The sequence below is a fragment of the Diabrotica undecimpunctata genome, chromosome 5 (assembly GCF_040954645.1).
Source record: "Diabrotica undecimpunctata isolate CICGRU chromosome 5, icDiaUnde3, whole genome shotgun sequence".
Classification (NCBI taxonomy): domain Eukaryota; kingdom Metazoa; phylum Arthropoda; class Insecta; order Coleoptera; family Chrysomelidae; genus Diabrotica; species Diabrotica undecimpunctata.
This window is the reverse complement of record NC_092807.1, coordinates 74,620,257-74,681,602: the sequence shown is the minus strand read 5'-3', so window position 1 is coordinate 74,681,602 and position 61,346 is coordinate 74,620,257. Positions and strand designations below refer to the sequence as shown.

The window sequence follows — 61,346 nt, the reverse complement described above, 5'->3', positions numbered from 1 at the left end:
TTCTCCCCCAGACTATTTAAAATTTTAAGTAATGTTGTAATCTGCCATTTTAGCAGATGAATAAAACTTTACTTCAGGGAAATACCTCAAGTTATAGGCATTGGATCCAATACGAACAACAGATGGGTAAATTAAGTTACAACACTACAGCATAGCTGCTTTAAGTTTAAAAGTATGCCCAAATATTGTACATAGGCATTTACAAAATGTTTAATCAACTTTAAAGTGAAAAATTATTACTTAGTTAATAGATTTAAATGAAAATTTGCATCAAGAATTTTATTAATCAATAATTCAAAGCCGCAAAAGTTAAATGTAAGTTAAAAAGTCAGTTAAATAAAACTAAAAACTTATCAAGTCTCCTCCGCTTCCTTCTACCATCCTAACACTGGATGTGTAACTCCAAGGGAAAATATACATGAAAAAGTGCTTCCATAAACTTCACCAAAATCATTTTTGAATAAAGCAAAATCAAACTGCTACAGACTTGTACATACGAACCCAAGCTGTACAGTCTCAAATCCATACAAAACCAGGAATTGGCGGTTTGGATTGTAAAATAAAACCCCAAATACTAAAGATCCAGACGCAGAAATCTCCAGATACTGAAAACTGCCCTAAAAATACCATCAAGTATTAGTACATGAAGTGAACCTTCAGATCCCTTCCCAATACTTTCCAAAAACTAGTTAGAACTGATATTCTTAGGTACAAAAAAAAATGATTAACTAAAAAGACACAAAGTTTCTGAACTGTGAAAATGAACAAAATATTATGTTACAGTGAAGCTGAATTACTGAAAATTACAGATCTAAACCTCCCTTACCCCTTTTCTGTAATAGAAAGTTAATATACAAAAATAAATAGATCTAGAAATGCTTTACAACAGAAATGTAAAATAATCTCATTTACCTCAATTTGAGAGCGTTTCCAAAATTAATCGACGTTTCAATAATATTCCAACAAGCTAAGCAGCCTGTATACTTCCTCCAAAATGCTGTGACCACAGGGTTAAAACTCCCTTAACAGGTTAAAAAGCATGATACATCACAAATACCAAATTTCCATCAAAATCTTGCGAAACTCCAAAAATACAACTATCAGAGGCTTCTTAAATAATAATAGACGAACTTCTTAATCTCCACAATCCGTGATGGTTTCAAATTACCATATATTAAATTAGAATTCGTCACTCACACCTGTTAATCATGCAGACATTTTAACGTCAAAATCAGAAGTGAGGAGTCCAAACGACGGACCCCGGAAACTGTCAAATCCTTGGGACACAATAGAACTACCAAAACACATCGACCATTGAAGTGATAGCCCCGAACGGCCGGATGACGTCATAAATCAAATCACCAAATAGACTTTGAGTACAGTGTCTTTCACATGCTCTAACAATTCCTCATGCTAATCGGAGCGACAAAAGTAAGTTGTCATTCGTACTCGTACGACGAGTAAAGAGCAAAACACACCACTCGCCATTCAACTGTTCCAACTATTCTGTACACTTGACAGAGCGACAAAACTAAGTTGTCATCCGTACTTATAAAACGAATAGAAAGCAAAACATAACATCCTTGATGTCACCAACCACGACATTAGAAACACTAGTTATGGTAGAAACATCTACCTAACCATGAAACACGTAAGTTCCAACCTATCCCATAGTGACATCACACAACACACCGCTCGTGAAACGACACAGCGGACGTCTCCTGAACTACAGTCTAATAGCCCAATACCTGAGATATACGAAAAATCAAAACAGAAGAAAGGAGAACTGATAACCAAACATATTTTATTATTTATTATGAATGATGAAAGGACTTTAATCAATTACAAAAGTGATAGAAAATAGTGTTTAATCGTAATTGTACTGATGAGAATGGGTAAACTCGACATTCTCAGTCCTGTGTAATACCTTACAAGAAAGGTTCTATTGCAAACCACCAGATGTTAACAACCAAAATAAAAGATTACTACTTAGCAAAACAAGATAAATGAATGTTAAATACATTTCTACAAGTGGACGCTAACACAACAACTTTGTCATGATGGTCGATAGAAATATAGTTACAGCCAGTACCCTTAACCGAATGAGGTAGCAAAGTGGTCAAAACCTTTGGGCTGACAGTTAAAGTAAAAATGAAAAAAAAACTCTCAGAAAGACATTTCACTACCTATAAGGAACTATACAATATCTACACTTAGAAATTTCATATACTTTATTATGTAACAATGTTAAATAAATCGCATAACAGGTACAAATTTACTTAATATATATCCAAATTACACTAACAATCCTAGGGTTAAAATAAATCTGTTACATTTCCCCCTTACTTCAAGAAAATTTACTCCAGTAAATTTTCATCAGCGCTAGCTGACTTCAAATCCTTGACATTCCATACGCCCTTGCTAATTCCGTTACTATCCATTATTTCGTAAGTCCATGGAGATACCCGTTTCTTGACGTAAAATGGTCCAATATACCTAGGTGCCAACTTAGCCGTGTAATAGCGAGCTTTATCCGAAAGAGGATAATTCTTCCTCCAAACCATCTGATGAAGTAAAAACTGTTCCTCCCTTCTCCGTAAATCGTACCTCTGCTTATTCCTGGCCGCAGCCTTTGCTATCCTATCCCTAACGTCCTTAAATAATTCCTTAAAAGCAGCAGGCCGTGTTTCATAATTGACATTTTCATCAGCACCTGAAATATCTTCCTTGTAATCTTTACCAGATAGTTTCATGCGACGACCTAAATTCATGAAATATGGCGTATACTGAGTGGTTTCGTGCACCGCGGTACGTATGGCACAAGCTATCTTAGGCAAATTCACGTCCCATGTTCGATGATTCTCTGATGCATATATCGCAAGCATAGATTTGATAGTACGGTTAACTCGTTCGGTGGGATTGGCTTGGGGATGATAATTCGCATTATACCTTATCTTCACCTGATATCTTTCTACCAACTTCTGAAACTCTTTAGAGGTGTATTGAGATCCATTATCACAAATCAAAATCCTCGGCACGCCATACACCAAAAAGACTTCATCTTCTATTAGTTTCACCAATTTTGCAGTTTTAGCATCCCTCAACGGAAATAGTAACGAGTACTTAGTAAAATAATCTGTAACTACCAGAATATATTGGTTTCCTTTAAAAGACCTCGGTAACGGTCCCATCAGGTCAGTCGAAATCATTTCAAAAGGTTGACATACAGTTGGCTGTGATACCATAAGACCAGCAGGTTTTTGTAAAGTGGGTTTATAGGTAATACATTCTTTACAATTTCTCACAAATCTTGCTACGTCACTTTTCATCTTCGGCCAAAAGTAACGTTCGGCTAACCGCTTATACGTCTTATAAACCCCTAAATGTCCTAAAGTTGGATTTAAATGAACTTCTTCCAGCAATTTCTTGCGACGATTCCTAGGTATGACTAACTTCCAACTATCTCCAGGATTACCAAGTCCTTGAAATTCAGGTTGAGTGTACTTATAAAGTTGTCCTTCATGGAGACGAAAATTTGAAAACTTCAACGGGTTTTCCGCAACTTTCCCAAACAATCTAGAATACCATCTATCTGAATTTCCAACATCCGTCTCTGAAACTTCACATGCATCGACAACAGGTACGGCTCTAGACAATGCGTCCGGCACAACATGATCTTTACCTTTTCTATGTTTAATAGAAAAATCGTATTGTTGCAATTTTAATGCCCATCGAGCCAATCGTCCGGTAACATCCTTAAGATTGTGCAACCACACTAAACTCCAATGATCGGTATACACTTCGAACCTTACCCCTTCCAGATATGGACGCAGCTTCTCAATTGCCCAAAGAACTGCTAAACATTCGCGTTCCGTCGTTGTATAATTCCTCTCCAGCTTATTGAGAGACCTACTCAGGTAGCAAATAACTCGATCTTCGCCATCCTTCTTCTGTAACAACACGGCTCCCAATCCATAAGCTGAAGCATCCGTATGTACTTCGAATGGTAAATCATAGTCTGGGCAGTTCAAAACTGGTGCAGACACTAAATATTCCTTAATCTTCTGAAAGGCTTCTTCACATTCAGCTGACCATACAAATTTACGACCCTTCCTAACTAAAGCTGAAATAGGGGATATCAAAGTGGCAAAATCAGGTATGAACCTCCCATACCAAGAAAATGTTCCCATAATTCTTCTAGCCTCTTTCACGTTGGTTGGAGCAAGAAGTTTGAGAATGGCTGATACCTTGTCTGGATCCACGTGGAGACCATTGCGATCCACTACATATCCAAGGTACTTCATCTCGGGTCTACAGAACTGACATTTATCCCAACTTACGGTAAGTTTTGCCTCCTTCAATCTTCTAAATACTTCTTTCAAAATAGCCAAATGCTGTTCAAAGGTTTGCGTTACAATGACCACGTCGTCTAAATACACAAATACATAAGGTTCCAACTCTGGGCCTAGAACACTATCTATCAAACGTTGCCAAGTCGCAGGAGCATTATGTAAACCAAATGGCATACGTTGAAATTGGAATAAACCTCTTCCAGGTATCATAAAAGCTGTATATGGTCTGGACGTCTTCGCTACTGGCACTTGCCAATATGCAGACTTGATGTCTAAGGATGAAAGGTAATGGGCATCACGCAATTTGTCCAACGTATGAGACACATATGGTAAGGGATAACCATCTCTTTCAGTTACTGCATTGAGTTTCCTAAAATCGACACAAAAACGGTGACCTCCATCTTTCTTCTTAACCAGCAACACTGACGACGACCATCCACTATTAGACTTTTCGACTATCCCCTTGGCCAACATGTCGTCAAGTTCCATATTAATTTGCTTTTGAATAACTGGCGAAACAGGGTAATATCTCTGTTTAATAGGTGGAGAATGTGTCACAATAACATGTTCAGTCAAGTCAGTGCAGCCTAATGATTCACCCATTTCTATTCTATTCCTATCGATTACGGCTTTTAATCGGTTTTCCTCCATTTTCGTCAAAACGGTCTGACTTCTCAATTGATCCACTAAATCCAGGTGATAAGCTTCCTTGGAAAAGAACCATTCATTATGGCGAAGGTCCGGAACAATTCCCATAGTTCTCCAAAAATTTGTTCCCAAAATCAGAGTATGAGGTATGTCTGGTACAACCAAAACTTTAATCAACTTCACCACACCCCGTACTTGAAATGGTAATTCACAAATTCCAATGCTCTGACAAGATTGTCCATTCGCTACTCGACAATTTGTCTTCTTCGAAGTATCCAAAGAAATATCCAACTTCCTTAACAGTGACCATCCACGACTACCTAAAATAGTAGCTGAAGCACCTGAATCCAATAAACCCATTAAAGAAACACCCAATACGTTAACTTTTAATAAAGGTCTTTCGTCACCATCGGCATTATCTAAAATATAGTCCAAAATCGGTTGTAAGTGAGTAGTCGAGTCTTCCTTTACTTGCGCCGGTCCTCCTCGACCATTTAGGACCTCCGTTTCCCTTATTGCAATCTGGACAGGTCCTGACAGTAAATCCTTCGCGTTGGCATTTATAACATTTAATATATTTTCCATCTTCCTACACTGCTCTCTCAGTTCTGAAATTGTACTTGGAGGTGGATCTCTTAATCGATCAAGATAAAAAGGATGCAAATTCCTAATAATTATCTTCAACTTTGCCTCTTCAGACATTGGACAACGTAGTCTATTAAAATAACTGGCCATTACTGCCAAATAAACTCCAATTGATTCCTGTGGATGTTGAGTACGCTTCTGTAATTCCTCAAACAAAACATCTAAATGATGAGCAGTAAGATATTCTGAACGAAACTCCTCCGTCAATTCATCCCAAGAAGATACTCTTATCCTACAATCCCTAAAAAATTGATACGCCTTATCCGCAAAAAGATCTACTCCAGAATCCAGCAACATAGCTTTTAGAACATTTCGAGCTACTCGTAGTTCCTCTATTCTTTCCAGAAAAGCAGTAATTGACATGCCTTTTCCATCTCAGTAGATAGATAGGGTTCCTTCTGGAGCGGAAGTGACGTCACACGTCGATCGTCAAGCGTACGTATCCTCATGGGTCAAGGCAACGCCCCCCTCGTGACGTAGGAACGTGCCTAGGGTCTCGAGGCCACGCCCCTCGACCAATGGTGACGTAGGAACGTACCTCGTGTCTCTAGACCACGCCCCTCGGCCAATGATGGCGTAGGAACGTCCCCCCATGTCTTGCTGACCAATGGTGGACGTCCTCGTGACGTCGGAACGTGTCGTCGACCAATGGCAGCATAGCAGCGTCAGTGGTGGGAATAGCAACACCCCCAGCGACCAATGACAGCTCAGAATTTGAATAAACATCATAGAAATGGCGGTATAGCGATGAGGGACCAATGGTGACATAGTAGCGCCCTCCTCGTGACGTCGGAACGTGTCGTCGACCAATGACAGCATAGCAGCGTCAGTAGTGGGAATATCAGGCCAATGGTGGCATAGTAACGCCCTCCTCGTGACGTCGGAACGTGTCGTCGACCAATGACAGCATAGCAGCGTCAGTGGTGGGAATAGCAGGCCAATGGTGGCATAGTAACGCCCTCCTCGTGACGTCGGAACGTGTCGTCGACCAATGACAGCATAGCAGCGTCAGTGGTGGGAATAGCAGGCCAATGGTGGCATAGGAACGTCCCCCAATGTCTTGCTGACCAATGGAGGACGTCCTCGTGACGTCGGAACGTGTCGTCAACCAATGACAGCATAGCAGCGTCAGTGGTGGGAATAGCAGGCCAATGGTGGCATAGGAACGTCCCCCAATGTCTTGCTGACCAATGGTGGACGTCCTCGTGACGTCGGAACGTGTCGTTGACCAATGGCAGCATAGCAGCGTCAGTGGTGGGAATAGCAACACCCCCAGCGACCAATGACAGCTTAGAATTTGAATAAACAACATAGAAATGGCGGTATAGCGATGAGGGACCAATGGTGACATAGTAACACCCTCCTCGTGACGTTAGAACGTTTTCCTCGACCAATGATGCCACAGAAACGTGTCCTCGACCAATTGCGGACATCCTCGTGACGTTGGAGGCCAATGGTGTGCATCAACGGCCAATGAGAAAGACGTGCATCGACTAATGGTGGAGTCGTACCACAATATTAACGAAAAGACGCCACCAGTCCCCCCCCCCATTCCCCGAAAAGACGCCACCAGTCCCCCCATTCCTCCCGAAAAGACGCCCCCCCAATAATAACGAAGCTACACGTCCAACGTAACCAATGAGAACGATGTTCAATCGCTGGTCGGTGACTGCGTTCTATGAATTGACAAAGAGAAGAAGACGAATGACAGACAAAGAGAGCAATTTTTCCTCGTATTTTTTTGTAATTAAAACCTACAACCATTAGCGTAAAACTTCTAAATTTTTTCAATTTATATTTTACGAGTTACCTCGTATATATTTTATCGATTACCATAATAACAAAAATTCGATTATTTTTCAATGTATACTTTACATGATCAGTTGAAATCTTTATAAAATAGATCTTGCTACTGAGAATAATGACATCATCGGATACGCCGGCTATTAAAAATGTCTCACGCGATCACGATATATAGCCGGAAACACGTGCACATTCCAATTCCATTATTTAATGTGAGATAAAATATATTCGCATGGAGGCAGGAAGCAGGTTCACAATCCGGTCTAGTTAATAATTAAGCCCGGCATGTGATGCATAAATGAATAGTCTTACGAAATATTGCGCAACATAGTTTTAGCGTGGGAGAGGCAGGTGTGGAGAGGTAAGGAGATATAATTAAACGTGTTCATGTTCACAGCGTTATTTCGTAAAACGTAGTCATTACAACATGAACAGTGTGGAAGTAAGAGCCAAAAGTGAAATGATGCTGCTTAATACTTTGTATAATTTTGAGCATTTAAAAGTATTAGTTGGATTAAGTTCAGCTCGATCATTTGGGCCGGGTGTTAAATTAAGCAGCGAGAATAATGAGATATCGTTCGGTATATGTGATTGGATCCAATTCATCGATGAACTTAATCGTAAATATAATCAGTTTTTCCTGATGCCTCTGCAATGCTATTGTGAAGATGAACCTCCAGAATGTTGTGAATTGTTAGCAATTGAAACTCAAGCGACAGATCAACTTAAATGGCTCAATGTTAAGAAACTTGGTGTTACTTTGCAGATATTTGAAAAAGATGTTAAAAATCTTATTGAAGGAAATGAAAAGTTAATTTTACCACGCATTCGTTTTCTCGAAGGACTGAGATTTTTAGATTACTATTGTAATGCGTTAAAAATTGCTACTTCATTCAAAAACGATTTAAAACCAATAGACATTTTATATTCATTTTGTGAGGCTTCTTGTGATACTAGTATTGTAAGTTTAGCATTAAGGGAATATTTGTATTATTATAAGGAAGATACAATTAGTGAATTAAATAACAGTATTTTTGAATAAAGGATTAAAACATTTATTTCTATTTATTATACCAGGGTAGTGGGGGTGATTAAGAATATTATTTATATTGGCTTTTGGAGCGAAAGACATTTATTTCATCGATGACTTCCATACGGTGTAGATTAGAAGAGTTGTACGAAAAAATACAAAAGTTAAAAGCCGATATACAGTGGTACGAAGATAGAACTGCAATTGAAAAACGATTTGCAGAGTTTAATTTGTCAGAAAGAAAGTTACCAAAAACAACACAATACCCGAGTTATAGTCGTTGACCCCATAAGCCAGTACCCCAAATCCGATGCGTCAGCACCTGAACTATGATCGACCTGAATATAAAAGTGCAACTTGCGAATTATTGTTTTATTTTCCAATGTGTAATGTATTTCATTTTAATTAATTATTATTCAGTCTGATTTGAATCTTTGTACAGCGAAGTCTAATTTTATTATTGTAACTTTTAAGAACGTAATAAAGTTCTCTCGCATTTGTAATTTAAATAATTATTTTTTAAAAATCGTCCCTGAAGGGCAGAAACTATCAGTGGCGCAGTCTTAGTGGATTTTTCGTAGAATTCCATTGCGGATATTCGTGAGTTTTAACTCTTTGACGAAAAAAGAACCGGTTTCCGTTTTTCATAAACTTTTCGAACTGTCAGTGATTTTGGGCTCCATCAGGACATCCAGAATTTCCAGGGACATCAGAATAAACAAGCAGAAGTACATAAATGTGGTAAGCTAATAATTTTTATTCATATTCAGACTCCTCTTTGCCTATTAAATCCTTTTGTGAAAATAATAGTCAAGAGTACGTATTATTTACTTATTATTTTTGATAGATAAGAATATTATTAAGAAAGAAAAGTATTAAATAAAAATAAAATGACTTCACCAAGTACTTCAAATGCTACTATTATTGTACCTAAGTTAGATATCGCAAATTTAGCCATTATTCCTCGTTTTGATGGTAATATCAATAAACTTTATAGATTTATAAATGCTACCGAATCAATCTTACAATATTATTTTGATACAACTAATCCTAATAGCTTTCAAAATTGTTTATTATTGAACGGTATATTAAATAAATTAGAAGGAAGAGCTGAAGAAATAATTGCGATTAGCGGCAATACTGATTGGGATGGTATAAAAAATACATTAATTTTAAATTTTGCTGATCAAAGAGACGAAAATTGTCTAAATCAGGATCTAGTTAATCTTAAACAAAAACCAAACGAATCACCTTATCAATTTCATGAAAAGGTGCTAGATTTATTAAATTCTATTTGTAACTATATAGATTTACACCATCTTGGTCAGGAACGTACATACAAACGAGATTTCTTTAACAAACAAGCATTAAAAACATTTTTAGCAGGTTTAAGAGAACCTTTAGGACCCATAATTCGGGCAATGAGACCACAATCTATCGAGCAAGCTATACAATTCATTAAAGAAGAAGATAATATTAAATACTATCAAAAAAGTCAAAATTTTAATACTAATAATAATAATAATAATAGTAACAAATATTCTAGAAACCCAAACTATAATTATCATTTAAATTCCCAAATAAATTCTCGCAATAATAGACATTTTCAACCTTCACAATCACATCAGTATCAAAGAAACACTCCCCAAAACTATCAGTATAATGTCCAAAATTCTAATAGGCCAACTCAAAATGTTTGGCGACCAAATCCAAATTTTGTTCCCAACAGACCCACTAACATGAGTACATCTACTAGGAATAGTATTCCCCAGTTCAGAAATAGCTTTCAAAACTCTAACAAGCCAGCTCAGAACGCTTGGCGATCGAATCCCAATTTTGCTCCAAACACATCTACTCCTATGAGTACAACTACTAGAAATAGTACTCCCCAATTCAGGAATAATTTCCACAACCCTAGAAATCCAAATCAAAATTTTACATCCGAAGAACTATATAATACTGAATACGAATCGATTAATAATAGTGATTACCAAAATACTCCTCAGACTTCTCATCAACAAACTTATGATATTTTTAACGAAGAGCATCATCAAAATTTTCAAGACGGCATCTTTCAAAACCAACCGACTTAATAGAATTAAATTTTTCCACAAATAAAAGAGAACTGCCATATATTCAGATTCATGATCCTCCATTAAAGTTACTGGTAGATACAGGTTCCTCTAAATCTTTTTTAAACCCCGAAAAAGCTAACCTTTTCTACAAAAATTATATCTTTTATGAACCCTTTGTTGTTTCCGCAGTATTTCAAAGTACAAAGAAGGACTTTTGTGCAGAAATCCCCATTTTTTCAGAATTTAATCAGGAAGGTAAGATTAAGTTCCATCTTTTTGATTTTCATAGAAGTTTCGATGGTCTTTTAGGACTAGATAATATAAAATATCTTAATGCCAAGTTAGATTTCGTAAATTCTCATTTAACTACTCCATATTCTAGTATACCTATAACGTATTATAAATCTGACCTAAAAATAATCTTTAAACAAAAATTGGACCCCTTATCTTGTAGTGTAGCTAAAATTCCAGTTTCTCAAAAATCAGGATGTATATTTATTCCTGACCAAACTATTCAAAAATGTGAAATCCCTGCATGTCTCTCGAACGCAATAGACGGTTTTGCTCTAGTCGAAATCTATAACCGAACCCAAGATGAAATTTTTGTCACCTTAGATGCTCCAATTGATACTGTTCCCTTTGACGAAAATTGTCATGAATTATTCCATGCAGACATAGTGCCTGCTGACGAAATCGAAAAATTTAATATTGAAAATTTAATCCGTACATCTCATATGAACTCTGAAGAAAAACAAAATATTCTAAAAATTTGTAATAAATATTCTAATCTTTTTCATAGCGAGGATAAACCTCTTACATTTACAAATAGAGTTAAGCATTTTATAAAAACTAAGGATGAATTACCTATTTATAGTAAATCGTATAGATACCCCTTTGTTCATAAACCAGAAGTAAATAGTCAAATAAACAAAATGTTAGAACAAGGAATTATTAGACCAAGCAACTCACCTTGGTCCTCGCCTATCTGGGTAGTACCCAAAAAAGCAGATGCATCAGGAAAAAAGAAATGGAGAATTGTCGTAGATTATAGGAAACTGAACGAGAAAACAATTCCAGACAAATACCCATTACCAAATATTATCGATACACTTGATAAATTAGGCAGATGCAACTATTTTACTACACTTGATCTAGCTAGTGGTTTTCATCAGATTGAGATGCACCCAGACGATATTCCCAAGACAGCTTTTAATGTTGAGAATGGACATTATGAATATGTTCGTATGCCATTTGGACTCAAGAATGCTCCTGCAACTTTTCAGAGAGTTATGGATGATATTCTGCGAGGTCTTCAAGATGACATCTGTCTTGTTTACTTAGACGATATAATTATTTTTTCTACCTCACTACAAGAGCATATTGTAAATTTAGAAAAAGTTTTTAAACGTTTACAAGCAAATAATTTTAAAATACAACTAGATAAGTGTGAATTTCTAAGAAAAGAAGTAGCCTATCTTGGTCACATTGTAACTACAGAAGGTGTAAAACCAAACCCAGATAAGATTAATGCAATTGTCAAATATCCAATTCCTAAAACAGCACGCGAAATAAAAGGATTTTTAGGATTGTTAGGATATTACAGGAGATTTATAAAAGATTTTGCCAGATTAACTAAACCATTAACGAAATGTTTAAAAAAGGATGCTAAGATAGAACACAGTCCAGAATTTGTAAAATGTTTCGAAGATTGCAAAAATTTATTAATTAATGAACCTATACTTCAGTATCCAGATTTTAATAAAGATTTTATATTAACTACTGATGCAAGTAATGTAGCATTAGGAGCCGTATTGTCTCAAATTGTAAATGGTCAAGACAAACCAGTAGCTTATGCCTCGAGAACATTAAACGAGTCCGAACAAAACTACAGTGTTATAGAAAAAGAACTTCTTGCGATAGTATGGGCAACTAAATATTTTAGACCTTATCTATTTGGAAGACAATTTAAAATTATGACAGACCATAAACCTTTACAGTGGCTTATGTCTCTAAAAGAACCAAATTCACGATTAGTGAGATGGCGTTTAAAATTAGAAGAATTTGATTACATAATCGAATACAAGAAAGGAAGTTGCAATGCAAATGCAGACTCCCTATCTAGAATAGAGATTCATTGTAATGAATTTTTAAAATACATGGAAGAACAAAATAAGACTCCGACAAGGAACGATGATGATAGCGTTTCGATGGCTGTAAATATCGACGACGACATTAACGAAGAAAACTTAGAACAAGGAAATGACCAAGATAACGACATTGAAGATAACGAAGATGATGGAGAAACTGTACATACTAGTATAGAAGATCCAATACTAGGAATGCTCATTTCTGATAAACATCTCAATGTTTTTGATCACCAAATTGTAATTGATTTTGTTTTACACTCAGCTGCCAAACCAAAAATTGAAAAAATATTTCCCAACAGGAAAAGACTTTATATTCAAATTTCAAAAAATAATATTGTACAAGAAACTATTAATATATTTAAAAATTACATTGACCCAAAATACAAATATGCTGTGTACTTCAAAGAAGACACCTTTATACCAGAAATATTAGAAACGTTAAAAAACACATTTAAAAATTCTGCCTACAAGTTAATAAAATGTAACAGCATCTTAAAAGATTTAGTAGACAAAGATGAACAGCATGAAAAAATAAGGTTATTTCATGAAGGAAAAACCAATCACCGAGGTATCCTAGAAACAGAAACTAGAATTAAACGTACCTACTATTGGCCAGGAATAAAACAAGATGTAACAGATTTTATAAATAATTGTAATATTTGCCAAGTAAATAAATATGATCGTAATCCGCCAAATCAAAAATTAATGATTACACCCACAGCTACAAAACCGTTTGAAATAATATTTGCAGACACTTTTCAAAGTCAAGGCCAAAAATTTCTTACTATAATAGACACATTTTCTAAATACGGTCAAGCATACCCACTTTCAGCTTTGACAAGTACTGAAATTGTAAGAGCTTTTCTAACCTTTATGACACATCATGGAATTCCTGATCTCGTAACTATGGACCGAGGCACAGAATTAAAAAACTCTGTTGTACAAGAATTCTTTGACATACATAAAGTAAAAACTCATTATGTTACTACAAATAGTACCCAATCTAAAGGATCTATAGAGAGATTTCATTCTACTCTAATAGAACACCTACGAATAATTAGAAGTAAATCAGATGGAAAAATTGATATCTTAAATCAAATGCCTTATGCTATTTTAGGATATAATAACTCAATACATTCCGTAACTCAACAAAAGCCTATAGATATTATAAATGGACACATTAACACTAAAGAAATATTTGATATGAACATAGACCAAAAACTGATTAATAATTATATGCAAAAACATAGAGATATGACCAAAGAGATCTATAAAGAACTTAATAAAAAATTGACCGAACAAAAAGAAAAAAGTATTGAATATCACAATAAGGATCGACACGAACCCCTCACATACGAAGAAGACAGTGATGTTTACAGGAAAAATACTACACTTGTACGAAATAAACTTAACCCTAAATTTATGAAAGATAAAGTTGTTAAAGATGCAAAAATCAAAGTTGCTACTCAAAAAAGACTTTTACATAAACAAAACTTAAGACGACCAAAAACTAACCGGAAAAAACTCTTGCAGGTTCCTAATGACAACGATGATGATCCTGGGCCTTCAACAAGCCGAGACTAAAGAAATCACCTTTACAAATCTTAAAGTCAATCCCGGAATACTCCCTTATAAATTAGGTACTGCAAAAATTAAATCCAGTACTCATTCATTTATTCATTATGTCAATTTAGAACCAATTCAAAAAGAAATTAATACCCTAAGACTTTCTTACCAAAATGTAACAGCTGCCATTAAAGACGGCCTTAGTAGTCCTTATTATTCCGAATTAGAAAATTTTGATCGTGTCCTTTTCTTCCAGCTACAATTAGCTGAACAAAAACTCCAATCACTATTACCTGACCACAGAGCAAAAAGAGGTCTTATAGACGGACTAGGCTCAATTATTAAATGTATTACAGGAAACTTAGATACAGAAGACGCAATACATTATGATAGCGCACTAGAAGAACTAAAAAGTAACCAAAATAAAATTGTAAATAAACTTAATAAACAAATTTCATTATCGACAGAGATTGTAGAGAATTTTAATAATACTATCTCTCTCATAAAGAGTAACCAAGAAGTAATTTTCTCTGCTTTAGAATCTATTCGTTCAAACCTTAATAAATTTATTTTTAATTTCGAAGATTTCCTTATAACTAGAAATATTTTAGACCAATTAAGTATAAGTATAAATATTATATTACAGTTACTAACAGAAATAGAAAACTCTATAACATTTGCTAGACTAGGTATTTTAAATAGTAGTATAGTGAAGATTAATGAACTAAAGTCAATATTAACTCAAATTATGAAATATCATTCAAGAAACGAACTAATTTATCCGAATATTACATCAGACATAAATAAATATTATAATATCTTAGAAACAGAAGCGTACTACTCTAACTTGACAATTGTTTTCATTGTCCATGTTCCAATAGCTTATCCCGACGAATACTCCTACTATCATTTATACTCGATTCCTACTGTAAATCGAACTACCATAGTACCCCCTAACACCTATCTGATAATGAATGAAAATTTTTACCAATACACATCTGTACCATGCTCCAATCTGAAGCCAAAATTCTTTTGTCCCGAGAATCATTTGAAAAGTAAAAATGAAGAAGACTGTCTATTTGAACTCCTTAAACTGAAATCTAATCCTACGAGATGCCAAAGAATAGAAGTCCCACTATATCGCTGTTTTGGTAACCAAAACCAAAATCCAAATGAACTGTACCAACACAGATCTTCAATTAATTTCTGGCAATTATCTCATCACAGTTCCCTTCCAATGCCAGTTTAGCACAGAAGACCAAACATTTAGCAATAATCGCCTCATTTCTGAAAGTCAGCCACTATTACTTCCGAATATAGTTATTCCTCATCCTCATCAAGAAGAGATTCCTAAAGTTCATATCGAAGATGTCCAACTGGACCAGATTCATTTAGTTAAGAAGAAACAAGAAGAAATTAAAACATTGATACTTAAAAACTCAAAAGCTACTAGTCCTTTTAACTTTTGGAACCTATCAACAATATTTTTGATTATAATAATTTTTGCATATTTTGGTATTAAATGTATAAGAAGAACGAATTCGCAAAGAAACGATGATAGTCCCATGGAGAGTGTTCACATCCAAGATGATCCTGAAGAAAACCTACCACAAGCCCAACCTAGGTCATTTTTCAATTCCATGAAAAATTCCAGAAACTAAGGGTGGAGGAGTTATAGTCGTTGACCCCATAAGCCAGTACCCCAAATCCGATGCGTCAGCACCTGAACTATGATCGACCTGAATATAAAAGTGCAACTTGCGAATTATTGTTTTATTTTCCAATGTGTAATGTATTTCATTTTAATTAATTATTATTCAGTCTGATTTGAATCTTTGTACAGCGAAGTCTAATTTTATTATTGTAACTTTTAAGAACGTAATAAAGTTCTCTCGCATTTGTAATTTAAATAATTATTTTTTAAAAATCGTCCCTGAAGGGCAGAAACTATCAGTCCCGTTAAAAAGAATTCAACCGACAAGATGCCTCCACTAACAACCTCATTCATCATCCTTACAGCTATTGTTAACAATGTCCTTTATACAAACGTTCCAAACAACGTTAAGAACCAGGCGATATGTTTTAATGATGAAAAACTGATTGTAATCGACCGAACTGGACTCTAATGGATCATGAAGTGGTGAATTATGGACAGCTTCCAGTATTTTTCAAAGCGATACCAAAATCAGGAGGAGCATTCTATAAGATCAAGCTAATATCCCCAAATAACACCGAAAGTGATTCAAAATGGTACAAAACTAATAATGATGACATCGATCAATATGGTTTATCGATTATACTCTTAAGTATTATATTCGTAATAAATGCCTTTATAGCGATTAATATCATTAAAAAATTTCTTGTAAATCGTAAATGCGAATCATCTTGCATTAAAATAAATATGTAAAACTGTTAAAATAAAACTAAAATAAAACTTTTAATCTTTTATTTAAAAAAAATCCAATTTATATAGGTAATATTTTGTTACACAGCCATTGACGGAGGTGATCCACATTTATCGAGGAGCAGGAAAATAGTCCAGTAGCGTGGCAGTTGTATTCATGTGGAGCAAAGCCTCCAGTAGAGTATGGAGAATCATCAAACTTGCAAACATCAATAATTATGGGACAGACGTCAAGCATATAACATTTGTATCTTAAAAATTCTGCTTGTTGTTCTCCGCGAACGTAGATATAGTCAGCTGCATACAACAACTTAGATTCCAGTATTTTATTTATTTTTGAATATTTAACATCTCCATTAGAATACCGAAGACCATGCACGTTTTTCTCCAAGTACACAGCAGTCTTCTTATCTTGATTACTTAATGTAGCAAACGGTTGTGGAGGTTTAAATATATAATGGCAATGTTTAAAGCCAATTTCAATGCTGAGTTCTTTGGGAACAAACCACCCATCTACGGTGAATCCTTGAATGTCAACTAATGCGATCCTCATGATGGCTGATAGTATACTGAATTGGATATGATTGAATAAGTCAAGTTAAATGATATTTTTGATAACTTCAGTTAGAGGAAAGTATTCGAGTAGACTGTCGTGGACAATTAAACAGTACGCTCGAGTGCCTGCAGAAAAACCTTCATCTGCTTCGATTTCCAACTTAATATCAACGGTTCCCGATCTAAATGACGTATCATCCTGTTTGGAGCAGTCGAAAGTAAACAAAGCATATTTTTTAAAAGCATTATAATCCAAGATTGGATGTTTTGTTGACGAATGAGTATAACTGGGAAAGAATTGGGTATAGTTGTAGTGAGCTATAGCATAATCATTTTTCGCAAAATCCAATTGCATTCTCTCGTTAGGCCAATATTCACCATTAATAACCACTCGTACGCTGGACACCTTAATGTTATCGAATAACGTTGGATTGGCGTGAATGTCATCTCGTTTAGAAGTTTGAAAAGCTACAATGACATAGCGTGGACGTTCAACAGCTGAAGTTGTCTTTACACTCCATATCTCACGTCGGAATCCAGCCGTAAGTGAAGGTAGTTCATTAAGTTCCCATTTACGGAAAGGTATGGTTATCGGCGTATTATTCTTAATCGGAGTCATTAGGTCAATTTTCACATCGTCATTCGGAAAGACATGTTTGACCTTCAGTTCCATGCTGGTAACAGTTAAAGACACTGTTGTTGTTGTTGTGGCATTAGGTTCTTCCACTAAAATACTGTCTCTATCATTACGTGCTCGAACAAATCGAAACACTTGACGACCATAGGTTAATTTATTGTAATCGTTGAAAATATGTTTTATCGGAATCAGTAAACTAAAGCTGTCTCCCGATAAATGTGGATTATTGGGATAGTTCCATCCTGCAGTACTAAGATACTTGGAATCGTCAGGAGTGTAACACAACAAACTGCGAATAGTGCTAACTACACCAGGATCTCGAACTATTTCCATGTCGTGTGAACTTTGGATGTATGTACATGTATCAAACAAGAAGGCTCCAGCATTCGGTGCAAGAGAAACAGTTCCAGTACCCACTTTCTTTATACTTCCTTTAATTTCCAAGTGTTTCGTGTATGGCAAAAAATGCATCTGATTGATTGATGATAAACTCGACAACGTCGCTATTATTAAATGACTTGATGTAAGGTGTATATGTACGAAATTCTTCTTTTCTAATAGTATCGTCGAACTGAGGTTTCTGGTACAGATCTAAAATAGGTGGTTGAGGTTCCTGAACCTGTCGTCGAATGTATTGACGTTTTGACATCTTTTAGCTGTAATCCAATGGAAACAAGAAAGGCTTTATTGACAGCAGACACGTCACGTCGCTTGTAAGATTTGCGTGAGACTAATGGATATTGATGCGTAGAGCTTTGTTTTATAATTAAACCCATCTATATCGTTTCCTTAAAATCCAAATGAAGTGTACTTTTCTCTCCTCTAAAGTTGACTGGTCTTAAATCTTGATCGAGTACGCTAACGGTAATGTTGGCAATTTCACGTATGCTATTGCTTACTGGTATGTATATAGGATTATGAGGACGTTCGTCAATAGAGAAACCAGGATCAACACTTATCGGAAAATGTAGAACGGTGTGCGCAGGTCTGTCCTCGTAAAAGGCTCCTTCGGTAATGTTGCATTCAAAAAGTAGGCTCGATACTTTTATAATGTTTACAGGTTGGTCCGAAGAATGCATTTTTCCTGGCACCAATATTCTGTTTGATGAGAAACCCAATATTTTGCCGAGACTGTCATCTTTCTCGAAAGTAACAGCATGATCTTGACTAAAGATTTCACACTTGAGCGTATTGTTGTTGGGTCTTAAGATGAACTCATTATCTCGAATCGAATTATATTTATCGATTAATGCGTTATAAATATACGTTTCGATATCGGTAATTTCAGGTTATCGGTAAGCTTAAGGCAGTGCAAACATCCATCTTGGAGGCTCTGGAGAGAACGCCAGAAGAAGGGCCGCAAATCAGGCTGCTAAAGAGCACATTCAAGCCCGGTTACCTGGTAATGACGTGCGCGGATAGTGCAAGCGCACAATGGCTCAGGGACACTACTCCCACTCTGAAGCCTTGGGAAGGTGCAAGCCTCCAGGCTAAGGACGAGAGTGAAGTCGAGAGGCCGTGTTCTTGCACTGTCTACATCCCAGACGAGGACGGAAAGAGGTTGGGGGCGGAAAGTGTGCTGACTCGATTAAGGGTCAGCAACCGAAAGCTCAACACCCGTATATGGACCGTTTTGGGCAAAACACCTGCAGAAAAAGGGCAGGTATGGGTCCTCTCAATGGACAAAGAGTCCTTTGAGGAACTCAACAAACTTCAAATGTGTCCTTACTTTGGCATCGGAAGAATTAAATTCCGTGTAAAGGATGATGGGTACATTAAGAAGGTTGCAGAGGCCGGACCATCGGGGTTGCAAGGCGTAACTGCCGCAACCTCGGCAGTCAAGGCTAAGCAAAAAAGAAAAGAAGTAAAACCTTCAGAGGGGCAAAGCTCTAAAGCAGCGCCAAAGAAGGTTAACACTTCGACCAAACACAAGGCTCGCCCTAAGGATGATAAGTCGAGGGAAGGAGCTAAAGAAGGAATAATCCCGAAAGAAGTCCGTACCGACTTGCAGGGGAGTGCTACAAACCCGCCCAGAAGGCTAGAAGCCACTGAGCGGGTGGCCGCTCCCATGGAAGGGGTAGAGGACACGAGAAAACCCGAAAGTTAGCCTTCAGTTTAGAGGAAGGCAGAGTAAAGGTCCTGCAGGTCAACCTTCATCATGCTAAAGCTGCGTCGGCGGTTTTGTGCAGAAGGTTTGACATGGAAGGCCTGGACTTGGCCCTACTGCAGGAACCATGGCTCCACGGAGGGAAGATTGCAGGCTTGAAGCCGCAACAAGGTAAGTTACTATACGATGCGAAAGGAGAGACACCTCGAGCATGCATTGTATATGATAACGAAGTAAACTGTACACTGATTCCGGATCTTTGCTCCGGAGACTTTGTTACAGGTATTTTAACCGCTTCCACCGAGGAAGGTAGTAAAAGATGGTTGGTCTGTTCTGCCTACTTCGCTGGAGAGAAGGTCTTCCGCCCAGGCATAGTAGAGGACGTTATAACCTACAGCCGAAGGGAGAACCTTCATCTAATACTGGGATGTGATGCCAATGCCCACCATCTGGCATGGGGGAGTACGAACATCAACAGTCGAGGTGAGTCTTTACTACAGTTCATCTTAAGCATGGGTTTAGAAATAGCCAATATAGGAAATAAACCTACCTTCGTTACGGCCACGCGCAAAGAAGTCTTAGATGTAACACTTTGCAGTGAAAAAACGTACGATACTATAAAGAATTGGCATGTGTCAGAGGAACCTTCATGTTCCGACCATAGGCACATTCGATTTGATTTAATTACTTCGACTCGAATGGTGGCAAGGTTCAGGAACCCGAGAGAGACGGATTGGGAAGGCTATAGAGGCTCACTCGAGAAGTCTCTTGAGGGAGGAATCGGCACCATAAAAGATACGGACGATCTCGAACTGACAGTCGAAACGGTGAGGGGAGCTGTTCTGGCCGCTTACCAGGAGAATTGTCCAGAGAGAGAAAAGAAAGGAAAGAAAAACACACCCTGGTGGAATGAACACTTACAAAAGCTTAGGGCAGATGTAAGAAGGCTATTCAATAAAGCCAAATTCAACCAGGACTGGGCCATTTATAGAGAAAAACTGACGCAATATAATAAGGAGATCCGAAAAGCCAAAAGAGACTCGTGGCGAAAGTTCTGCGAGGAAGTCGAACAGGCTCCCGCATGTTCTAGAATCCACAAGGTCCTGGCTAAGGATGGTATTGTGAATCAGGTCGGCCTCTTGAAGAAAGAGGACGAAACGTATGTAGAAACCCTGGAGGAAAGCTTAATAATGCTCACCAAGGTACATTTTCCCAGCTCATCCATTGACAATAATCCTTCGGTAGAGGTAGCTCATCCCAGAAGGCCTACTAAGGCGGACTGGAAATTAGCTACCGACATCACGAGACCGGAAAAAGTCAGGTGGGCCATCAATAAATTCCAGCCATACAAATCACCTGGAATGGACGGGATTTATCCAGCCTTGCTACAGAAGGGACAGGATGTGATCATCCCGCATCTAACAAAGATCTTCAAAGCTAGTTTGGCATGGAGATATATTCCAACCGCATGGCGAAGGGTGAAAGTCACATATATCCCCAAGGTTGGTAGGGTAATGGACCAGACCCCCAAGTCATACAGACCAATAAGTCTATCCTCTTTCCTAGCAAAAACGCTGGAAAGATTGATAGACAGGTATATTAGGGACGACGTGCTGATGGAGAATCCACTTAGCGATCGCCAATATGCATACCAGCCAGGAAAGTCAACTGACTTGGCGCTGGATGATCTTAATAGACTGCTCTCAAAGTCGCTAGATGACAAGGAGATAGCGGTGGCGACGTTTCTGGACGTGGAGGGAGCGTTTAATAACGTCTCCTTCGAGTCTGTAACGGACGCGCTTAAAAGAAGAGGAGTTCCTGCCTTCATATGCGAGTGGACAAAGGCGACCTTAACAAACAGGATCATTGTGTCCTCGTTAGGTGAAGCCACTATTGAAGCGAAGGCAGGAAGCGGCTGCCCACAAGGAGGAGTTTTATCCCCATTACTGTGGGCTACGCTTATGGACGACCTACTTAATACACTGACCAGGGAGGGTTTTTACTGTCTGGGTTATGCGGACGATTTGGTAATTGTAGTCCGAGGACGCTTTACCAAAATAATTTCGGAGAGACTTCAAGTCGCTCTGAGGATTGTGGACAGCTGGTGTGAGGAAGAAGGCCTGAAGGTTAACCCTAAAAAAACATCTGTTGTTCCCTTCACCAGAAAAAGAGCACTGCAAGGCTTACAGCCACTAGTGCTCAAGGGAGTAGAAATCCCATTCACAAGTCAGGCCAAGTACTTAGGTGTAATATTCGACCAGAGGCTGACATGGAATGCACACATTCAGAAAGTCACACAGAAGGCCACTATGGCCCTGAACACATGTAGACGAATGTGTGGTAAGAATTGGGGGTTAAATCCTAAAATGAACCTATGGTTGTACACAAGGGTTATAAGGCCCATGATAACTTATGGTTCAGTGGCGTGGTGGAACAAAACGCAACAGTCCGGGGCGATTCGATTGCTCAGTAGCACACAAAGGCTTGCATGCTTGAGTGTTACCGGAGCCATGAGAACAGCCCCAACGGACGCGCTAGAAGTTCTGCTAAACCTACCACCTCTGCATATATACATACAGAGTGAAGCCAGATCAACAGTACATCGGTTGATCCAAGGCCAAGCTCCAATAAGTATGATGCAGGGAGCTGGTAACTTAAGGCTATACCAGGACATAAAGGCAGACCCCGTTCTAGGAATGCCTGTAGACCGAATGGTTACGAGGTATAGTTTTAACAAAAATTTTCAAATTATAATACCAAAAAGAGAGGACTGGGAAACTGGTCCGCCGCTAACAGCAAACTCAATATGGTATACGGACGGCTCCAAAACGGATACAGGTACGGGGGCTGGAATATATGGCATAAAACCAAGGACGGAAGTCCGGGTATGTCTAGGAACATACGCGACCGTATTTCAAGCCGAATTAGCTGCTATACACAGGTGCGCTATGGAACTAATCGGCCGAAATGTAGATAACGACTCCATCGTTATCTATTCGGATAGTCAAGCGGCTCTAAAGGCTCTCAGTTCAGTACAGGTCGATTCATGGCTGGTATGGAACTGTTTGGATGTCCTCTCTCAGGTGGGAAGTCAAAACAGGTTGACACTTGCCTGGGTGCCGGGACATAAGGGTCATCGTGGCAACGAGAAGGCCGATGAATTGGCCCGAGAAGGCGCATCTACGCCACTGGTTGGTCCGGAACCCTTCTTTGGAATCGCAAATACGATAAAAAGGGCAGCCATACACAAATGGGTGCAACAGAAGTCTCTTGAGTGGTGGAACAACTCACCAGGACAGAGGCAGGCCAAACAGTTCATCAAAGGACATTCGGCTAAATTTACAGCAGACTTACTTTCGCACAGGCGCAGGACTGTCAGAATGATAGTGGGTCTGCTCACTGGGCACTGTAGACTCAATAGACACCTGAGTCTCATAGGCCTGACAGAAGAGGACACCTGTCGTTTCTGTCTGGAAGAAGAGGAAACCGCTCTACACGTTCTGTGCCATTGCGAAGGTCTCGCACGAATGCGGTTTCTAGAACTCGGAGAGGAAAAACCGGAAGCACCAGGCTACATGAAAAGGCCACTATCAAGGCTGTTGAGTCTCATTAAGAGGACCAAGCTAGATGAAGTGCTTTAAAATAAGGGGGAAACACAATAGATCTGCAAAGGTCGCAGTGTATCAGGCTCTATTGGCCGCCCCATTTTCTACATTCTACATCGGTAATTTCATAAGATCCAGACGGAATATCGATGCTACACAACTTTTTTCGATCATTTTTCTCGTAGTAGTAAAACTTTTCGCCATCGATGTTTGGAATCGAATTAAATGTATGAAATCCCAACACTGCTACATAATACTGTCGGTTAGGGTCAAGCACAAGAGGTACTTGAGGAGTAAACGAAAACTCGTTGGAAGTACTTGTCAAGGTCAACAATCGAGACATGACTGATACATTTGAATAGGTGTATAAAATTAAATAGCAAAATATGTTAAAAATTCCTTTATTTATTCTTATACTGTTACAAATTTTTCTCATAATATGACACTTTACAAAATACACATCTACTTTCCATATACATGCCGCAAACATCACTCCATTCATGTCTATCATAGTCTTTCTTGCAGGGTAAATAATCTTCTAGTGCGCGACGAATATCTTGAGGTAGTTCATACCAAACAACGCTCGTTATATTTTTCATAAAAATGCAAATGGCACTTCTCAATATATCGTTAGATGGTTCCATTGTAGAGAAACTTTAAACAAAGATGTCCACAGTTAATTTGGTTATAACTTTGATATTGATCGTTATTGTAGAAAATTCTTCCACCGTTCAAGTAGGATACTAGTTCTCGCGGTAGTTTCAAGCAACCATATGAATCAAAGTACTCTATATCGTTGTTTATCTTTCTGTAAGCTACCCAATGTGTACCGGGGTTTGTGGAAATGTCGAGATTAATAATAGCACATTCATGTTTACGAGGGCTACGTGGTAAATTATCTCGCATGAACACGCCGCGGAAATTTGAAATTTTAAGTAGTTTAACAAATCTATTTAAATCCACATTGGTTAAAGGCCTATTAGGTAGCTTCAGCGGAAGTTTTTTGCCTTTTTTAAATATAATCCAAAGCCACCTTTAGCATTTTTTCGCAGGTATAATCCTTTGCCTAGATGTTCCATTGCATTGTTGTGACGTTTATCTTCTTCTAGTTTCTTTTGAGCATTCTTTGAATCGATAACAGTTTTCGCTATCGCGCTTGCGCCCCCAGCGAGGCTTCCGAGAGCTGATAGGCCTGCAAAGATTGGGATTAAAGGTAAAATCCCACCAGATTTTGGTTCAAATGGAATAATTCTTGGAACACGTACATTTTTCTTCCCACCTACATTCTTAACGGCTGTTCTTGCTGCTGCAAGTGCAAGTAGAGCGGATTTACGCAGATTTGGTGACGGAGGAGCACGTTTTAATGTTTTGATAATTGGCTGTAACACATGTCGCTTAAATGAACCAACACCTTTACCACGTTTCATACCCATACCCAGTTTTCCTTTAGCTTTCATTGCTGTAGTAGTTAACCAGGCAGCGGTTTTTTCACCCAAAGATGCGTCTTTTGCTTTAACTCGTTCCCACGCTTTATTTTCCAACACCCAATCTGCTTTATGTCGATCTTTCAATGAATTACTTTGGGAATATGCGAGATCGTGATCTCTCGCAGCTCGATCTAACGGATTTATCCCCTGATCTCCACGAGCTAGACGTTTCTGTAATTTAGTTCCAGGTCCTAGATATTGGTAACCAGGAGCATGCAATTCAAACGGTAGACTATTGATCAGAGAATTCAACACTCCTTCACCTTGAACGATCAACATTGAAATGAATCGCTTTTTGAAAAATGTCTTTATATAAACATGTGTACAAAATACATCTCAATCACAAGATGAAGGTCATTCAACAAGACAAGACACTAGCAGTGGAAAACTTGGATTTTGTCGACAACGTGACAAGAACCAGCAAACATGGTGCATTGCTACCACATTCATTTCGTGCTATCATATGTGGTCCAAGCGGATGTGGAAAAACTAATGTTATGTTGGCATTACTTTTTGACCTGAATGGCGCTAAATTCAAAAATGTTTACGTTTATTCAAAGTCGTTGTTTCAGCCCAAGTATCAATTTTTGAAGGAAGTGTTGGAGTCTGTGAAAGAAGTAGGTTATTTTCCATTTAAAGATAATGATGATGTTATAAGCCCAAGTAAAGCTAAACCAAACTCAATATTCATATTTGATGACGTATCAACGGATCCACAACAAACAATACGTGAATATTACTGTATGGGTAGACATAAAGACATTGATTGTGCATACCTATGTCAATCATACAGTCGAGCAGGCAAACAACTTTTACGTGATAATGCGAATCTTATTGTATTGTTTAAGCAAGATGAGCTCAATTTGAAACACGTCTTTGATGACCACGTATCACCTGATATGACATTTGAGCAATTTAAACAATTTTGTTCCGAATGTTGGAAGGACAAATACGGTACATTCGTCATTGTTAAGGATTTCGATATTTCTAACGGACGATATCGTAAAGGTTTCGACAAGTTTATAAAACTGTAGGTATGATCGAAAAACACGCATTGTATAACAATATGTCAGACAAAGAGGTATCTGCGCGCACGCGTAAAGTTGCCGAACTAGCTCGTGTCATTCGCAAAAAGTATTTGGCATTAAAGTTAGGTAAAACAGAACAAGATGAGTCGCTAAATAAACTCTTTAAGCCCATAGCTAAACCTCTAACAGATATTGCGCAATCGTCAAAAACGTTGCATCATGCTATTAATAACAAGCTTAGACACGTTAAAAAAGAAGAGGTGAAAACGGAGGAAGAGATAAAAAAAGAAGCCAGAGATGATGATGTATTTTCCGATGCAGTATCAATCGATCAAGTTAACGAACATGACATATTTGATCCTAATAATGTTTCGAAAGAGGCTATTGATGAATATATCGAGCAATATCCTCCAATGAGCCATAAGTATATAAAAGAATTTTGGATGAAAGATAATAAAATTGATAAAAACTACGGACCTATTTACAATGATGAAATTGGCTGGATGTTGGGTAAACGACGAATAAACTTTAACAAAAAACAAAGGTAGTATACAAGTTATCAGTGATGGTAGTGGGGAAGGAGGATGGGTGCCGGGAACGCCAGGTCTATACCAACTAATTTTCTATGATAACCCTGAAGATTATAATGATACAGATTTAAAGCACTATAAAAGTTTATTAAATAGTACAGAAGTTCATCTGGATTCCAAAGGTCGTCTTAAAGGTGCAACTGGGAAAAAATATCATCATATTATCAAACCGCTATTTAAACCTACCGATGAAACAACAAAGAAATCGCCACCGAAAACTCGATCTACTGCATTAAAGAGACAACCTTTCGAAGGTCTTGTTCGTTTAGCAAAAACGACTCGTTCATCATCGATGACAACGTCTCCTCGAACATCGTTATCTTCACCATCTAGCTCCAAAGGGTCAGGGCTCGTCGATAATTCTCATTTGATCTACAACGATAATCCTATTGAATATGTATATTGGGATGATCCAAACGAACTATGCGACAGACTCAAATTGCTGGTTGCTTCCCAAGAAGCAGGAAACACATCCCACAATAACGAAATTGTTGCCATTATCAACGAATTACGTGAAGCAGATATTATATATTAATGTTTGGATTATTGGAACATCATTTCCAACATGAGTGTTGACAAGTTTGGTCGTCATCATTACCGTTCTAATGAACAAGTTGTTAAAAAGCTACGTGAAGGCTTAAAGCAATCCATTTTGGATTTACAAAACCAGATACATGAAGTACATAAAGACATTACACGAGATCCTCCTGTAGCAGGTAATCATCTTTCCAATAAGAAATATGTAGATGACAGCATTGTTCGTGCGAAAACTTTTCTAAGAAAAGAGATTAATTTGATACAAAAAAATAGAATTCAAAAAGATACTCAACTCGAACAAAAAATCTCAAACTCCATTAGTAAAATAGAAGTTAATTTAAGTAAAAAAGTTAACGAGTTGTCTGATGAGAATAAAATGACTGCTTCGAAAATATCTGATTTATCAAAACAAATGCATGAATTTAAAAATGATCTTGATATATTTAAACAAGAAATGACGAAGAATATTACAGATGCCGCCAACCAAAATGCACAAATTATGATGAAAACGTTGGAAATAGAAAAAAAGATTAAAACGGCGGATCTTAAATCACATGATTTAGATGAGCGTCTTAATGTAATGGAAGATTACCTCTTACATTATAAAGCTAACGGAACAACGAATTAGCGTTAGTTCAAAGAATCGAATCGTTGGAAGCTAGACATGGCATTTACCGAGGAGAAGATACAACTAGTTAACGAGCTACACAAGCCTGCACGAAAAAATTATCCTCGTCGACGAACAATCATTAAAGGATTAGATGATTTGTGGCAAATGGACCTTGCTGAGATGAGGCCTTATGCCAGTCAAAATAAATCTTACAAGCTCATTCTTGTTGTAATTGATTGTTTTTCAAAGTTTGTGTGGACTCGACCATTAAAGACGAAAACAGGTGAGGAAATTACTCGAACATTTTCGGATATTCTCGCTCATACTCGACGATGTCCGAAAAATTTACAAACAGACCAAGGCACAGAATTTTTCAATTCCAAGTTTCAAAATCTCATGAAAAAGCATAGTATTAATCACTATAATACCTTTAGTGTTAAAAAAGCAGCCATATGTGAACGAGTTATTCGAACATTGAAGGAAAAACTTTACAAGTATTTCAGTCTTAATGGAACTTACAAATGGATTGATATCTTGCCTCAAATTACAAAAGAGTACAACAACACGAAACACAGCAAAATTCGACTTCGACCTATTGATGTTAATAAATCTAACGAAAATGAAATTTTACGAAAATATTATACTCACTTGAAAATTGCCGGTCCAAGAAAATTGAAAGTTGGTGACGTGGTTCGCATTAGTAAAAATAAACACATTTTCGATAAGGGATATAAACCGAATTGGACAACAGAACTGTTTAAAATTACTGAAATTAAAATAACGAATCCCACAACATACTTGATTGAAGATATGACTGGAGCGCCTATCAAAGGAGCATTCTACGAAGAAGAATTACAGAAAACAAAAAATAAAGACATATATTTAGTAGAGAAAGTACTGCGCAGACGTGGAAATAAGATGTATGTTCAATGGTTGGGATTCGATAGTAGCCATAATAGTTGGATTAACGTTAAAGATATCATTTAGGATCTACTTTTACATACACCGCGTAGATATACACTAAATGAGTGGGGGGTGACAAAAAGTATAAATTTCATAAATGCTGCAAGCTCATGCCCAGTTGTTCCTGCCAGTTCATCAATATGAGTTCTCAAGATAGTGGTTATAGTTCATCAGACGATATGGTGGTAGCTGCTGATTCACCATCAGATGATATCTATTATGATGCTGAATTAGATAGAGTTTTGGCGAAATTCGAAGAAGCAGCCAAAAATGAACCATATTATTTACTAGAAGCATCCTTTCCGCTTGTCAACTGTATAATCAAAGTTGGCCTTTCTCCAGCTCGTCATGTCTCATCAGCCATTATTTTGTGTCAGCACAACAAGAATGCAAGAATTAGTTTAAACACGTTCGAGTGGGATGATATAATCGGAATTTTTAAGCAGAAGATTTGCGATTTCTTTAACAGCACCTCTCAAGATGATTACAATCCTATCGAGTTTCAGTGTGGAGACTATTGTAAAATTAAACAAATAGTGTATGATTGAACCAAGTTCCTTGTTATTGAAAAGCATGGTCTGGAATACTATCTAGATGAAAGTGATGTCAACCAAATCCTAGAAGTAAACAGCAGTCTGGTGTGTCATCGTGTATCGTTATTGGATAATTTACACTTTTATGCTTATTAGAGAAATGTTATCGATTTGATACAATCAAACTTTTGCAGCAGAAGCAGTTTATATGGACCACTTGAAGCTCTAACTGCGTTTTGCGAAATTTCCACAGACACTTTGTTAAGTAATGCTTTAAGAGAATATTTATATTATTATAAAATTAAAGTTGTAAATGATTTTATGTAATAATCAAAATAAATGCTATTTATGCAAACATGTCTTTTTTATTTTCACGTTGAATGTCTCACAACGCTGGAAAAGATAAGCTGAGACTTAAAATTACAGGAAAACAATGTATATTTTTTAGAGTTTTTATTTTCTACTTATAATAATTACAAATGTTGATTTTCACTAAATTACAATTATCATTCTACATATTCATTTAACAAATAGCCAGTCCATTTTCGTGTGGAGATTGATAAAGCTATAAAAAAATTGGTTATGTTTTCATTTTATTAATTTTTGTTTTTACTCAATCATTGTGGTTTCATAATGACCCCAAGGTAAAGTGTCATGAGAATTTTGTTGCAAGTAACGTTTATCGTCATACGGACTTAATGCAATTTTTTCTTGTGTTATTGTAAAAAGATCATGGGCGTAGGAACGAAACGTTGATTGGGAAACACTTTTAGTTGTAAATTCGTTTAAACACTTAACATAATCATCGAAAGTAATGTCATTTTTTACCGTTGAATATTTTACACCCTTAGATTTTTTTGTGACGCCTAAATTATTTGCAAGTCTTTCAATATTTGCATCATCCATATTATTCTTGTATTTATCCCACAATGCATTTCGATCCTCATCCGTCGTACTAATCTTAAACGAATACATTTTAGATCTAAGTGCGACAAAATGAGTCATAATGCGACCGTTTGCCTCATCTTTCATCATTCCGAGAACTTTTTTGTTGACTTGAGGTATTCCATAAATATTATTCTCAGAATAGTCTGATGTATCGAATTTGGATAAATTTGCTTTAATAACATCTCTGTAAACGTCATCACATTTTAATTCATAGATAAAACTATCAGTGTCCCCATACATTAGCTTACAATTTTCAACTCCCATATATGGCAGCATAAAGTTATAATGAAAATCGTACATACACACTTTGGATATATCTAAAATTGACATGCCGATGTACAATGGTTTGTTGAAAATGAGCTCTGTTTTGTTAAGTTCGATTGCCATTAAATTTTCATTAAACACAGTTCTATTATGAAATCTTGGACTAGCAATCAAATTTTTCGCTCCATATCTTCCATCCCATTTTGATACAAGTTTTACAATGCGATGTTTCCTAATGTTTTCCATCGTTTTACCAAATATGGCGTTGTTTGATAACTTGTACAAGTCTTTTTCAAATGCTGTAGTTGCTGCAGTTCGCAATTTTGTATTAAGATCGTGTCGCTGAGGTGATTCCACGGGAGGTTGTGGATCTCCACCAGTCGCTCTGTCTGCTGCGGCAGACGATCGTGTAAGCCTCTGTGACTCCATATTGCTAAAACAAATGACAAACAGAGGGAAAGGAAGAATAAAAGAAAATCGGAAGAAGGTTTTCTTTATTTATTAAAAATCGGCGCGTCGGGGTCAGTTCGCCAAGGTTTTCCCCATATAGAGAGTATATCTTCGGTCTTCGTTAGACGACGTGTGTGACCAAGCAAAACGAAAGGGGTGTAAGCCTCGTGCTTGTACAAAGTTATCCACTTATAGTACGTGTTACTCAAGTTTGGATCCCGGAGATAAAGATATCTCGGAGACCGTCTTTAGTAACCGTATGAAATGGTATCTAACTTTTTGTTCAAGCTTGCGGAGGACGTGGTTGTTGCTAGGCCGATACGGCAGAGCAGAAGCGCGAACTAACCTCCAGACACGCCACGTAAGAAGATCGGAGAGGTACCTAAAACAAATGGGTAAGAGTATGGAAAACGACAGAAACTAACATAAAATAATAAACAGGTAGAAAAGGAAGTAAATATAAACAACTTATCTGTAATAGAGAATAACGGTTGGTTATTAAGAAATATACACACAAATATATAGCAATGCACATAAATATGAGATATAGGTATAGTTTAAAGACAAATAATTCAAATGGCTGTAAGAAAGGTAAGATTAGTTTAAGCTGGAAACTAATAATAAAAATAGCTCTGGAGCAACAACGTTGCGACAGAAAAAGGTATTAAAATTATAAACAAATAATCACAAATAAATGTCACAGTCAAAAAATATCAGTGTAAGAAAATAAGCATCTACAAATATCACAACTACAAGTAAAATAAGGTATATATGAAATATCAAATAAACATAGCACAATAAAATGGAAATAAATAAAATACCCAAATAATATTCTTACGAATATTAAATATAATACCAAGCTGGATCTTGAAGAAAGGGCGGAAGAGAAGTCTAATTCTCTTCCAAGGTTTCGAATATGAAAATGCTAGTTATTTAACAATGAATGGGTATTCCCCAACCAGAGGTCTTATCTAGATTAAAACTCGAAACCGAATAGGCCTTCTGAAAAAAGTGCACCGTCTTTTATCCCATTTTCGTGGCCTTGGTGAGTGTTGAAAGTGGGCGTGACCGTTAACTCACCAATCAGAAAATAGGATAAAGTCAGGGACCAATCAGAAGGCCGAAGGGTGAGAAATGCGCAGATCTGGATGCGTATTGGTCAGTTTCACGCTGTCTACGTGGCAGATCTGACGACAATCGATATATGGCTTAAGCCAAGCGCTCTGTTTGAATTTCAACACTTTATGGATTTTTGTTAGTTTGAGTCCTGCATTCAGAGCTTGTTTTAGATTGCGATAATGCAAAGTGTACTCTTTTTTATGGTACAAGGTGGTCATAAGTTTTGGAAGCTTACTTCTTGGTGGCACACGATGTTCGCAACAAAACGGTAAATCTCGATGTAAGTCATGCAAGTGTTCTGGGTATTCCAAATCCACTTGTAGTATATATCCTGTATCTCCATCGTCAGGAATAGACAAGACATCAATATTGGTATCGACCCACTCGAAACCCCCATATGGTAAGAATTGAGACATTGCCCAACCATACAAATTGTTGACATCTAAATATAGCACATATTTACTAGGCTTTGATGGATCATAATTATGCATGTATTTGTTATTTGCCTCAGAATACCGATTACTTACTTGACTTATACCACCTCGGATAGCTTTCTCAATAAACATGATTTTATCGATATCATTCAGCAGTTCAAGTTTACATCCAGTATATTTAAGCATTGCATCCCAAGAAAATCCAGGCATGGTATAGTACCATGCAGGATCAAGACTGTATGTACTTCGACATTTTTGTCGAAAATTTTCAAAAATGCAAGTCAGTAACATAATATCAGTTTTCATGTACAACATACTATATTCCAAAATATTTTTAATACCGAATGACTGCCAAACATTCTGAGCATGATGATACATATTTTTGGAGATGTGTTCACCCGATAATGAGCTGTAAAATTTATCAATTGATGGTAGTTGCGTTTCATTCAATTTATTGAAAGACTCAATATATTCGTACGGGAATATGCCTTTTCGTTTCAATAATTCCATTTGTTCGGGAGTGGTATTTGGAAATTCGCTAGCTAAATATCTTAAATCCTCAGGTTGCAATGTGGCAGCCAACTTGTCCAATGATGAATTTAAAAATCTCAGTGAATCAACGAACCTCAACTTAATACTGACCTCAGAATCGTATATTGTAAATGAAATATACTTTTCCTTATTTATTGGTAGTAAGCTGATACTACCATTTTTCGCAAGATCTCTAATCATCATATGCGAATCGTAACCGCTAAGATTATGAAAAAAAATTGGGACAACGAAAAGTTTTTTGAAATTTAAGTTACACACTTGGTGTGCGAATCCTCGAAAATCTCCGGTAAAATGGTCATGATCACGAACAATTACATCCTTATCTGAAAACGTTTTTTCGCAAATGTGACAATTAGATGCATTAAAACTGGGTGTGACATTCATAGGTACAATATCTTTAATTTTTCCTTGCACGAATGCCGCCAACAACGTCATTTCCTTGGCAAACCACTCCATGCAATCTTCACCTGCGTAACTTCGGTAAAACGATAGAGATTCATCGTAAGAGCATTTTACGTAATAACCTGCACTAAAGGCTTTATGCTGCTGATACTTAATTGTTTTGCATTTTAATGGACTATTTTTAACTTTGTTCAACATTGACTCAAAATCGGCATAGACTACAAAAGGAGTTGTTTGTTTATAAATATGATTTTTAAATTTAACATTCTGATATGATGGAAAAGAAACTTTACATTCATTAATTTTCTCACAGTATTTTGCATGATCATTTAATCTATCAAAACTACTAAAATAATTCAAACACCTATCACATAAAAATTTTTTATTACGTTTCTTACTTAACTGCCTGGACATAAGTCGAGACATATCTTTAATCATGCAATAATGATACTTAATTTCTACAGATTCATCGTGAGCCATAGGTGCTTCGTAGTCATTCAATTTTGGAAAATATTTATCTTGTACAATCAATAAATTTACATGTTTAGTTAATTTGGTTTTGCATAGCCTTACCGGCGTTGTTACGTAAAATGTTCTCTCTTTAGCAACATTCATTTCTAACCCGTACACGTTTACAGAAATATTATTTAACTTTTCAAATTTTGAAATACCCTTTATAGTCATAGGTGTCTCTAGCCCATCGATATTTAAGACAGTCGCATAATGTGGATATGAAGATGTACGATCTGAACTGCATTTAGCTGGATAAATCGCTGAAACTATGCTCCAAAAAAAGCATGCTTCATCATCGTTTTTGATATTAATACATGCGTGCTTCTTTTGGATTTGTTCTGGTAGTCTAATGAACGACGTAGCTCCATTTCCCACTTCATATTTATTTATATTGACTTCTAAAGAAACTATTTTTTTCAAAGCCCACCCTGATCCCGTTTCTTCAAATTCCGATAGCTTAGACATTAATTTATCGACTATGTTTGTGTGAAACCATAAAACCAAGTCCGTTCCTGCGTCTATGGCTTCGTTTTTGGTATTAAAATATTTAAATTGGTTAATATCACCTCCTTGATTTGATTTTCTAATAAATTCTCCACATAATGTCATATTACATTTTATCATATTTAATTTTTTTAAAATGTTTTTAATTCGAATTCTAAATAACTTAAAACAATCCCCGAAAAATTGCATTAAATCTTTGTGTCCTAGATTAATAATTATACCTGTTCTGATTCTACTCTTGAATGCGGAATTTACATCTTCCCATTTAACCCGACGATGTTTAGTAATTCCACCACCCACGCGAAGACCGAAATTTTGAATTTCCGATTTAATTGTCTTTAAATGCCCCGCGTTTGTCTGTAGTTGCCGTAATTTAGCTAATTCCAAGTCCCCACACCGAATCGCTTTAGTAAACAAAGTCAAATGCCTTTTAATGTGATTTAACCAAATATTCGCTTCTCGCGGTGTATAATTTCGAAACAAAACATCACGCGCTTGAATTAAATGTTGTACAATGTCACTACTAAGATCACCAATGTTACTCATGATTAAGTAAAAAGCAATAAATCAATAAATGAAAAACTCACCAATATTTTCTTAATCCTCTAATTTTCTATTATTTCAAACGAGGCGGCTGGCTGCACCTTTCCAGTGGCAACGTTTCCTCGGAACACCAAGCTGTACTTTCCCTCGCTGAAATGTTCCAAATGCGGCCTGTAGAGTTCAACCACCCTTTGCGGCAAGAACGTCACCTCCTTTTCTAATTCAATAAGGATGGATTTCCCAAATTTCGTATCGACTTCTCTTGCCGCAATTATCTTCTGCGGTACTCCTACGGGTAGGCTGTTCAGCTTTCTAATTGTCTTGATTTTCTTCTCTGTAAGCAGAGAGGATGCATTAATCTTTTTTAGGTCCATCTGCAACAATATGTATTTTCTTAATTTAACAGTAACATATCTTTGACTAGCAGTTTCTTAATTTAACAGTGAAATATCTTTGACTAGCAATATTATTTTACAAAAATTCTATCTATTATAATATGTATATTTTTTAATTTAACAATGAAATAGTTTTAACTAACAAAACTTTCATAGAAACAAAAAATTACAAATACCGCACTATTTACAAACATTTTTTTTTTTAGAACGGAGAATATAACCAAGTAATTTGAATAAAATGTTTAAATCAGAAAAATTATTAAGAATTGGAAATTAGTAAAGATAATGATGAATTCTAAATGATATAAAAAAGGTTAAGTATTATAAAACTTACTTTTGTATATATAATTGCCGGCACTTCACAAACACAGAACTTCTCCGAACGGTACTTTGTATAATTGCTGACGCTGCACAAAACACACAACTTGTCTGAAGGATGATCAGAATTGAACTGACGATATGTAGTGCATCTGCTCTTTATCTAACTGCCTCTCCCACGCTAAAACTATGTTGCGCAATATTTCGTAAGACTATTCATTTATGCATCACATGCCGGGCTTAATTATTAACTAGACCGGATTGTGCACCTGCTTCCTGCCTCCATGCGAATATATTTTATCTCACATTAAATAATGGAATTGGAATGTGCACGTGTTTCCGGCTATATATCGTGATCGCGTGAGACATTTTTAATAGCCGGCGTATCCGATGATGTCATTATTCTCAGTAGCAAGATCTATTTTATAAAGATTTCAACTGATCATGTAAAGTATAAATTGAAAAATAAACGAATTTTTGTTATTATGGTAATCGATAAAATATATACGAGGTAACTCGTAAAATATAAATTGAAAAAATTTAGAAGTTTTACGCTAATGGTTGTAGGTTTTAATTACAAAAAAATACGAGGAAAAATTGCTCTCTTTGTCTGTCATTCGTCTTCTTCTCTTTGTCAATTCATAGAACGCAGTCACCGACCAGCGATTGAACATCGTTCTCATTGGTTACGTTGGACGTGTAGCTTCGTTATTATTGGGGGGGGGCGTCTTTTCGGGAGGAATGGGGGGACTGGGGGCGTCTTTTCGGGGAATGGGGGGGGACTGGTGGCGTCTTTTCGTTAATATTGTGGTACGACTCCACCATTAGTCGATGCACGTCTTTCTCATTGGCCGTTGATGCACACCATTGGCCTCCAACGTCACGAGGATGTCCGCCATTGGTCGAGGACACGTTTCTGTGGCATCATTGGTCGAGGAAAACGTTCTAACGTCACGAGGAGGGTGTTACTATGTCACCATTGGTCCCTCATCGCTATACCGCCATTTCTATGTTGTTTATTCAAATTCTAAGCTGTCATTGGTCGCTGGGGGTGTTGCTATTCCCACCACTGACGCTGCTATGCTGCCATTGGTCAACGACACGTTCCGACGTCACGAGGACGTCCACCATTGGTCAGCAAGACATTGGGGGACGTTCCTATGCCACCATTGGCCTGCTATTCCCACCACTGACGCTGCTATGCTGTCATTGGTTGACGACACGTTCCGACGTCACGAGGACGTCCTCCATTGGTCAGCAAGACATTGGGGGACGTTCCTATGCCACCATTGGCCTGCTATTCCCACCACTGACGCTGCTATGCTGTCATTGGTCGACGACACGTTCCGACGTCACGAGGAGGGCGTTACTATGCCACCATTGGCCTGCTATTCCCACCACTGACGCTGCTATGCTGTCATTGGTCGACGACACGTTCCGACGTCACGAGGAGGGCGTTACTATGCCACCATTGGCCTGATATTCCCACTACTGACGCTGCTATGCTGTCATTGGTCGACGACACGTTCCGACGTCACGAGGAGGGCGTTACTATGTCACCATTGGTCCCTCATCGCTATACCGCCATTTCTATGATGTTTATTCAAATTCTGAGCTGTCATTGGTCGCTGGGGGTGTTGCTATTCCCACCACTGACGCTGCTATGCTGCCATTGGTCGACGACACGTTCCGACGTCACGAGGACGTCCACCATTGGTCAGCAAGACATGGGGGGACGTTCCTACGCCACCATTGGCCGAGGGGCGTGGTCTAGAGACACGAGGTACGTTCCTACGTCACCATTGGTCGAGGGGCGTGGCCTCGAGACCCTAGGCACGTTCCTACGTCACGAGGGGGGCGTTGCCTTGACCCATGAGGATACGTACGCTTGACGATCGACGTGTGACGTCACTTCCGCTCCAGAAGGAACCCTATCTATCTACTCATCTCCAGAAAATTTCTTTATGTTCCATTTATAAGGTGGCACCATCTTAAATGCAGCTTGAGAAACAGAATCCTCAACCATAGAAGAACTCGCGGGTGGACTGAAAGGTTGAGCTGTAAGTTGACCTTGCAAGTGTACGAGTGAAACAGGTACTGGTCTAGTAGAAGCATCAATATTATCCAATTTTGCATTGAATTTACTAAAAACTGATAAGGTAGTAGCTGTTAGATCCGCTTTCCTTTGCTGTTCTCCAGCATCGGTTGGATTCATTCGATCTAGCCTATTCAATATAAAAGCTAGTTTAGTCTGCATTTTCTTGGCCTCACCAGAATTCCTATTACCAGTCAAGTCATTTAATATTTTCATCGTATCCGGCAACTTCTTCTTTATAGCATCCTCATCTTCTACAAAAGTGTAAGGATATTCAGGATAATGTAAGCTATCTCCATTTTGTTCTAATTGAAGTGCCGCAGACAACCTGTGTCTCATTTCCTCACAATTCCCAATACTAATACCTCGTATGGTCAACTCATACTGCAATTCGTCTTTGTCAAGACGGTTCGTAGTCATCTTCCGAGCCATCCTGTAAAAATTCACTAACACTTGTCACAATCGGTATATATAAACTTTATTCAAAAATGACACCACAAAAGTATCACTAACTCACCAACTCAATAACTCACCAATATATCTTACAAATATAACTCACAAATATAACTCAAACTCTAACTCACAAGTTATATCTCACTATTCTGCATAAAACGATTCGATAATAAACATCCAAATAATAAACGTTAAAATGTTTTTGATTTACCAATTTTAAGCAAGAAATAAAAAGAACTAGCTTCCCCCACAAAATTATGTGCAATACTGTGAGCTGAAGGTTGTCTTTTTCCACTAAAAAAAAACAAAATTTTAACGAATTAAATGACACCATAAATATCAATAATCTATTAACTTCAATTAAAGATACTAGGAATTTAGCAAAAAAAATACTGAGTCTACTCATAAGTTGTGCAAAAAAAAATGAATGCCCCACGTTGGGCGCCAAAAATATAACCTTCAATTTAGGTTTATTAAGTTTCGGTTGTCCCAGATGTCAACCGTTGTAGCTCCGGTTCACTCAAGTGGAGACGGGAGTGAGTATATCTCAAATCTGGGATGTTAAAAATGTAAAACTTAATTGTTAGGCGCCAGTCAGATTTATCTGAGCCATAAAGTTTCTTTCCCTAACCTACATCTGACAAAAGTAGGAAATAAAGAGACAACCTTAACTTACATTCGTTTATTAAAAAAAAATGTGCGAAGAACCACACTTGGTTTCAATATGAAAAGTAAATGTCAAAAACATATGTTTACACGTCGGATAAAATTTAGACCGCAGTACTAATTTTAAAATTATAATCAAGTTACAAATTACAACCTTAATCCCCTTTACTATTCGAAACAACTTTTGTACTATTTCTCCCCCAGACTATTTTAATAGTCTCCCTTTAATAAATTTCTCCCCCAGACATAAAATTTTAAGTAATGTTATTAATTATTTAATCACATAAAAATAGTAGAAAATGAAAGTATACCTATGTATAACAATCTGCCATTTTAGCAGATGAATAAAACTTTACTTCAGGGAAATACCTCAAGTTATAGGCATTGGATCCAAGGCGAACAACAGATGGGTAAATTAAGTTACAACACTACAGCAAAGCTGCTTTAAGTTTAAAAGTATGCCCAAATATTGTACATAGGCATTTACAAAATGTTTAATCAACTTTAAAGTGAAAAATTATTACTTAGTTAATAGATTTAAATGAAAATTTGCATCAAGAATTTTATTAATCAATAATTCAAAGCCGCAAAAGTTAAATGTAAGTTAAAAAGTCAGTTAAATAAAACTAAAAACTTATCAAGTCTCCTCCGCTTCCTTCTACCATCCTAACACTGGATGTGTAACTCCAAGGGAAAAGATACATGGAAAAGTGCTTCCATAAACTTCACCAAAATCATTTTTGAATAAAGCAAAATCAAACTGCTACAGACTTCTACATACGAACCCAAGCTGTACAGTCTCAAATCCATACAAAACCAGGAATTGGTGGTCTGGATTGTAAAATAAAACCCCAAATACTAAAGATCCAGACGCAGAAATCTCCAGATACTGAAAACTGCCCTAAAAATACCATCAAGTATTAGTACATGAAGTGAACCTTCAGATCCCTTCCCAATACTTTCCAAAAACTAGTTAGAACTGATATTCTTAGGTACAAAAAAAAAATGATTAACTAAAAAGACACAAAGTTTCTGAACTGTGAAAATGAACAAAATATTATGTTACAGTGAAGCTGAATTACTGAAAATTACAGATCTAAATCTCCCTTACCCCTTTTCTGTAATAGAAAGTTAATATACAAAAATAAATAGATCTAGAAATGCTTTAAAACAGAAATGTAAAATAATCTCATTTACCTCAATTTGAGAGCGTTTCCAAAATTAATCGACGTTTCAATAATATTCCAACAAGCTAAGCAGCCTGTATACTTCCTCCAAAATGCTGTGACCACAGGGTTAAAACTCCCTTAACAGGTTAAAAAGCATGATACATCACAAATACCAAATTTCCATCAAAATCTTGCGAAACTCCAAAAATACAACTATCAGAGGATTCTTAAATAATAATAGACGAACTTCTTAATCCCCACAATCCGTGATGGTTTCAAATTACCATATATTAAATTAAAATTCGTCACTCACACCTGTTAATCATGCAGACATTTTAACGTCAAAATCAGAAGTGAGGAGTCCAAACGACGGACCCCGGAAACTGTCAAATCCTTGGGACACAATAGAACTACCAAAACACATCGACCATTGAAGTGATAGCCCCGAACGGCCGGATGACGTCATAAATCAAATCACCAAATAGACTGAGTACAGTGTCTTTCACATGCTCTAACAATTCCTCACGCTAATCGGAGCGACAAAACTAAGTTGTCATTCGTACTCGTACGACGAGTAAAGAGCAAAACACACCACTCGCCATTCAACTGTTCCAACTATTCTGTACACTTGACAGAGCGACAAAACTAAGTTGTCATCCGTACTTATAAAACGAGTAGAAAGCAAAACATAACATCCTTGATGTCACCAACCACGGCATTAGAAACACTAGTTATGGTAGAAACATCTACCTAACCATGAAACACGTAAGTTCCAACCTATCCCATACTGACATCACACAACACACCGCTCGTGAAACGACACAGCGGACGTCTCCTGAACTACAGTCTAATAGCCCAATACCTGAGATATACGAAAAATCAAAACAGAAGAAAGGAGAACTGATAACCAAACATATTTTATTATTTATTATGAATGATGAAAGGACTTTAATCAATTACAAAAGTGATAGAAAATAGTGTTTAATCGTAATTCTACTGATGAGAATGGGTAAACTCGACATTCTCAGTCCTGTGTAATACCTTACAAGAAAGGTTCTATTGCAAACCACCAGATGTTAACAACCAAAATAAAAGATTACTACTTAGCAAAACAAGATAAATGCATGTTAAATACATTTCTACTAAACACTCTAAACAGGTATGAATCAAACAACTACATACAGTCTGTTCTAATTATTATTAATATGTTTTAGAGAATATTATCTTAAGGAATCAAACTTCCTAATAAATTATAGCATTTATCAAGCTAAAATATTTTAGAGGATTTCTCTAAGAGGTTTTATGCTTTCCATATAAACACCCTAACAAGTTATAGTACCTGTCAGACTAAAGCGGGCTGATTTTGGACTATCAAGAGACACACAGGTATGTACACACAATAGCCCCACGGTTACTTAAAACTGGAGTAAAAACCACATAGAGAACCCCAGTTATACCCAAAATAAGAAACAAAAATAACTAATAATAAATAACCTTTTTAGCAAAGTTTTCAACAAGTGGACGCTAACACAACAACTTTGTCATGATGGTCGATAGAAATATAGTTACAGCCAGTACCCTTAACCGAATGAGGTAGCAAAGTGGTCAAATCTTTTGGGCTGACAGTTAAAGTAAAAATGAAAAAAAAACTCTCAGAAAGACATTTCACTACCTATAAGGAACTATACAATATCTACACTTAGAAATTTCATATACTTTATTATGTAACAATGTTAAATAAATCACATAACAGGTACAAATTTACTTAATATATATCCAAATTACACTAACAATCCTAGGGTTAAAATAAATCTGTTACAACACCCGCACGCACACACAACACACACGCACTAACACACACCCACGCACACACATACGCACACACACAAGGGCACACACACACACCCACACACACACACACACACCCACACACACACACACGCACACAAACACACATGCACACACACGCACACACACTCACGCACACACACACTCACAAACACACACGCACATACACACGCACACACACACGCACACACAAACACGCACTAACACACACACAAGCACACACAACACACACGCACTAACACACACCCACGCACACACACATGCCCACACACGCACACACATACGCAAACACACACCACACACACACACACCCACACCCACACTCACGCACACAAACACACATGCACATAAACACGCACAAACCCACACGAACGCACACTCACGCACACACACACGCACAAACACACGCACAAACACACACACTCACACACAGGAACTCACACACACACGCACACGCACACGCACACACACATACGCACAAACACACGCACACACACACACACAACACACACACACACACCCATACACACACACGCACACAAACACATGCAATCACACACGCACAAACACACACATACACACAAACACACACACACACACACATACACACAAACACACACACACACATGCACACAAACACACATGCACAAACACACGCACACAAACCCACGCACACACAACACAGACGCACATACACAAACGCACCCACACGCACACACACTCGCACGCACACACACGCACGCACTAACACACACCCACGCACACACAACACACACGCACTAACACACACCCACGCACACACACGCACACACACACACAAGCACACACACACACCCCACACACACACCCACACACACACACGCACACAAACACACATGCACACACACACACGCACACACACTCACGCACACACACACTCACAAACACACACGCACATACACACGCACACACAAACACGCACTAACACACAAACGCTCTAACACACACCCACGCACACACGCACACACACACGCACTCGCACTAACACACACCCACACACACACAACACAAACGCACACGCACTAACCCACACCCACGCACACATACACACCCAGACACACACCCACACACAAACACACACAAACCCACACGTACACACACACACAAACACACTCTCCACCTCTCGATTCCTACCCTTTGGTTGCCTCTTAAGACAAGAAGAGCCTTCTTGCTTCCGCCGTATTCTTATCTCCGCGAGCTGAACGGAGACAAACACACGCACATACACACGCACAGAAACACGCACAGACCCACAAGCACACACACGCACACACCCGCACGCACACACACACGCACACATACACACGCACTCCCACACACACACACGCACTAACACACACCCAGGCACACATAACACACACGCACACGCACACAGACACAAACAAACACAGACACACACGCACACAAACACACATGCACACACACAAACACACAAACACCCACACAACCACACGCAAACACACACACGCACACACACACACACAAACACACACACAAACACACACACACACACACACGCACACACACACGCACAGACACACGCACAGACACAACACACACACACACCCATACACACACACGCACACAAACACATATGCACACACACACACACAAACACACACATACACACGCACTCCCACACACACACACGCACTAACACACACCCACGCACACACAACACACACGCACACGCACACAGACACAAACAAACACAGACACACACGCACACAAACACACATGGACACACACAAACACCCACACAACCACACGCCAACACACACACACACACACACACACGCACATACACACACCCAAACACACACACACACGCACACACACACGCACAGACACACGCACAAACACACACGCACATACACAGGCGCACACAAACACGCACTAACACACACACACACGCACACACAACACACACGCACACGCACTATCACACACCCAGGCACACACAACACACATGCACACGAACTAACACACCCACGCACACACACACGCCCACACACATACACGCACACACACACAAACTCACACCCATACACACACACAGGCACACAAACAACAGTCGCCTCTTACTACAGGGAGGGCCTTCATGCCTCCGCCGTATTCTTATCTCTGCGACCATAACGGAGACACACACATACCCACACACACACACATACGCACACACACACACGCACACAGACACACAGGCACACACACGCACACACACCTACACACACCCACACCCACACGTACACACACACACGCACACACACACAAATACACACTTCACCTCTCGATTCCTACCCATTCGTCGCCTCATACGACAAGAAGGGCCTTCTTGCCTTCGCCTTATTCTTATCTCCGCAAGCCGAACGGAGACACACACATACACACAGACGCACACACACACGCACACACCCACGCACGCCCACACACACACGCACTAATATACACCCACGCACACACAACACACAGGCACAAACACACCCCACAACTCACACGCACTCACACACACGCACATACACACACGCTGCCACACGCACACACACACGTACGCCGACAAACACACACACGCACTAACACACACATACGCGCACACACACACACACACACACACACAAACCACAACACACACACACACACGGACACAAACACACATTCACACACACACACACACAAACACACACACAAACACATACACAAACACAAACATACAGAAACACACAAAAACACACACACACATATACACACACATACGTACACAAACACGCAAACAGACACGCACACACACACGTACACACACGCACGCCAACACACACGCACTCGCACTAAAACACACCCACACGTACACACACACACACACAAACACACTCTCCACCTCTCGATTCCTACCCTTTGGTCGCCTCTTAAGACAAGAAGGACCTTATTGCTTCCGCCGTATTCTTAACTCCGCGAGCTGAACCGAGACAAACACACGCACATACACACGCACACACACGCACACAAACACGCACACACCAACAAGCACACACACACGCACACACCCACACGCACACACACGCACACATACACACGCACGCCCAAACACACACACACACACGCACTAAGACACACCCACGCACACACAACACACACGCACACGCACTAACACACACGCACACACACACAACCACACAGACACAAACAAACACAGACACACACATACACACGCACACACACGCAGGCACACACAAACACCCACACAACCACACGCAAACATACACACGCACACACACACGAACGCCCACACACACTCACACGCACTAACACACACCCACGCACACACAACACACACGCACTAACACACACCCACGCACACACACACGCACACACACACAAGCACACACACACCCCACACACACACACCCACACACGCACACAAACACACATGCACACACACACGCACACACACTCACGCACACACGCACACACAAACACGCACTAACACACACACGCACACACAACACACACGCACTAACACACCCACGCAAACACACAAACACACCACACACACACACACACCCATACCCACACACACGCACACAAACACACATGCACATACACACGCACAAACCCACACGCACGCACACTCACGCACACTCACACGCACAAACACACGCACAAACACACACCCTCACACAGAAACGCACACGCACACGCACTAACTCACACCCACGCACACACACACGCACAAACACATACGCACAAACACACGCACACACACACACAACACACACACACACCCATACACACACACAGGCACACAAACACACATGCAATCACACACGCACAAACACACACATACACACAAACACACACACACACACATGCACACAAACACACATGCACAAACACACGCACACACACCCACGCACACACAACACAGACGCACATACACAAACGCACCCACACGCACACACACACGCACGCACACACACACGCACTAACACACACCCACGCACACATACACACGCAGACACACACACACACACAAACACACACACACATACACACACACGCACACACAAACACACTCTCCACCTCTCGATTCCTACCCTTTGGTCGCCTCTTAAGACAAGAAGGGCCTTCTTGCTTCCGCCGTATTCTTATCTCCGCGAGCTGAACGGAGACAAACACACGCACATACACACGCACACACACGCACAAACACGCACACACCCACAAGCACACACACACGCACACACCCACACGCACACACACACGCACACATACACACGCACGCCCAAACACACACACACACACGCACTAAGACACACCCACGCACACACAACACACACGCACACGCACTAACACACACACACACACACACACACACACACACACAGACACAAACAAACACAGACACACACATACACACGCACACAAACACACATGCACACACACAAACACACAAACACCCACACAACCACACGCAAACATACACACGCACACACACACGAACGCCCACACACACGCACACGCACTAACACACACCCACGCACACACAACACACACGCACTAACACACACCCACGCACACACACACACACCCCACACACACACACACCCACCGTTCTCTTGATCCTTCATTCTTAACAATAATGATAATAATACCAATAATCCCGTGATTTCCAGCTATTTACCTTACGTGCGCTTGTTGATATATTATTGTTTTTACTTGTTTAATCTGTACACATTATTTAATAAGCTTTTGATTACATTGCAAATTTCACTAGGTCAGAGCGCGTTCCAGTTACACCGATATTTTCAATGTCGTAAACAAATAATATATTTTGGCAAATGTGTGTCACGTTATTAAAAAGATTACTTAAATCTGATGCTTAATTAAATCCCGTTACACACGCACACACGCACACACACACACAAGCACAAACACACACACACAACCATACACACAGACACGCACACAAAACATACACACACACAAACACACACACACACACGCACACACACACGCACACACACACGCAAAGACACACGCGCACACACAACACACACACACACACCCATACACACACACGCACAAAAACACCCATGCACACACACACAAACACACACATACACACAAACAAACACACACACTCACAAACACACACACACAAACACACACACACCCACACACACACATACACGAACGCCCACACACACACACGCACATGCACTAACACACACCCAGGCATACACAACACAGACACACACTCACACACAAACACATATACACACAAACACACACACGCACACACACGCACTCACACACACCACACACACACAAACACACACACACACACAAAGATACACACACACCCACACTCACACACAAACACACACACACCCACGCGCACACACACACACCACACACACACACCAAAACACACACACACACAAACATACATTCACAAGCACACACAAACACACGCACACAAACACACACACACATACACACACACCCACATGTACACACACACACGCAGACACACACACACGAACGCCCACACACACACGCACACGCACTAACACACACCCACGCACACACAACACAGACGTACATGCACTAACACACCCCCACGCACACACACGCAACACACAAACGCACACACACGCCCACACACAACACACACAGACACACTCACACCCATACACACCCACACACACACGCAAACAAACACACATGCACACACACACAAACACTCACACAAACACACACACACACACACAAACATACAAACACACACACACCCATACACACAAACACACATGCACACACAAACACACACACACACACACAAAGATACACAAACACCCACACTCACACACAAACACACACACACGCCCACACACACACGCACACGCACTAACACACACCCAGGCACACACAACACACGAACTAACACACCCACGCACGCACACATACACGCGCACACACACGCACACACACACAAACTCACACCCATACACACACACAGGCACACAAACACACTCTCCACCTCTCGATTCCTACCCTTTGGTCGCCTCTTAAGACAAGAAGGGCCTTCTTGCTTCCGCCGTATTCTTATCTCCGCGAGCTGAACGGAGACAAACACACGCACATACACACGCACTAAAACACACCCACGCACACACAACACAGACGCACATACACAAACGCAACCACACGCGCACACACGCTCGCCCACACACACACGCACTAACACACACCTACGCACACACAACATACACGCACTAACACACCCTCGTACACACACACGCACACACACACAAGCACACACACACCCCACAAACACACCCACACACACACGCACACAAACACACATGCACACACACACGCACAAACCCACACGCACACACACTCACGCACACACACACAAGCACAAACACACGCACAAACACACACGCACACACACACCACACACACACACACACAAACCACAACACACACACGCACACAAACACACATTCACACACACACACACCCAAACACACACACACACACACACACAAATAAACACACACAAACACAAACACACAGAAACACACAAAACACACACACACACACACACACACACATACACACACGCCCACACCCATACGTACACACACACACGCAAACACACACGCACACACACACGCACGCCAACACACACGCACTCGCACTAAAACACACCCACACACACACAACACACACGCACACGCACTAACCCACACATACACACGCAGACACACACACAAACACACACACATACACACACACCCACACGTACACACACACACAAACACACTCTCCACCTCTCGATTCCTACCCTTTGGTCGCCTCTTAAGACAAGAAGGGCCTTCTTGCTTCCGCCGTATTCTTATCCCCGCGAGCTGAACGGAGACAAACACACGCACACAAACACGCACACACCCACAAGCACACACACACACACAAGCACACACACACGCACACACCCACACGCACACACGCACACATACACACGCACGCCCACACACACACGCACTAACACACACCCAGGCACACACAACACCCACGCACACGCACTAACACACACACACACAGACACAAACAAACACAGACACACACATACACACGCACACAAACACACATGCACACACACAAACACACAAAAACCCACACAACCACACGCAATCACGCACACGCACACACACGAGCGCCCACACACACGCACACGCACTAACACATACCCACGCACACACAACACAGACGCACATACACAAACGCACCCACACGCACACACACGCACGACCACACTCACGCACTAACACACACCCACGCACACACAACACATACGCACTAACACACAGCCACGCACACACACACGCACACACACAAGCACACACACACACCCCACATACACACCCACACACACACACACGCACACAAACACACATGCACACACACACACGCACACACGCTCACGCACACACACACTCACAAACACACACGCACATACACACGCAGACACACACACACGCACACACAAACAAGCACTAACACACACTCACGTACATACAACACACTCGCACTAACACACACCCACGCACACACACATGCACACACACGCACACACACACACGCACACACACCACACACACGCACACAAACACACATGCACACACAGGCACAAACCCACACGCACGCACACACACACACACGCACACAAACACACAGCACACAAACACACATGCACACACATACGCACACACACACAGGCGCACACAAACACCCATTAACACACACACAAGCACACACAACACACACGCACTAACACACACCTACGCACACACACACGCACACACACACCACACACACACACAGGCACACAAACACACGTGCACACACACAAAAATGCACACGCACACACAAACTCACACATACACACACACAAACATACACACACACGCAAACACACACGCAAACACACACACAACACACACACCCAAACACACACGCACACAAACACACATGCACACACAAACACACACACACACAAACACACACACACACACACCAAAACAGACACACATACACGAACGCCCACACACATACACGCACTAACACACACCCACACACACGCACTAACACACACCCACGCACACACACACGCACCCACACAAGCACACACACACCCCACACACACACACCCACACACACACACACGCACACAAACAAACATTCGCACAAACACACATGCACACACACGCACACACACTCAGGCACACACAACACACACGCACTAACACACACCCACGCACACACCCACGCACACACACACGCACACAGACATACACGCACAAACACACACGCACACACACACAACACACACACAAACACCCATACACACACACACGCACACAAACACACATGCACACACACACACACAAACACACACCCACCTTACACACACATGCACACACACGCACACACACACACGCGCAAACACCAACACGCACACACACACGCACACACACACACACACACACACACACACACACACCCACACGCACACACACACGCTCACACAGATACACTCTCCACCTGTCGATTCCTACCCATTAGTCGCCTGTTACGACAGGGAGGGCCTTTTTGCCTCGGCCGTATTCTTATCTCCGCGAGCCGAACGGATGCACACACACACACACGCACACACTTTACACAAACACACACATACGCGTACGCGTCGTGGGGCGCCACCTCCCCCGTAGTACCTCTGTTGCGATTACTTTACATATCCGTTATCCCCTCCCACAGGCGAACAGGTGACGCAGGCAGAGGAATTTCCACCTCGCACGTCGACAGGTCGCTGTCGAGAATCTCTCATCTACCACTGTTAAATCTCCAGGCGTGTACGTGCCGGGACACCGACACCTGGATTGGTGCTGTAAAGCCAAAAAGGTCTGTACGGGCCCAGCTCGTTAACCAAACGGGGACACACACACGCACACACACGCACACACACACGCACGCCTACACACGCACTAACACACAGCCACGCACACACAACCAGACACACATACACATACACATTGCTATGCTTTGTGCCATACAAATAAAATTTGGCAAGACCCAGTTCTAATTGGTTTTGGGCATACGAGCGTTAGCGCCTCCACTGCTCCTACGAGTCCGACACGAAAATGATGGTGGCACGACGCATACGCATATGCGTACGCATCGTGGGGCGCCACCTCCCCCGTAGTACCTCTGTTGCGATTACTTTACATATCCGTTATCCCCTCCCACAGGCGAACAGGTGACGCAGGCAGAGGAATTTCCACCTCGCACGTAGACAGGTCGCTGTCGAGGATCTCTCATCTACCACTTTTAAATCTCCAGGCGTGTACGTGCCGGGACACCGACACCAGGATTGGTGGTGTAAAGCCAAAAGAAGTGTGTACGGGCCCAGCTCGATAAACCTTGCCTGGTTCTCTTGGAATGAGAGTATAATGGTCCCCGAGAGTCACGTCTCGGATACTAGGAATGTAGACCGGCGACCGTGACTCGATTCCTATCCATTAGTCGCCTCTTACGACAGGCACGGCCTTCTTGCAAGCCGAAAGGAGACACACACACACACACACACACACACACACACACACACACACACACACACACACACACACACACACAAACACCGACCCACACACACACGCACACACAGACACACACACACACAAACACATACACACACACACAGACACACACACATACACATTGCTATGCTTTGTGCCCTACAAATAAAATTTGGCAGGACCCCGTTCTACCTGGTTTTCGGCATACGAACGTTAGCGCCTCCACTGCTCCTACGAGTCCGACACGAAAATGAAGGTGGCACGACGCATACGCATCGTGGGGATCCACCTCCCCCGTAGTACCTGTGTGGCGATTACCTCACATATTCGTTATCCCCTCCCACGGGCGGACAGGTGACGCAGGCATAGGAATTTCCACCTCACACGGAGACAGGTCGCCGTTGAGGATCTCTCCTCTACCACTCTTAAACTTCCAGGCGTGTACGTGCCGGGACAACGACAACACGATTGGTGCTGTAAAGCCAAAAGAGGTGTGTACGGGCCCAGATCGTTAACCTTGCCTGGTTCTCTTGGAATGAGAGTAGATTGGTCCCCGAGAGTCTCGTCTCGGATACTAGGAATGTAGACCGGTGACCGTGACTCGATTCCTACCCATTAGTCGCCTCTTACGACAGGCAGGGCCTCCTTGCCTCAGCTGTATTCTTAATTCCGCGGGCCGAATGGAGACACACACCCACACACACGCACACACCCACACGCACACACAGACCCACCACACACACACACACACAAACACACACACACGCGCACACACTCACACACACAAACACGCACACACCCACACGCACACACATACACATACGCACACACACACCCACCACACACACACACACACACACACACACACACACACACACACACACACACACACACACACACACACACACACACACACACAAAAACACACACACATACACACATACACACACACACACGGGCACACACACATATACTCTCCACCTCTCGATTCCTACCCATTAGTCGCCTATTACGACAGGGAAGGCCTTCTTGCCTTGGCCGTATTCTTATCTCCGCGAGCCGAACGGAGGCCACACACACACACACGCACACACACACACGCACACGCACACACATCACACAAACACACACATACGCGTACGCATCGTGGGGCGCCACCTCCCCCGTAGTACCTGTGTTGCGATTACCTCACATATCCGTTATCCCCTTTCACGGGCGGACAGGTGACGCAGGCAGAGGAATTTCTACCTCGCACGTAGACAGGTCGCCGTCGAAGATCTCTCCTCTACCATCTCCAGGCGTGTACGTGCCGGCGGACAGGGCCTCCTTGCCTCGGCCGTATTCTTATCTCCGCGGGCCGAACGGAGACACACACCGCACACACACACACACATACGCACACACACCCACCACACACACACACCCACCACACACACACACACACACACACACACACACACACACACACACACACACACACACACAAACACACACACACACAAACACATACACACGCACACAAGCACACATACAAACATGCACACACCTGCACGCACACACACGCACACACACACACACATACACAAATACTAACACACACAAACACACACACATACACACTCACCCACACGCACACACACAAACACTCTCCACCTCTCGATTCCTACCCATTAGTCGCCTCTTACGACAGGGAGGGCCTTCTTGCCTCGGCAGTATTCTTATCTCCGCGAGCCGAACGGAGGCACACACACACACGCACACACACACACGCGCACAGACACACACACCTACGCACACAGACACACGCACACACACACACACACACACACACGTCCACACACACACGCCCACGCACTAACACACACCCACGCACACACAACACACACACACACACGCACGCACACACACACGCACGCACACACACACACACAAACGCACACACATACGCGCACACACACACCCTCACACACACGCACACACAAGCATACACATTGCTATGTTTTGTGCCCTACAAATAAAATTTGGCAGGACCCCGGTCTACCTGGCCTTTCGGCATACGACTGTTAGCGCCTCCACTGCTCCTACAAGTCCGACACCAAAATGAAAGTGGCACGACGCATACGCATACGCGTACGCATCGTGGGGCGCCACCTCCCCGTAGTACCTGTGTTGCGATTACCTCACATATCTGTTATCCCCTCTCTCGGGCGGACAGGTGACGCAGGCAGAGAAATTTCCACCTCGCACGTAGACAGGTCGCTGTCGAGGATCTCTCCTCTACCACTCTTAAATCTCCAGGCGTGTACGTGCCAGGACAACGACAACACGATTGGCGTTGTAAAGCCAAAAGAGGTGTGTACGGGCCCAGATCGTTAACCTTGTCTTGGAATGAGAGTAGATTGGTCCCCGAGAGTCTCGTCTCGGATACTAGCAAACTTTTTCGAGTTTTTAACATTTTTCGGTGTTTTTTGCCTTTTTCGGCAATTTTCGTGTTTTAGTGTTTTTCGGTGTTTTTCGCGTTTTCAAGCATTTTTCGTATTTTTAGTTTTGTAACGATGTTCTGGTCGTTTAACAGTTCGAACCGTGGGAGTGTCAATATTTGCGCATCCACTTCTACAACGTGACGGCGAAGTGGGATTCAGAACGGCTATTTAAGGCGTGTGAATAGCGGAATTAGACAGTCTTGTATCTAGCGCTCTAGGCTCCCTGACTCGCCGGTGTAGTGAACCTGCGAGCCAACCCGGACAGAGAGATTTCCGTATTGAGGATCATACTCTGTCCTTAACTAAGCGGAACCCATCGGTATTGTGTATTGAACATTACCGTGGATCTGCACAGAGCCAACCCGGACAGAGAGATTTCCGTATTGAGGATCGTACTCTGTCCTTAGCTAAGCGGAACCCATCAGTATTGTGTATTGAACATTACCGTGGGTCTGCTATTTCATTTCTTTACTAGTAATAATTAGTTTCTTTTCTTTTATAGACGTTCGCCGGGGAACTCATTCATCGCGGGACCCAGACGGGGACATAGATTTCATTTTATTTTTATTTATTGTATATATACTAAATTAATAGATTTATTTTTATTTCAAACCTGTGTTTTACTGAGTCTGTCGCCCCGAAAGAGCTACCCATCACAAACTGGCGCCCGAGCAAAATTAATAACATGCAGACAGATAAAGACACAGACTCAGTAATAGGTACGTCGTGGATAAACCGACTTTGCAAAGAGGAATTGCAGAGCGAGGCCGAAAAATGCGGCTTAGATCCCAAGGGAACCGTCGACGAATTGAGAGCACGACTCAGAACCTATTTTAAAAATCGCGAGGAAGCTACAGGAACAATCCCAAAAGAAAAAACTTCCAAGGGAACAGAATTCGACACACTGGCCCAGGAAATTTCGGGCATCCGAAGACAATTACAGGAATTAACAATAACGAAACAAATGGGGCAACCAGAATTGTTAAATCAAGTACGAAAGTGGAACACACACTCGACAAGAAACATTCGGATGCAATAGAATTCTTAGAGAGGATAGACGAATTAAGCTTGGCCTACGAGATCGATAAACAAGATCTACTAAGAGCATTACCAGAATTATTAGGAGATCACGCTTTGTTATGGTACAGAAACAATAACAAAAATTGGAAGTCATGGACAGATTTCAGCGAAGATTTTAAAAAAGCTTTCTATCCCAGGGGATATTTGCTACAACTACAACTACAACAGAAGAGGAAATCCGAAACAGAAAACAGAGACAGAACGAACCAGTAAATAGATATCACGGAGATTCAAACATTAATCAGACGAGAAGGATCTTTTTCCAGAAACCAAGAACTCGAAAAGATATATAAAAATTTGTTACCAGAATATAAGCTTTATGCTCGCCGCCGGGATTTCGGAAACTTAGCCGAATTACAGGATTTGGCCCAAGAATACGAAGCTCTAGAAGACGAAAAGACCCGAGCAAATCAGATTTGCCGTGGAAACTGGAGACGCACGTACCAAGCAGAGTACGATGCCAAAACGGCATGCTTTAGATGCAAGATGCCAGGTCACAGCCGTAAAAACTGCAAAAACCCATGGAAAAAGTTTTGTTCGCGTTGCGGCAGAGAAGGGGTTTACAGCAGAGACTGCTGTTTCAGGCGCCAGGGAAACGAATTACAGACTGGAGAAACAAGGAGTCGTCCCAGTCTGTAAGGCAAGATTCGACTCCATTCGTTTTCGCCATTACACAGCCAGCAAGCAATGACATTCGACTGTTCGCATCACTGAAAATAGGACAAAGAACATACAGAGCGCTCATCGACACAGGAACCACTAAAAATTACGTCGGGGATAAAATGGCTCAGATATACAAGGACTCTCTAGACAGCTACAGCGGGAGAACAAGACTAGCAAATGGAGCGTCAATGGAGCTTAACCAGAAGTTGACAATTGAATGCGAGATCGATAAGTTACAAACCCGACAAACATTCATAGTAATGCCAGGGTTGACGGAAGTTGCATTACTAGGAGTGGAATTCCTCAGGAACCATTCTATCGAACTTAAATTCGATAAACATACGACCAAACAATACGTACAACATCAAGAAGAGACATGTAACACTTTAAAAGATTCCACTCAAAATACGGAGTTAGAAAGGTTCCTAAGAAAAGAACTAAGGGAGTTTCAGAACATAACAGGACCCACCAACTTAATAAGACACGAAATAAAATTGAAGAAAAAGTGCGATCCAGTCAAGCAGCCTTATAGGCGGCACAATCCCGCAATGCTACAGATCATCAACCAAGAAGTGGACAAGATGTTAAAAGAAGGAACCATCGAACCCTCCACAAGTGGGTGGAGTTCACCGATTGTACTAGTTAGGAAAAAGGATAACTCGTACAGATTTTGCATTGACTTTAGAAAAGTCAACGAACTATCAGATAAGGACGCATATCCGCTACCCAGAATATCGGAAATTCTGGATAGACTTAAGGAAGCAAATTTTATATCTACCCTCGATTTGAAACAGGGATATTTTCAAATACCCCTAGAAGAAACAAGCCGCCCAGTGACAGCATTCAGCGTACCCGGAAAAGGCCATTTTCAGTTCAAAACCACCCCATTCGGACTGCATTCCACAGGAGCCACTTTCCAACGCCTACTGGATAAGGTAATACCTCCCGATATGGAATTCGCGTTTGCCTACTTGGATGATATCGTAGTAATATCTAAAACGCTTCAAGAGCATTTAAATCACCTACATGAAGTCTTCCGAAGACTGAAAGAAGCCAGATTACAGCTAAACTTCGAGAAATGCACGTTTTGCCAGTCAGAACTCAGATACTTAGGACATGTGGTTGGAGCAGAAGGAATAAAAACTGACCCGGAGAAAACCAACGCTATAACCGGACTTACAGCACCGAGAAATGTGCGTCAACTCCGCCGGTTCCTAGGAATAACATCATGGTACCGCTGATTCATAGAGAACTATTCGACAATAGCAGGACCGCTAAACATGCTTCTGAAGAAGAAGATAAGCTGGAAATGGACCGACAAGCAGGAAAACGCGTTTGAAGAGCTAAAATCAAAACTTACATCGGCCCCAGTATTAGTATGCCCCGATTTTTCGAAAACATTTTACCTGCAAACAGATGCGTCGAACTGTGGACTTGGTGTTGCATTAACACAGAAATACGACGGCCAGGATAAAGTAATTGCATATGCTAGTCGAACCCTCACACCAGCCGAGACAAAATATTCCACAACGGAAAAAGAATGTCTATCCATCGTGTACGGGATAAAGCAAATGAGGCCATATATAGAAGGATACAATTTTAAGGTTATATCAGACCATCAGTCCCTCAAATGGCTGAAGAACCTTAAAAACCCGTCAGGTAGGTTAGCCAGGTGGAGTTTAGAACTGCAACAGTACGATTTCGAGGTAATATATAGAAAGGGAGTCCTCAACAAGGTAGCAGATGCTTTGTCACGACAACCACAAGAAAAACAGAGCGAAGAACCAGAGTCGGAATTATTAGCATCAGAGCTGGAATCATGCAGTTGGTACGATAATTTATATAGCAATGTACTCCAGAACCCAGACGATTTCCCGGATTTACAAATATCAAACGGGAAATTATATAAACACGTTTGGAGCAGCCGTAATTTAGCCGACCCAGAGTTTAATAACCCATGGAAATTATACGTACCAAGATATAAAAGGAACCATGTTTTGGAGGAAAATCATGACTCGACCACAGCAGGCCACTTAGGAATTGCAAAAACAATTTGCCGAATAGCGCAAAAGTACTATTGGCCTAAGATGTTTAAACAAATTGCAGACTACGTTAGAGCCTGTACGAAGTGCCTCCAATATAAACCGTCTCAAATGCAACCAGCCGGGAAAATGCAACCGTCCACTGTAGAAAAGCCTTGGCATACTGTCTCAGTTGATTTAATGGGACCATTCCCAAGATCTGCAAAAGGAAACATTTTCTTAATAGTCGTGCAAGACCGGTTTACCAAATGGGTAGCATCAAATGCCCAGCCAATAAGAGCAGCATCTACGAACTCAATCATCGACACTCTACGATCAAAGGTAGTCATGCAATTCAGTATCCCGAAGAAAATCGTCTCGGACAACGGCGCTGTAACAAAAATTGGGCGCCAATGTAACAAAAATTGTGGTAAGGAGTCTGGGTGACTCTATCCAGTGTAGCAAAAGGGTGAACTCTAAAATGCACCTTGATACACCAACGAACTAATATGTGGAATAACGGAAGATGGAAGGGATTAGATAGAAATAAATTATGTAAAAGAAATAAATAAAGGGTAAATATGAATTTTAAAATATAACAGAATTAAGTGTTGGCTAGCGACTATGCAGGAGAATGACCACTTGACACTCAAAGAAGTATTCGGCCAATTTGCATGCCCTACAGAGACCGTAAGATATAAGAACTAATGACAAGAAAACCACCAAGAAATAAACAGATGAAACATAAAAGTTGCTCTAATGAATGCTTGGGCGCCAGGAAGTTAAATGTTTTCTTCCGAGATATCTTGTATTGCTGAAATATGAAAGATAGGGGTACTAATTGAAATATTAAATTTTAACCACAACTTTAATAATTACCAAACTTAGGTACAAACTATTTTAAATGCTTATATACTAAACCACCACCTCTTATGTACAGTTAACTATAGCTATATTTACAGTAAAATCCCTGAATATAATTATAAAACAATTTACCCCTGATATACCCCTTAATTTCAAATCGTGACAAAAGTTATATCCAATAATAATGTATAAATAATAAATATAATTATATACTACTCGCTAATAGTTTAGTTTTCGTTCAAGAATTGTCTAAGTTTACAAGTGAAAATTCTCCGGATATGTGTGCACACGATAACCTAACAAAGAGAAATTCAAGGGAGAGTTATAACCTCATCCCTTGGTAGACAATAAATAATTAAATTAAGTTACAATGATTAATGTTTTTTAAAAAAAATTGAAGATATTTATTATTAAGGATATTTTTAAATTAAAAGTGGAACCAAAAGTTAAAACCTTGAAGAGGACGTAGCAAAAGTTATTTAAAATAATTGAATGATAACAAAAATAAAAGTAAGTTCTTCCTGCCGGTTTCCGTAGGTTTCCCTTGAAGATGATCCGGTGGAGAACTAGACTCAGGTGGTAAAGGGTACCAAACCTGAATTCCCTGGATCAGGTACTATTAGACAAATAATTCCAACTAAAAATTCTTCTTAATTTCCATAAATAAACTTGAAATTTCTTCCCCTTGTCCTAAGTAAATATAACCCCAAAAACTAAAAAAATTTCTTCCCCTGACTTGCAACTGGATTCTGGGAGTAGGCTAAAAGGAACAATTGTGTTACTTCATGTTCTTTGTACATACAAAAGGTAAGGAAAAACACAAGGGTTATCAACCTTGAAAGGCGATACAAAAAATGTCAGCAAGTGACCTTAAATTGAAATAAAAACCTTAATGGTTTTCGGTAAATAGTGACCTTCGAATGGTGTGACAATGTTTTTATAATGTATGGATATATTAAATAGATAATTTTAACGGAAAACATGATCTTTATATATTATAGAATAGGAAAAAAAGAAATATTAGCCGGTTTAAACGGTATGAAATTGAAATAAATAATTGTTTGCTTTCACTCTTGAAAGGAAATAAAAATCTGAGATAGAAATAGAATCTAGTACTTATAATTTATTTAGGTATAAAACATTTTCCTTAATGAAATAAGGTGAAATATGACATGTATAAAATATATGAAATACCTATCAAAGAAGAAATTAAAATAGGTCTGAATTTTACTAACAATGGCGGATGATATGAAGGATTTTTCCTTATAATTTATTTGTAATTTTATCTTACCGGCTAGGGTGATCCAACTGAAAATATTCTCGTACAAACAACAAAATAACTCAAATGATTTCTTCTAAAACAACAGCTCTTCACAATAAAATAAACTTAAACTAAATTCGGGAAAAAATGGCACTCCCAGCCGCAACTACTCTGATCGAACGATCCTCCTTCGATCACATCCAGTTGACAAGTAATTCTACAAGTCGTCGAATGAATGTACTTTCAGAATCTTGCCACTGGGGGCGCAGTTTAATGCCAACCTTAGAAAATAAGATTTACTGGGAGGTATTTAAATATTTAGTTTAAGAATATTTCAATATGAATTTAATTTAGAATTAAATTAAAAGATTCCAGTCACAAAAAGAAGGTAAACGATTATTTGAGTAACGGACTCGTTACACTCCCCTCTTACTTGAAGAAAAAAAATTTTAAGTGAAAAATTTTTTTTTTCTTTTACTTGACTGATTGTTTAGCTGTAGGTTAACCAATACTTCAACGATTTGTGGTGCAATCAAGAATCGAGAAAAAAAAATAAACTTATATGTAAAAAATTATAGCCATGGCACCAGTTTGCCAAATACAGCTATAAACTATATTAACTCACTAAAATACTTCCAAAACAATCTACATCGATTCACACGATTATCATTAACCACAGATTATGAGTGATGTAGAAATAAAGATATGGTTTCATCTAAAGATACCCACATGTAACTAAGTACAAAGTCTATAGACTAGTACTACAAATACTCAATGCAAATAATCCAAAATAATGTGAAATCGGACCCTGGTTCCAAAATTGACTCATCAATGGACAACAGATTTATAGAAGAGCATATCCAAGGAATAATCAATCAGGCAAATGGGTGGACCGATACACAATAATAAGTAACAATCAAAATACCAAACGTATATAAAACAATATAAGTGTCGAATTGGATGGTAAATCCAAAATTGACCATACAGTGGACAACAGATTTATAAAGTAGCATATCCAAAGATAATCAATCAGGCAAATAATGACCCAATTCACACTATAACCAACTAAACCAAATATGGTAGGTCCACATATACCCACATCCGGTAATATGTGCCTAACCTTAAAATTCATCAAATAAATTATTGGATCAAAATGTGGGACTAACGGCTTAAACAAAAGGACAGCCATAAAATCGATTCCATCCTGATGATCTGCCATCAGTACATTTGGGATCCAAAATAAAGACCAAAAATAAAAACTAGGAGGTGTTATAAACTTAATCATCCTAGCAAATGCAAAGC

General features: G+C 40.0%; 1 protein-coding gene across 1 annotated transcript; it reads left to right on the top strand.

Moving 5' to 3' along the window:
• The first annotated feature begins 20,061 nt into the window (after positions 1–20,061).
• On the top strand, positions 20,062–31,408 carry LOC140442286 (uncharacterized). Its single transcript, XM_072533361.1, has 2 exons — positions 20,062–21,128; positions 31,273–31,408. The coding sequence occupies exons 1-2, from the start codon at positions 20,062–20,064 to the stop codon at positions 31,406–31,408; spliced, it is 1,203 nt and encodes a 400-aa protein (XP_072389462.1).
• The last annotated feature ends 29,938 nt before the right edge of the window (positions 31,409–61,346 follow it).

Coding starts and splice junctions, on each gene's coding strand:
- LOC140442286 (XM_072533361.1), top strand. CDS start 20,062: ATGGAAGGCCTGGACTTGGCCCTACTGCAGGAACCATGGCTCCACGGA. Junction 21,129..31,272: donor TTGAAGAAAGAGGACGAAAC/GTATGTAGAAAC, acceptor TTTTTGTTCAAG/CTTGCGGAGGACGTGGTTGT.